This window comes from Arvicanthis niloticus, chromosome 1 (assembly GCF_011762505.2).
Source record: "Arvicanthis niloticus isolate mArvNil1 chromosome 1, mArvNil1.pat.X, whole genome shotgun sequence".
NCBI lineage: Eukaryota > Metazoa > Chordata > Mammalia > Rodentia > Muridae > Arvicanthis > Arvicanthis niloticus.
This window is the reverse complement of record NC_047658.1, coordinates 25,857,238-25,929,326: the sequence shown is the minus strand read 5'-3', so window position 1 is coordinate 25,929,326 and position 72,089 is coordinate 25,857,238. Positions and strand designations below refer to the sequence as shown.

The 72,089-nt window shown below is 35.2% G+C and overlaps 1 long non-coding RNA gene and 1 pseudogene across 1 annotated transcript; both read left to right on the top strand.

Annotated features, from left to right (window-relative positions):
- Nucleotides 1-22,351: 22,351 nt before the first annotated feature.
- LOC117707910 (GTP-binding protein 4-like) lies at nt 22,352-23,918 on the top strand (annotated as a pseudogene).
- A 10,828-nt stretch (nt 23,919-34,746) lies between these two features.
- Nucleotides 34,747-53,158, top strand: LOC143442891 (uncharacterized). Its single transcript, XR_013111499.1, has 2 exons — nt 34,747-34,857; nt 52,784-53,158. It is a non-coding gene; the product is annotated as an uncharacterized LOC143442891 (long non-coding RNA).
- Nucleotides 53,159-72,089: the final 18,931 nt, after the last annotated feature.

The following is a 72,089-nucleotide window of genomic DNA, read 5'->3' as shown; positions in this document are numbered from 1 at the left end:
AGGGATGCCTAGAAAAACTGAGAATAAATATATGGATACATGAACATTGAAAGATATTTCCTTTAATACAGCACTCCCTCTCTGATTCAAAAGGAATTATATAAAATTGAAAACACGGAGCTGTAAGCCCAGCTCTCAGATGTTTTATTTTACTTTGTCTATTAAAACAATGCAGAGATGAGAGGGAGAGAGAGAAAGGAGAGAGAGAGAGAGAGAGAGAGATATAGAGAGAGAGAGAGAGAGAGAGAGAGTGAGTGTGTGAGTGAGAGAGAGAGAGAGAGAGAGAGAGAGAGAGAGAGAGAGAGAGAGAAGCCTTACAAATGGCTACAGCTATCCATTTGCAGTGTGACTGGTGGGCTGGACCCTATGTAAAATGCCACTGAAAATATTTTATTTTATGTCCTCAGCAAAAGTATATCACGGATCACATGCACGGTGTCTCACAGGTCTCCCTGATGTTTATATTTAATTGTGTGTGGACAAATGATTGAGGCAGGGAGAACAGGATGTATCCATAGAGAAAGGAATAAGAAATAGAATAAAGTCCTAGCACTCCCACAGTTATTGTGTGTGTCTGCATTCTAATAAAAACCCACAAGTCCTCATCTTGTCAGCATCACCAGACTGTGGTCGCAGTCCTCCAATTTAAAGAATCAGGTGCCTCTGTACTGATTAAGCACTTCACATACCAGTACAGAGAGTGCCCTGTCTCTGAGGATAAATGAAACATCTCTTCCAAAATTCTCAACTCTTTATTCCATTCCATCATTTCCTTGAGGTAAGATAAAAAAAAATTAGAAATTAACACAGAGAAATAGAGGCTAATAAGGGTTGAGAAGAAATAAAAATGAAAATAAGTATTTTTTAACATATGATATTTAATTCATAGTCAAACCTCCACAAAGAACAGTTTTGGAAGAATCTGAAATTTTTGCAAGAACTCATTACCAGTACCTGCATTATGACAGGCAGTTTATTTCTTTGAGTATGGAAACTTTAGATCACAGAAATGTTGCAGTTTCAGGCTTGTCAGTTTATGGAAAGAATCTAGAATCTGTGTACACTCCAAAGATAGAAGTCTCTGTTGAATGAAGGTGGCATACTTTTTGTTTTACTTTAATTTTAGTTTTTCATATAAATTGACAAATTATATAGACATTTATAATTTAGAGTAGAATCTAATATTCTTCATTGGTAGTTATAAAAATAAGTACGATTCAGTATTACTAACTTCACCTGTGTGAAGGACTGTACTGTATGTTTACACAGACACACAGACACACACACACACACACACACACATTATATCTCACTCCTGTTGTCTGACTGATGATTGCACTTTTTCAGTTGATTGTGTTTCCCACTGGCACTCTGTACTCTGGGAACACCTCCATACTCTGCTTCTATGAGCTTACTTATTCAGATGTCACATGTGAAGAGTAGTCCACAGCTCTTTGCTTTCTATGTGCCAAGTGAACATTCCTAGACTAAATGACATTTACCCAGACCCCAGTTTCACCCATCTGTGAAATGGAGATAAGTATGAGAGGAGAAATCATTTGCATCTTCTGGTATTTATTATTTACAATCAAGTCAAGAGGCAAAATTCTTAGGTTTCTTACTATAGAATTTCTTCTTATTTTTAATTTGTAAAACATTGCAAAAATGATATCTTTTGTGTTTCTGGATTTGAATAAAATGTTTAATGGATTTCTCTGTGATTGTGTTGTTTAATCTAAGGTGATATTTTCTGTCAGTGTGGAGGGGAAGAACATTTCCATATTCAGGCAATATGGATTTAAATGAAGGACAGTATCTTCACTCCCTCCCACGATCTTGATGAGCTTTTTAAATATTTAACAACAGATTAGGGGAGGCCCAGCTACTGTAGCTTCCCTACCCTTGGGCTACCAGTGAAATGAAATAGGATTAATGAGAAAACTCCTGGATAAATCCTAATTCTTTATATAAACAATGTGTTTCTTTCTCCTGGTATGTTGTACTGTTTGGGATTTTGTGAAATATTTCTGATAGATAAAAGCTATTACTGTTGGCTCATCTAATTTTCACACACCTGTAGTCGTAAAAAGAAATTTAAGGTACTGGGGTTTAAGGATGCCACCATATTACATCTTTTCTGTTAGGACTCATCTACACTTCCCTGGCATAAATACTCATAGGCGTGTACACATGGTTCAGTGGGTAAAAGGTCTTGGAGACAAGCAGGAAGAACCAGCATTCTGTCCATGTTAAAATAACCTGGGCATGGTTGCACCTGACTATAATCCCAGTGCTGGCTAAAGGGGCCAGGATGACCCCTGATACTTTTATTCTAGCCAGTTTAACATAATACCATAGCCTCGGGTCCAAGTGACAGATCTTGCCACAGACAGACAGACAGACAGACCATCTACATCACAAAACAAAACCAAGGTGAATGGCTTCCAATAAATGAAAACTGAGGTTTGTGATGCATGCCCCTGCAAACATCTGAAAATAATTTCATGCCTTTATTTTCTCAGTTATATATTTACCTGCATGGGAAAATCATTCCGTGACTGCCTATTTAGCCCCATGTAAGTAAGGCAGAAATGACTATGAAGCTGTCTTCATTATCTTCAGTAGTTAGAAAATCTGCTTTTAAATTTTTTTAAAAGATATTTTAAGGTACTATTTTATTGTTTTCCCTGGAAACTAGTAGTAGTTTAGTCAAAGAAAGGCAAATATATATATATATATATATATATATATATATATATATATATATATTATGTATGTATATATATACATATATATATGTGTATATATATATATATAATTTTAGTCTGCTGTTTACATAATTAACATAACCACAAAATTGCATTCAGGCTTGCTTTTTTCTTATTTAATTACATAGTTTCCATTTGTTTATGGAAATCTTAGTTTATAAGCTTAGTTTATAAATCTGTGGCAAGGTTTAAATCACAGTTTGTATAAATCTTTTCTTAGGTGTTAACTTCAACTGTTCCACCAGAACTATTTTATGTCTAGGATCCTTTATTCTCATTTACTGAATTGTATCAGGTTGTTAAATTGCTGCATAGTTGAAGCCTGCTTATCAGTGTAACTGAAGACTCCTTTCAGTTATAAATCCTTACATTAGTATCAATGAAATAGATGGTGAAATATTTAGTGGGTTATCTGGCTAGACCCCCTTCTATCAATGAAGTTAACTTCATCAATAATGGGAATAATTTTTCTTCAAACTAAATTCTACACGCAGATTTTGAGCATCCCTAGTAAAACAAATGTATAAACTAAGAAATTTCATTCATATTTGAGGAAGAGTTGAGATAGAGGGAGTGAGGATGAAGTATCAGGATGCTAAGATTGGGTTGGGCATAGAGACGCTCAGTGTGGGGCAAGCAAATCACTTTACTGACATCCCACATGAAATGCTGTGATTTTAACTTTTCAGCATATGACCCACCTGCAGGCCTTCATGCATTGTAACAAACTGTAAAACTGACTCTTGCAATTATATTGCAACATTAGGAGCCACCTGTGATAGATTGCTTTAAGAGACTGACACCTCTTGATCTAGAATCACTTTTGCATTAGCAAAGCCTGGGGCTGTATTCTGTTATATCACTAGAACTTCAGAGTGGTCTTACTCTCACACAACATACCCCATGTGTTAAGCAATAAATGCATTATGGATAGCAATGAAGTCACTATCGTGGAGTCTAAGAACATTATTTAATGTAGGGGACCATGCAAGCATCACAGCCTGCAGCAAAATAATCAGTGACGAACACAAAATGAAACTCAGTTCAGTATGACTTAGTTACCTAGCTATGATTCAAACTCATGGAGTCTGACACCAGTGGTTTATTTTAGCATAACAAAATTTTTGTAAAAGCCAAAAACCTTAAAAACTTTTCAGGATGTCAAGTAAGTCAGTCTTTTATGTACAACAAAGCTTAAGACATGTTTATATTAAAACACTTTACAATGTATATGTGGCTGTGGCTTCTTCCATAAAGATAAGTTCGATTGACTTAAAAACAATTTTCAGGATAAGGATCTAGAAAGAATGAATATAATAAACATCATAGCTTGTGGATTTAGGATTGGCCTGGCCCTAAGATAGCATAGAATTTACTTAAGCTATTGTAAAGTACAAGTGACATCATTCATTAAAGATGGGTATATGGACAGAGAAGCAATGTTTAAGATTTGGGGTGGGAGTGCTGGGATATACAAATGTAATATTCTGGGGAATTCAGTTGAAGGCTGGCCCACACATAGCAAAACATCACAAGGCTGTAAACTACCATCTTTGCTAGCATTACAGACAGAAAAGAGGTAAACATCTCCTTTCTTTTAATAGATAAGCTTTTTTGTTTAACATTTTCTGATCTCCACAGTGCTTGTCTGACTGAACAAGGACAACTTACCCTCTACATATCCCATATATACATTTTTAAAGAAATGATAATGGATTTAATAAAGGTCATGGTGGAGTGAATTGCCTCTAGGCTTAGCCTAATTAATATGAGCAGGCATAAGAGAATGATAGAAATAAGTGACAAAGGACCAAGAAAAGAGCAACTCCATCTTAGCCACGACGGTCATTAAAAGGTCACTTGATAAATTTAATCTATTTCTTTGTACAAAGCATTTATTTGACCATCAGCAGCACGAGAAAAGTCTGACACACGAAACATAGGCCAAGAAATTGTTGACAGTGAAGATATATTCTTCAGCAACAAATAAACTATTATGGCTCTTTTTGTAAAACTATATTTCTCAACTCACCTCTGTCGTGATTCATTTCTGCTAATGTTTTTCTTGTAATGCTAGTAGTTTAGTTAATCATACAGGCAATCGTTGAGACTTCTTTTTGTGTATTAGTAACCATTCCAGGGATTGCCAACAAAAGAATATTAAAAAAAAAAAATCTGTAAAGTAGCAGACAACACCATACTATCTCCTATTACACAGTGTGTTTTTTAAGGCCCTGATAAAATTAACTTGGATTCTGCATAGAAAAACTGAAATTTAGCATGTGATGCCATCAGTCAACAGAATCATTTTCACATCAGGAGGACAGCATCATTGATTTTTTTTTTCCCTCAAAGTCTTGGCTTTCTGAGTTAAACTTTTATGTCTTCACTCATTCTCAGCTGACTCTTACTCTTGGAACATCTCTTGATGAGTTTGTTGTCTGCCTTGATGTTTCATTTGTCCATTGGTCTCTGGGACACTGTACTGGATGCATCAATGTTAAGCCATATGGGGTTTTATTCACTTTCTGGAACCACATAATCATACCGTCACCTCAATGTTAGAACATTGTGCTCTTTCCATTGGTTATACTACAGGCTGTGTCTCCTTTAGGGAAAAATGCTTAGGGGCAGCAAGAAAATAAATATCTGTAAAATGGAAAAAAGTTAACAAATGTAAATGTAGCATAGGATATGGGGATATACGTGTGTGTTATCCCCTTCCCTGTTTTTAATGTTTTTCAAATTTGCTTATTAAATATTTACTGGTGTTCTTTTACCATAGTTTGACCCTGAGGATTAAAAAAAATTTCAGTAACATGTTTGATAAAGCATTTGTTAGTATGAGTAGGATCATTACCAGTATTTAGTTGTAATTGAAGTCATAAAAAGAAAACACATATAGTTATTTGACAAAGTCAAGACTGAAATATGACATAATGGTATTTTTCTAAAGTCCGCTGGGAACCATGCCAGCACTTGGGACATCCTTTGTAGTTGAAAAGTTAGGGAGAGGCATTGAATGTGCCTGTAAAGCATTCCAAGCACAAGTGTCTACATATCTAAGACATGTCTACATGTCCCAGACACAGAGAGTAGTAGTGCCAGATATCAAGCTGATGTTCATTCTAATTATGTATTAGAAGCTTGGACTACTGTAAAATAATACCTTCATAGTGTGTACAATAAGACTTTAATTAGAATATAGACTTTCATGAGTGTCTCAACTTTTTTCATTGTCAGATTCTGATTATTTTTCAAACAAAGGCAAACATAAAATTAAAACAAAACAACATAAACCAACAGGGGTCATTAAAATTTAAAGATTTTAACTTAAAGCAATATGATTTCCAGTCTTTAAAATCTAGGGTAATTTAATTTTGATGTTGAGAAGACATCTCTATTAAGTAACAGGATATTTAGAAATAACTGAAAAATAATCATAGAAAAATTTGAGGGAGAAACCAATTGGAGTTTCCCACATGAAAATGTACATAAACTGATAATATTGGAAATAAAACAAAAATGTAAAAAATATCAAAATATAATAGTATTATGGATGAAGACCTTACTGAGTGACTTTAATTTTTATTATATTTGTAGAAAATCTCCTATAACAGATTCTCGAAGTATTCCAAAATGTATTTTAGGCAAAAATTTTAAAATAATATAGATTCTAATAATTGTACTTTTGGATTAATCCCATTTGACTTCCAAAAGAACTTGAGAAAAACGAAAATACATTTGTATTTTTGACCACCATATTATCTAGAAAAATATGTTTTAAAATATTTTTCATTTTAATTTTTCCTTAGTTTTTTTATAAGAAAAATCATCATAAGTCTGTTTATATTGTTATGGTTAATGTTTTAGAACAAACATATAAATTTAAAAAATTAAATTTTAGTAATAAAAGACAAAATAATTATTTATTTGTTTAATATAGCTGTTAAACGGATAAGGGTACACTTAACCATCAGCATCATCAGAGCTCTGAAAAAGATACATTAGAGCAGGAAGTATAAAAAATGACCCTTATATCAATGAAAATGTCAGAGACATACCTACTATCTTCATGGTTATCCTTGGCTCCTAGATGGTTTCAACTGGGGCAAAAGTTGTCTTTGCATATCACATAGGACATAATTAGCCTTCAGATGCCAGACACAGAAGGTATAAATGTTTTCCTATGGAGGAGAAACTTGGGAAAATTCTTTTACTTTGCCAAAGGAGGGTAGAGCAATCAACCCAACAGTATCCATAGTTTGTGCAGGGTCTCTGTGACGGGTGAGGCCGGGGCTGCTCTTAGATTGCTGGCTATTGGAAAGCTTTACCACAATCCAAGGGGAGTAGACTGTGTCCTTTTTGGAGACCTTGAGGGGAAAGCATAATACTCTGTGTGTGTGTGTGTGTGTGTGTGTGTGTGTGTGTGTGTGTATTTGGGAACTAGCTAGGATAATGAGAAACAGCCTTGGTATTCATTTATTGCCTACATTTATAATAATGTACTTTGTTGCCGCAGATGCCCAACTTGAATGGCTTATTATCCATACCATACCCTAAAAATTAATGTTCAGAGTATTAGAGTTTCTAGTAGAAAGCAGAGAAGGCAGAGCTACTATAGAGCTGTGAAGTTATGTGTCACTTTCTACAGCGTGGTGCTGGGAGAGTGCACATCCAGCATCTGCTGAGCTAATCTTGCCCAACATCTGCCCACAGGATACAGAGCTGCAACTGTCTATGAACCACTTCCTGTGGTTAAGCACTCCAGCCACGGCAGAGGCTTAGGCCAGTGGTTGGCACAGAACTAGGCATTTTCCTCCTGCCCAGAAGATAGAGAACAAAGTGGCCAGCATGCTCTGGAAGCATAAATTAAGCAGAATATGGTGGAGATTACTGCTGTGCACACTGTGGAAAAAGTTACAGTTTCTCAAAGACCAATTGTGAGAGACTTATAAAACAGATCTCCAGCTGTACAGCAAGGTGGCTGCTGGAGAGAAACAGAATGGCTACAACTAGACACACACACACACACACACACACACACACACACACACACACACACACACACACACACAAAACCAACCAACCAAAACCAAGAAAAAAGTTGGTTGTTTTTTTTGTTTTTTTTTTTTTTTTTGCTTTGTTTGTTGTTTTTTAACTTGAACTTCAGGGGTAGGAGGAGGGGAAAGCAGAAGACTGAAAAAAGAGTTGCTTTCTCAGACCAAAAGCCTTCTTGAGTAGGACAAAGAGAGTTTAATAGACATGAGCTGAGGGAGCTCATGCTTGTCAAAAAACATGCTTACCTGAGTAGCCAGCGCCTTGGATTAAGCAACTTCCCAGAGCTAGGGAGGGATCAGGACCAGGTAAGTCAATTCCAGCTTACATGTGGAAATGTCTCTTGTCTGTAAGCTGAAATATAGTCTAGTACCTTGCTGTGCAGCTGGAGATCTTTATTCATCAGGAAAATGCAAATGAAAACAACCCTGAGATTCCACCTCACATCAGTCAGAATGGCTAAGATTAAAAACTCAGGTGATAGTAGATGCTGGTGAGGATGTGGAGAAAGAGGAACACTCTTCCATTGTTGGTGGGATTGCAAGCTGGTACAACCACTATGGAAATCAGTCTGGTGGTTCCTCAGAAAATTAGACATAGCATTACCTGAGGACCCAGCTATACCACTCCTGGGCATATACCCAGAAGATGCTCCAATATATAACAAGGACATATGCTCCACTAAGTTCATTACAGCCTTATATATAATAGCCAGAAGCTGGAAGAAAACCCAGATGTCTTTCAACAGAGGAATGGACACAAAAAATGTGACACATTTGGAATACTACTCAGCTATTAAAAAAGATGAATTTTTGAAATTCTTAGGCAAATGAATGTAAGTAGAAAATATCATCCTGAGTAAAGTAACCCAATCACAAAAGAACACACATGGTATGCACTCACTGATAAGTGGATATTAGCCCTCATGCGTGGAATACCCAAGATACAATTTACAGACCACAGGAAGCTCAAGAAGATGGAAGTCAAAGTGTAGGTGCTTTGGTACTCTTTGAAGGTGGAACAAAATACTTTGGGAGACAAAATGTGGAGCAGAGACCGAGGAAAGGCCATCCAAAGACTGCCTCACCTGGGAATCCATCCTATATATAGTCATCAAATCCAGGCACTTTTGTGGATGCCAAAAAATACATGCTGACAGGAGACTGATATGGCTGTCACCTGAGAAGCTCTGCCAAAGCCTGACAAAAACAGATGGGATGCTTGCAGCCAACCATTGGACTGAACATGGGTTCTCTAATGAGGTCCCCAATGGAGGAGTTAGAGAAAGGACTGAAGGAGCTAAAGGGGTTTGTAACCCCATAGGAAGAAAAAAATAATATCAACCAACCAGACCCACCTCAGAGCTCCCAGGGAATAAACCACCAACCAAGGAGTATACATGGAGGGACCCCTGCCTCCAACTGAATATGTAGCAGAGGATGGCCTTGTTGGGCATCAATGGGAGGAGAGGCCCTTGGTCCTGTGAAGGCTTGATGGCCCAGAGTAGTGGAATTCAAGGGTGGGGAGGGAGGAGTGGATGGGTTGTTGTATGAACACCCTCAGAGAAGCAGGGAAGGGGGGATAGGATAGGGCATTTTGAGGGATTGAGGAAGAACCAGGAAATGAGGATAAGATTTGAAATATAAAGAAAACATCCAATAAAAAAAGTAAAAAAAAAAAAAAAACCATTCTTTCACTGAGCCACTATCACTTCAGTGAGAGTCCAAATTCATATTTAAAGAAAAAAAAAATCTTACCTTTTCCTAGGACTCAGCCATGTATGTTTGAGTTTTCTTCTGTGGGGGCTCCTGCAATTATTAGAGGCCAGCAGCATAATGATCTACAAAGTGGTAAGACTGAGCATTGGTTCACCTTGACTTAGTTATACTGAGCTGCTTCAAACTTTTGAAGTTTGATACTAGCTAGTTTATTTTAGCCACATAAGCACAACACAATTTAGTTTTCTGTATGTGGGGCCCAGGAGCCATGGAACATGGCGGAGTAGGTCTGGAGCAGAAATGGGGTCAAGTGTTGTCTAACCCTGCAAAACTTGACTTGAGAATGGTACTGATCTATAAACAAGGGAGAGCTTTCCATCTTTCAATGTCTTATTCCATTTCTTATGTCAGAGAATTGAAGTTCATATCTATCTTTCACTTGCTGGGTTAGAGTTACACCAATACATTTTATATTATTTATGGCTATTGTAAATTGCGCTTTTTCCCGAGTTTCCTTCTTATTCAGTTTATCTCATTTCTATAAAGGGTGATCACTAATTTGAGTTAATTTTGTATCTAGCCACTTTGCTGAAGCTGCTTGTCATCTGTAGGCATTCTCTGGTAGATTTTAGGGGTCACTTAAAAAAACTATCATATCAGTAATACTTTGAGTTATTTCTTTCTAACTTGTATTTCCTTTATCTCCTTTTGTTGTCTTATTGCTCTAGCTAGAACTTCAAGTACTATATTGAATAAGTAGTGAGAGCAATTGTTTTTTCTCTTACCAAAAGTTTGGCTTGTTTGGGGCTTTTCATGAGATTACCTTGATCCACTTGGACTTGAGGTTGGTGCAGGATGATTAAATATGGATCTATATTCATTCTTGTAGCTATAGACATCAAATTTGTCCATTACCACTTGTTGAAGGTGCTGCGTTTCTTTTTTCCAGTATATACTTTTGGCTACTTCATAATCAAAATCAGATATCCATATGTGTATAGATTTATGTCTTGGCCTTCAATTCAATTCCATTGAGCAATATATCTGCTCTAGTGTCAATGCCACGTGGTTTTTATTTCTATAGTTTTGAAGTACAACTCAAAATTGCTAATGGAGGACTATCTAGAAGTTCTTTTCTGTTAAGAATTCTTTTAGCTATCCTATGTTTTTTATATGACTTTAAGAACTGTCCTTTCAAGGTCTCTAAAGAATTATGCTGAAATTTTGAGGAGAATTTCATGGAATATATAGATTTCTTTTGCTAGAATGACCATTTTAGAGATTTGTATTTTAAATAAATTTAAAATGCGATCTGTAGGCAAGTATTTAGACAAATGAACAGAAATATCTCAATTTTAAAGCAACATAAAAGCAATTTATTGAATGTAGAAGACAACTGTTCAATAATGTATCCAACATACACCTCTTCATACTTTATTCATAGTGATGTAATGGGTATGTTTAAAAGACACAAATGACAATTCGATAATGACTACATACAACTGGCCAATGAACGTGTACTAGTTATAGTAATAAAATAACAATCATCTTGTCACATGAAAAGAAAAAATCAGTGGTATTGCTACAGTACCTAAACCATTCTCACTGCTGTATTTTCGATGCTTAGGAATAAAAAGTACTATAGGTAAAACTAAAATAATGACAAGAAATCAATAATTCATTTCTGTTTTAGATTAAAGTTATTATAAAATAAATAATTATATTTAAGAAAAGCCTTCATAAACCTGTTTGTCAAATTATGGGAAAGACCATAATCTTATTTCTTGAGAAACAGCAAATCAAACAAAAATCAATGGTGATAAATCACATTTGATTAGATGTTAGCAGAAAAACACAATAAATGCATAAAGCTGTTCACCTAAAAATCACAAATTCACCTAAAATGATAAATGGTTACATTAAAAAAGTAGTACAAGATATGACATCAGCCAATATGGGGCAGACACCAGGAATAAACTTTGCCTAAAATGTTATACAAATTTTATTGTTTTTATGAAAGTTTCTTTAGCAGCAATGAAATCTTACCCACATGTAGATTAGCTCAGTTAAATCTACCACATAGGTAATATAGGTGTTTTTATAAATAAAACAGGGTAATCAATGCATCTATATAGAAAATAAAATGAGTAGGAGCTAGTATAGTTTAAAAATATTTAATAAATAAATAATGGATCACCTTTAACATCTAGAAATTGCTGCAAGTTTTTCAGAGGATTTTAAAGGGGGCAGTAAATAGGGAAAACTGATGAATATAGTTAAAACAACAAATTATTACTAGCTATTAATGTTAATATTGGAGCATCATTCTCTTGGGCATTCTTTATGCCTTTAAGGTCCTGAAGCCTTGAATTTGGCTCTGTGGTACTTTTAGGATGGTAGTCCCTGATTTGCAGATAATCGGCTAGTGGGAATCATTTCTTCTATCTGATCTTTGCCCATTTGCCTCTTGGTGTGGTTGCGCTGGAAACCATTGACAAATTCATTACAAAATGATCTCAGCTTTGGTTCTGAATGTCATAGTGCTAACAGTCAACATTAAAACCCAAGTTTAATTTACAATTTTGTGCCTTGACTACCTTGGTAGTTGTGGAAATAGAGCTGTGCATTTTGGGATTACTTTGTGTAGCTTTTTTTGAAGATGCTGACTAATGCACTAAAGAAGACATTGGCATGTATCAAGGGTAAATGTGTGATGATTCTGAGGGTTTTATCTTAACCACACAAGTTTTTGTCCATGTGATTTTGTGTGATTTCAAGAAATGGCAGCATGTTTGGGTGCTATAATGTTGGGAATTCCAAGACAGCATAAAATATGGAGTTTTAATAGGTTGTAATGATAAATCACCATGTGGACAAATGGAGAATCAGAGAAAACTGACTGTAGAAACTTTTAGAAGACAGATTCTGTGCAAGCTGGGTATGGATTGGATTAATTAAACAAAAATATCAAGATATCAAGAGAAAAATTGGAAGAGAAAAATCATTGAATCCTGATGAGGAGCTATCTGCCAGCACAAAGCAAACTGAGGACACCTGGTATCCAAAAAAAAAAAAAAAAAAAAAAAATCTCCAGAGGAGACAGAAGACAGGAAGATGGTGATTATAAACTCTTTTCATAGGTTAGCTACTGTAGAAACTTCGTGTACTAAAACAGCAAGGATCATCACAAAGTAGAGACCAGGCATCCCAGAAAGCACAGTTGTATAGAACCTGAGCAGTGAGGGAGTCTCCTCTTCAGACTTTTCAGAGAATAGAAAAGTGGTGGGAAGACAAACACAGAATCTTCCTTTCCCAATTATTCCACAAAATATTATTAAATACTTAATATCATTAAATATTAAATATTAAATAGTTCAAGATAGACAAATCTAAGAGCTAAACGGCAATTCTATAGGCCAAGATAATATATATTTATACTTCAAATACAATATGCTTTAATTTCATATTTGTTCATCCATGTATAGATACATATTTATGAATGTATATCAATATGTATTGGTATCGGCAGACAGACAGATGAAGATAAAATGTGGCAGACTGATGTTTTACCATGTTAGTGAGAGTCTAATCAGAGAAACTCACAGTGTAGCGTGACAACTCTTGCAAGTATCAAAGCAGACAAAGGTCAAGGTATGCTAATGCTGAGAACTGGTGTTTAACTTGTGTATTTCCAAAGTGATGAGATTCTCCTTGATTTAATTTGCACTTGAATTTTTTAATATCTCCATATTAGAGCCAGAGGACTTTTTGATCCAATTAATTAGCTGATATGATAGTAAAATTTAAAACCAGAATTTGGAAGCAGGAAACAAAATGAAAATATAAATTTTGTAATACTTTTTCAATCAAGGCATCATGAGAAAAAAAATCTAAGTACAAACATGTCTTTTTTTGGCCTTTGGTTACTTTACCAAGAGATGTTTAAATGTAATTAATATTATAAGGCAAAGTAGAGATGCTCACAGACCGCCTGCAACAACATATTACATGGACATGCAGGCAAATACTGCTAATTTTCAAAAAGAATATATATTATTAGGTATTTTTAAACCTTTAGAGGTATAATTTATGGAGATTTGATACAGTGCATAGTTAATGTTCAATAAATTGTTTTTCACTATAAGCTAAATTTATATGATGAGCATACTCACGTTATATTAATCAAAAACATCACAGTTTGTGAAAGTTGTTAGACAATCACAAGTGAGTTTTGAGAAAAATAATGATTTTATTTACATATAATTCAGGTAAAGCCTTTTACCTATTGGTTCTTGACTATTGACAAATTTGTAGTAACTGGTTAAGGGAGGCAGGAAGTTGGCCAAAATACTGTCTTTGCAGGAGACAATAAGTGTTTGTCTTCATTATATAGCCTGATCATGTCTCAAAAAACATTAAATACAGATTTTAATTTCTGCATGGCACTCACTTCAGTCCTGATCTCTTTCAGGACACTTGTGATTAACAGTCACAGAACCTCTAAAACTTTTCCTCCCTTGGAATTCAAAACCATGATGATTTCAAGGCTGCATGACTGAACTCAGTAATTGGAACTCAGCGGTAACAATCCAGAGGGGCACAAAGTTAGATTTTTGCATTCATTCTGTGATTCTAATTTTCTGGCTAGGAACAGTGTGCCTGTTACCTTGCCAGTTCACATGAATAAACAGTTAATGATGAAAACAATCTAATGTCTGGAAGAAAAACCCCACAAAATTATACCAACAAACAAACACAAATAAAGATGGGAGTGTATCTCATGGTGTGTGAAACAAATGTGTGGTGACATTTTGTAAAATGGGCAATTTTTTCTAGTAGGAAGGACTGGTCCAAGTCATGTTTGAAGAAGCTGTCAGCGAGAAGAATGGATTTATGTTGATTCTACAATGTTGCATATGGCTTCAGGTTAACTCTGACACACCAGTGTTCTAACAATTAATTCCCTGCTGTAGATATCTGTGTTCTTTATCTTTCTGTTACTGAACAAATAACTAAATAACTTATAGAAGACAGAGATGACTGTGGTTCTGAGATTCAGAATTCTCAGCAGGGAATCAGATGTTCCTGTGGCTTTGAGTGCAGCAGGGACTCAGAAAGCCCAGTGAGAAGGCAGTGCACTCAACTTATGGCTAGGAAAAGAGGAGAGGAAGAAGAGAAAATGGTTAGGTGTCACTGTGCCCTTTCACAGATAATGTTGCCATAAACTGAAAGTTCCACTGCCCTCCGACCACACAATCCTGGGGATGTAGCATTTAACATAGGGCCATCAAAAGACACTTGAGGTCAAAACATAACTGGCCTTAATACTTGATGTAATTAAAGTGGTATAAAAGCAAAAAGGAGGGTTGATTTGATAGGGTGTTTCTAAGGAGGGGAAATGGGGAAAGAGGATGACATCTGAAATGTAAATGAATAAAATATCCAATATTTTAAATTGGATATTTTAATAGAAAATTAAAAAAAGAAAATTAAAAAAAGAAAGTTACCCTCAGTATGGAGACGATGTGCATGTTACTGAGAAGCTATTTTACCTTATGTCCTTATGGTACTCATGAAATACTGACAGTGTTTAAGCTGCTATGAGCAGACTTTGTGAGTTATTGGTCTTTGTCTGGGCATGAACTGTGGATAACAATTTCAATATGCTTTAAGTCATTTTTCCAGGAAGTAGATTGTCTAAGCTGCCTTGTAGCAGTCACTTGGCAGCAAACATCTCTGGTGGAGATAATTCTGTATAATATTCTAATGAGAATTAATGAAGATTGGTTTTATCTTCAAGAAGGTCATTTTCTGTCTCAGTGTAGAGAAATTTCCTCTGGCTATAATCACTATCTAAACCTGAGTATGTCATCAGGGTTTATGCTAGCAGTTTATAAAATATGGTTTAAAGAATCATGGTCTCTATTATATGCTCTTTATTGGATAAATTAACATGAGAATTTCCATGTTTATAAGAAATCATGTATATACAGTATATCTAGTATGAAGATCCCTTCATTGAAGAAATCTGTGTATTTCACAGTGCTTCTTCCATAGGAATGACTTTGCTCTTTTAATGTTGATTCATGTCTTCTGAAGGTAATAGTATCTGATAGAAACAAACAGAAACAACTGGTTTTGACAGTAAATGATTATTATTATTTTGTTGTTGTTTATTTTGTTTTACTAACATTTCAATTAAGCTTGAGGTTTTTATGAAAGGCAGCCTTTCTATTTCTTCAACAAAAACAACATGCCTGCACAATAGGAACCACAGGTTGAGACATATCCTCAATAGCAGTCAGAAAGATCTCAGGAAAGACATGCAGCCAGGAACAGAAGCTCAGCAGAGTCAATCTGTGAAATCCTGCTGCTGATCTCTATAGAAAGACACCTATATCCTCCATGGCTGACCATTTATAAACTGCCCTCTCTTCAGCTCCATTCTGAGATGAGTCTTTTAAGACTCTTCTCCAGGAAACTTTTGGAGCTTTCCAGATGAGATATTGGTGCCAGAAGTGACCCATTTCATAAAGTAGGACTTGTAGGATTAGATTTTTTTTGTTGTTGTTCAAGACTGGGTTAAGTATGAATTGTCTACAGTTGTGTGTGGGAAGGAAGGCAGAACTACAGGGCAGAGGCTGTCAAAAACACAGAGCACTTTCCAGAGATAACAAGTTGGAATATGGAAGAAACCTAAAGTCACGTGGGCAGATCTCCCATCATCAAAGGGAAACAAAGACAAAGATACACAACCATTCTGATTTAGTAGTGGTAGGAATGTAACACACTGTGAGAACTGACCAAATTTACAGTCAGATATTAACAGTATCCTCAAATATAGGGTTGGAGAGATGGCTCAGTGGTTAAAGATTTCTGTTGCATATAATTGGAGTTCAGTTCCCAGCATCCTTGCCCAGATGCCCACTAGTGCCTCTAACTTCTGCTCCAGGCCACCTAACTCTTTCTTCAGGCACACACACACACACACACACACACACACACACACACACACTCCCACACAAAATATACAAACACACACATAGTAATAGTCTTATTTTTAAAATCATGTAATATGTGTCATTATTTGTCCAAAAGTAGTTAAATATTTTTATACTTGAACTTTGAAAACTGGAAGTATTTTAATAAGTAAAAGTAATTTCAACTAATATATAATGAACAATACCATTTACCTTTGATTTGTAAATTCTAACAATGTATATTACTTTGAAAACATTAATGAAGCTTGACTTCTTTCTGTATGTCTCCATAACAGTTTTTCCAACAGACAAGCACATGAAGAAAGAGGAAAGTAATGCTTTCAGCATGTATTTCTCATGTTCCCCTTTATGGCAATTTGACTAGTTTAGTTTAATACTTCTGTTAGAAGAGAAACTTGGACTTTCAGGATCTTAAGTCTTAAATAAGGATTGTATCTCATTTTGTTAAATCTTTACATAAAAGAGGAGCAATTCCACCAATACAATAGAATGTAGCCATTTCAGGTCTCTCGGAATTGATACCTATCTTAGTCAATGTGCTATTACTGTAAAGAGACACCACGGACAGGGCAACTTTTATAAAATAAATCATTTATTTGGGGGCTTGCTTGCAGTTTCAGAGGGTGGGCCCATTATTATCATGGCAGAGAGCATGGCAGCAGGTATGGCAGGAATGGTGGAGAAGAAGTAGTTGAAAGTTGCATCCCAATCCACAAGCAGAAATAGACAGAGAGGAGGGAGGAGCAGGAGCAGGAGGGGGATGGGGAAGGTGAGAGAGAGAGAGAGAGAGAGAGAGAGAGAGAGAGAGAGAGAGAGCGAGAGAGAGAGGGAGAGAGGAAGAGGGACAGGGATATAGGGAGAGGGAGAGAGAGGGGTGAAAGGGATGGAGAGGGGAGGGGGAAGGGACAGGGGAGGGAGGGCAAGGGAGAGGGAAAGTGAGAGGGTGTGGTTGGGTCTGGCATGTACTTTTGAAACCTGAAAGCTGACTCACAGTGACACACTTTCTCCAGGTCCACACCTAATCCTTCTAGTTTTTTTTTTTTTTTTTTTTTAATTTTTTCAAAGAGTTCTATACTCCCTTGTGGCTAAGCACTTCTCTATAAGATCCTAAGAGACCATTTCATTCAAACAACTACAGCTTTCTAAGTCCAGCCAGTTCAAGAAAGTGTGTCTAAGACCACAGAGTGAAAAGGAGAAACCCATGCCTGCAGTCAGCACTGATATCAGTCTCTTCACTTTGATGGAACAGAGGCACTGAATTCTTAGATACACTGGCCCCTTACTCTTGTGTATATAACATGTCTATCTGGATGTCAATGTGTGACAACATCCTGTGGAACTAGAAATGTATAGTTCATTCTAACAAGACATTGAACATTAATAAAGCCCAGGTTTATCATACACATTAATTCTTCATAGTAAGTGTCACAAAATAAAATTATCTTTTTGAGTGATCTTTAAGAATGATAAGCCTCAACAAAACCACATATAAAATAGCTAAATAATAAGAAAAATGAAAATGTTGTAACCAAATAAAACCAAAATCAAACTAAAATATGAAAAGCTATAATTAACCCTTTTATATTGTCTTTTAGAATAATTTTCATAAAAAATTTGACTAGGAAATTGAATTTGGATTAAACCTGAAAATTGTAATTATTTTAAACACTTTATGAAACTGTTCTTTTAAGTCTTTGGGTGACATCTCAAGTAAAAACTGAATGAATTAAGCTGAATGAAGCTCATGCAGATATGCTCTGTCAGTATCAGGCAATATGCACTGTGAGCTAGTTTCTCTCTCAGCATCAACAGTCACAGAAATAATTAATTGATGTTAATTGATATATTCAATTTAGAACCCTCAAGGAAGTAAACTAGTGAGCAATAGCAAAACATTTGCTTTAGGAAACCAAGAAATGCAGATCGACTCAAATACAATGACTGACAGGTTTCTTCAATAAGATCTCTATAAACCCAGAGAGTAGAAGGGGGAAAGGGGAATGAGAAGAACAGAGATGGCTTGGGAAACTGCCTGGGAACACGCCAGTAAAACCAAAAACAATGGCAACTGATTGATATTATACAATGTGTACACCTTTGAAATTGTCATTTTTCCATACTTGAAGACCATTTGCAAGGCAAGCCCTCTACTATTTCTCTACCTATGCTTTCCTTTTTTTCCCTAGAATTTTCTAATGTTAAGAAAATGAATTCCAAAATGCTGAAGCTGATGTATTTCAATCAGACTAATTCCCTGGAGTTGTACCCAAATCACCAAAAGTGTCTGGCCTAGGTTCTTTCTATTCTAGTGCATGGATTTCCTCTTTTCATTTATTCAATAATTGTTGAGGATTATTTTAGCTTCTGGCTACTTAAGATTAAATTTCTATAACAAACATGCACAGGTTTTGGGTAAGTGTAAACCCTAAACTCTGCAATATGCCTAAGGATACAACTGGGAAATGTTAAATGTTAAAGAAGCAAACTATATTCCTGAATAGTAGCCATTTAACATTCATACCAGTGACGTGCCCATGATCTAGTTTGCCTGGACCTTTCCCAGCCAGCACGTGATGCTACTCTATGTAATTTTATTTCTTTGTAGTGGTGTGCAATGTCATCATTTTATGCTTCCTTGATAGATAATGATGCTTTCTTTACTTATTTACATCCATCATTTTACCTTCTAGTGGGTTTCAGTCCCTGTGTCTCACTCATTGTTCTTATTGAATAGTTTGATTTATTGTTATTCTTTTGCTTTGTTATAAAAACAAATTAGTGGTGTATATAGACATATGAAACCTGTAGCTGACTAATGATTCACAACATTGTGAATTTGCAGTATTCACCCAGAAAGCCATCATCACAGACCATACTACACATCCCATTTCTGTGCTTTTCTGCTGTGTCAATATTCATTTGTTTGTCATATCTATTTATCTATCCTATCTGTCTGTCTGTCTGTCATTCTATCTATCTGTCTGTCTGTCCATCCATCCATCCATCTATCTATCTATCTATCTATCTATCTATCTATCTATCTATCTAACTAACAAACTAACTATCTATGCATGTATTTAGGTATCTATATGCATCTATCTATGTCTCTATGTCCCTGTGTCTCTGTCTCTATTTATCTATCGATCTAACTATCTATTATCTGTCTGTCTATGTATATATACCCGTACCTATGTATCTATCTATGCATCTATGTCTCTATATCTATGTCTGTCTCTATCTATCTATCTATCTATCTATCTATCTATCTATGCAGCTATCTATGTCTCTGTCTCTATCTTTATCTATGTATGATCTATCTATGTATTTATGTATCTATTTATCTATCTACATAGCTTTCTATCTCTCTGCATCTGCATTATCATCTTTAAGTCTGCCATATGTCCTATCATGCACCAATCTGCTATCCTGCTATCTATCTATCTATCTATCTATCTATCTATCTATCTATCTTTACCATCATTTTTAAAGCTGACCTCTATATATCATCAATCATTTATCTTTCATCTATCATTATTTATGAAGGAGATGTATTTGCTCCATTCTTACATTCTTTATATAACTCTAGATACTATCCTTGTAGTGGATATGTGATATTCAAATCTTTTGTTCCTGAAGCCTGAGTAACTTCTTAAACCTGATAAATATTGTAGTCTCTTGAGTACAATCACTGTTTATGCATGGGCAAATAATTACATATATGTGTTACATGAATATATGTGTGATGTCTGTGTTTATCTAGTTCATAAAAGAAACAAAACAAAAGTCAGTGTAGCTGCTGGATTACTGAAAGAAGGAAGCATGGCTAGGAAACATAGCATGTGACTGTCAATCCACATTTACATAATCATGAAATGGTATCATCAACAAGTGAACCAATCACATGGAATGTGAGTGGACACTGGTTTTCACAGCTCCTTATCTTGCAACTGTACTATCAGTTGCTGCCACTACAGATACTGACCTAAGGAATCCAAAAGAAGTCATTGTATGAATTTTGATCAGGGCAGCTCATGGTTCAAGAAAATCATGTTTTTCCTGATCACAGCAAAGGTTGATAGAATTATCTGTACTTCTGATTCAGGAAAATTACAATTCTTTGTCACAGGCTTTAGGTAAAGGGTTGATGGTATTTTCTATACTCTTATGGGATTTGAGCTCTTAATTGGAAAGAAAAAAACCAACTTTTTCCATTAAATGGTTCAGAGTCAATAGAATGGATGCTTTCGTAAAAAGACATTTTGTCTATAAAGAAAATCCTAACTAATAGTGTGCTTCTCAGCAGCTCCAGGTCCCATAGGGACACCACATTGTTCTCCATGGATTGTCAATCACAGTGAAATATTGAGTAACTAGTGCTGTAGACCAGGGGTGGTCATTACTCAAAACTGTAATATGCATGCACAAATTACTTTCTTTAAAAGTGTATTAATATAATATTTTGTAAGGAAAAGTAGCTTTAGCATGCTCATCATTTGACAGGAAACGATAGAACTGGCCAGCCTCATTTCTAAAACGTTTCCAAGATATAAGAAAACCAACTTTAACAATAGACTCTTATTTCATCTCAGTCTCTAAAAAGTGTCCAGATTTAAGGTAAATTAAATTCTAATTCATTCATGAGATATTGAAGGAAGCCTCACTCAGCTATTTATTGCTTCTGTGACTCACCTAACTCTAGGACTTTCAATAAGGCTTGACACAAATAGACCATATTAAGATAGATTTATTTTTCATCATTATTAATATATTTTGAATATATATAATTTAAACTTTTCATTTTATCTAATATTTTATATTCTATTGCCCAAGATTGGCTTAAGATTTATCTTACAGCTATGTTTGTTGTTGAAAACAGAGTGAATACATTACAAAGCCATTGTATAGGCTTATCATAAACAAGATTACTAAGACTTGATTTATTCAGGCAGATGAGTAGGGATGTTAATTAAAATTATTTTATGTTTTATATACAAATAAAATAAATCTCAAGAAAAAATTCACGAAATTACCATATGGTTAATAGGAACAAGATATGACATGTTAAGAGTGCACCAGAGGGCAGAAACTGGGGATAGGCTTTTCAATGACCTATTATTATTTAAGTCATAAATATGGATGCATTTTGAAATGCAAATATTTTAATCTATCCTGGTCATTTTCAGTAATATGAAGAATAAAAATTTAATTAACAGTCAAAAAGATTCTCTTTGTCAAATGGAAGGCTGTGAGTATGACTTCTGACCTCTGTTTTGCTGCTTATGTGAAAGCCAATGTAGAACTATCAGGGTTGGTAAGGACATAAATATTATCTCAGATGTAGTCACTCTGGTGATTTGGGTCACGGTTTTGACTCAAGCTCAGCAAGTACTAAGAGGCCTGTGAGTCAAGACACTGTCCACAAAGGATATAGGGATACTTAAATAGTGTTCCTCACTCATGTATCAGAGATGGGCAACCACAGACTCCACAATGATAGACCTGCCTTTGGAACATATAATCATGTAATTATGTGATATGTGAAGTACTACATTGATTCTTTCTGAAGAGAACACCAACAAAACAACAGTTTCTCAACCTAAGACTTAAAAAGAAATAGACTAGAGAGTCAATTCCACAAAACAACACCAGAAAATAAAATGAGGTAAATTCAATTTAAAGTTATTTCACTGGTTTTCTAGCATAGCGCACAGCCATACATTAAGTGCATGAACAAGGCTTCATTGAAATTTGAATTTTCGAACTCTGGCCTGCTTCTCCGGGTTTCCTCATGCGTTCCACCACTGATATGGTGTATTGCAGCTTTACGAAGATTACGGTGCTGCTGTCTGCCAAGGACTTTATTGACCTTACGTTATCCAGGACTCAACAAAAGACTATAACAGTTATTCATAAACCTTATCAAATTCATTGAATTTGACATTTTTATATGAGTAAAGTCTTATTTACTCAACAGAATTAACATGACAGTCTGTCACAGATTCTGTTGGATTTCCCTGAATTGGATTATGTCCATCCATTTTATACTGACTTGATTAATATTCTCTATGTCAAGAATCACTATAAATTGGCTCTAGGTCAAATAAATGTTGCCAAAAATTTGGTGGAAAATGTTGCTAAAGATTATGCACCACTTATGAAATATGGTGATTCTCTGTACCAATACAAAAAGCTGAAGCTTGCTGCCCTTGGAGGAATGTGTACTATTATCAAGAGACAAAAGCAGAGTTTGGAGAATTTGGAACAAGTACCTCAACATTTATCCCACTTGCCAACCATTGATCCAAATACAAAAACTCTGCTTTTGTGTGGGTATCCAAATGTTGGGAAATCCAGCTTTATCAATAAGGTGACAAGAGAAAATGTGGATATTCAGCCCTATGCATTTACCACCAAATCTCTGTTTGTTGGGCACATGGATTATAAGTATCTGCACTGGCAGGTTGTAGATATCCCTGGGATTTTGTACCATCCTTTGGAGGATAGAAACACCATTGAGATGCAGGCCATCACAGTCCTGGCCCAACTCCAAGGTGCAATTCTGTATGTGATGGATTTGTGTGAGCAGTGTGGACATAGGTTAAAGGAGCAATTAGAATGCTCCTAGAATATCAGACCTTTGTTTATCAACAAGCCTCTTATTGTTGTAGCAGACAAATGTGATGTGAAGAGAATTTTCTGAACTTTCTGAAGAAGATTAGAAAATTCTAAACTTGCAGGCTGAAGGGTTTCCTGTCATTGAGACCAGCACCCTGACTGAGGAAGGTGCCATTCAAGTTAAAACAGAGGCTTGTGATAGGCTTCTGACTCATCAAGAAGAAACTAAAATGAAAGGAAAAAAAGTGAATGAGTTTCTGAACAGATTGCACTTAGTTGTGGCAAACAAGAGAGATGATAAAGAGAGACCCCCTTTCATCCCAAAAGGAGTGATAGCTCAAAGAAGAGAGTGGATATCACAGAGCCCAAGAAGAAGAGGGAATGAGATCTTGAGCTGAAAATGGGAGATGATTATATTTTGGATCTTCAGAAATACTAGGACTTAATGAATTCATCTGAGAAATATGATAAGATGCCAGAGATTTGGGAAGGCCACAGTGTTGCTGATTATATCGATCCTGCTATCCTGAAGAAATTAGAAGAGATGGAAAAAGAAGAAGAACTAAGAACAGCTGCTGGGGAGTATGACAGTAACTGAGAGTGAAGACAAGAAAATGATGGAAATACGACAGCTGACAAAACAAATGTATTTATTTTCAGTTTCAATAAACTTACTAATTGCATGTTATTACATTATATTTTACTACATGTTACTTGCCCGAGGTTTTCTGACACACCAGATTTATAACCTCAGCTAACTTGTCTTAGCATTTACTCAAAGACATGGTATAGGTTCATGCAACACTCTGAAATACATTTAAACATCTTTTACTTAATATCAATGTTATGGAGATAAATTTAACCCTTGAGAAATACTTGTATAGATGTCTAGGATCCACATTTGTATGAACTAGTTCCAATAAAAACATTGTAATACCAGAAAAAATATTGTTTCACATTAGAGCATAAGAGCCAACATGAGCCACTTGAGGCATATCTATTTAGTCAATTATGTGCAGCAGTAAGAAAACATTAACAACTCTCCTGATATGAGTTTTTGGCCAACTCTCATTTCTAAAATTAACAGCACAGGAGGAGAAATAGGCTTTTCTCCATGATGTATTTCAGTTTGCTTACACCCAGCTGTGTATCAGGATTGTACATGATTGGAGACAACCAATTAATATTATTTAATATTTCACTGTAAGTATATTTAATATTACTTTATATTTCAATGTAAGTAGAATCCTCTTAATACACTGCAGGAACCAATTGTTCTTATGTTCTCTGATAATAAAATAGATTTGTTGTTGATTAGAGTGACATGATACAAAAAACATCTTAGGAAGTTCTGGGATTTGTCTTTCCATCTTTTGGCTCTAGAGAAATTTCACTTACTCTAAGTCTTGTAAAATGTAGAGCTTTGAACTAGAACAGAGCTTTTATTCACAGCTGGTCTCCCAACAGTATACTCTTTAAAGTACACTTGAAGGCATTAAAGAACTACAAAGCAACAGGAAAGAAGTCAGACATAATGGCAGTGCAAATAACACCCCTCTTCTAAGGATGTCTCCCAGCAATTTTGAAAATATTTGCAGAAGATATTGACTAGATGGTTGACCTTCCATTTGTGTCAGAGTCATTTACTGTCAATAATTCTGTGTCCTCTACTCATGGAACAAAATATAATTTTTATGAATGCCCCCTTTTCTCTGTCATAGACTTAACATGATCTCTACCTTTTATTTCCTCTTGCTCATAAATCACTTCCTCTTCAATGGTCCACTTACTTGACACATGTCACTGGCAATAAACATTCAAACAGTCTAGAGATGTATAGGCTTAAAAATGATATTTTAATTTTATGTCCTTATTTTAAACATAGATACGCAGAGATCAGGAATCTTATACAATGACTAACAAGGACACTTTGGCTCTAAAGTTGCTTAGAATGCTAGTCACTTTATGAACCCAACTGATACTGTTTCTTGGGACATGGAACCACTAGGCTTCTTTTCCATTACTGTTTTTCAAAATATATTGTATAGTATAAACCAGTTCGTGATGTGACACTTGCCTATAATTTTATAAGTTTATAAAATTTAAAGATTACTAATGGATAATGTAAGCAATAAACAGTAAAAAATGAAGTCAGACAAATTTGTAAATCTTTCTACCCATGAGGTAAAAACAACCTATCTTAGTTATTTATTGACATCTCTGCTCATGGCTTTGATCTGATATTATGAGTTATACACTCTATATGAAATTACATCATAAATAGAAACCCAAGTAACTATATATACTCTTTTGAGCTAAATCCCATTCTATGTGATTAAAGTAAATACATCTAATTTTCGTAATGTTCAGCAATGTACACAGAACCAACCAGATGTTGTGACAGCAGAACAATCTTGAGAACAGGGGTACAGACACTAAACCACATTCACTTCCTCTCTGATTCCTTTTCTGTCTCATTTTTTTCTATTAGATAACAGGGGTCTCTTGCTAACTGGAGGGTGATTGACTGATCTGCATGTAAATCTTATTTTATTTTTCTGTCAATAACTAAAAAGCTCATGAAAAATTTTCTAACAGTTTCACAGGATACCCTAAACTCTTCTCATAATTAGCTCATTTTTACAATGACTTTGCTGGGTGTGTTACATGATTGGTGCTATTTGCTATGTGAAAAATCTGCACATGATGATGACCTATAGACTAATGTCTTTAACTACTACTACATGTTCTATGATTTAAGACAGAAGACTATCATCTTGCTGTTACTGGAAAACAGAGATTGCAACAGAAACTTCTGAAATGGTATAATTTATTGTCTCCTAGTTCACACTTGGAGCTTTATATAAATTTTTAGTAAATTACTCAATTTTGTATAATATGTAATAATTCATATGAATGTCTTTTTAGGAGATATATAGTTATAATTAATCAATTTCATTGCCCAAATGAGTCATTTGCTGGGTGACTGATAGCACTCTCATTTTTTGAAAATAAAAACATTACAGAAAAATACTAAAATAATGAACATAATTCTATTATTTTCTGCCATAATTTTGCATCCTACCTGTTTAACTGGGTAACTTAAATAATTGAGCTCTTGGTCTTAAAGTCATTTTTAGAAAATCTTCTAATAGTTACTTAGAAACAGTTACACATATGATATCACAAATCACAAATGAGAAAATGTCACATCACATATCAACAGACTTAGGTATCATCTAATTCCATATTAGAAGTAGATAGATTTAGAATCTTGTCTGACTTCATTTTCTACTGCTTATTACTTTCATCATCCATCAGTCATCTTTAGATTTTATAAAACACTCAGAAAAATTATAGACAAATGTGACTTCACAAAATGGTTTACATTATAGAAAACATTTTGAAAACTAGTAATGGAAAAGAAGCCTGCTGGATTTTGCTATGGGGTCAATTCATAGTCAATACATAAACGTTTGAACTGTTACTGACATCAGTCATAGGGAAAATCTGATATACAAAGATTCTCCAAAAAATTATACTTTAAAAAATGGTACTGTAAATAGGCACTTGGGGCTGGAACTGCAACCTCAGGAGCAAATCGCTTTCACACTTTCCTGGTACAGACACTTCTCTGATTCATTTATACAAAATGATAGTATTATGTACAAAGTTTTAGTGAGACGCAAAATACTTCATCCTGAATAGTCTCTTAGAAGGAAAAAAAACCAAAAACAAAAGCATTATGATAATCTAGAACTTAGATTTCAAAGAGAAGGAGACACATGGAGTCTTGTGTTCTTGTACTGTATAGCCCAGCCAATCCTCAAATGTACAGCGATTTGAGGCTCCTGTCTCAGCCTCTTTGAGTGTTGATTCGCTTATTTTTAGAGGTAATAAACTACGTTGTGTATGAACAAGGGAGCACCTTTTTGTAATAATCACAAAATATGTATAGCAAAATAACACTCATTTGAAGGATGCATTTCTGCTCATACATCAAGTTTGCATTAAATATTTTAATGTCTTTGCTACATGAACTCAGTGTGGTCATCTTTACTGTTTTACTTCTCTACAGTCCTCTGATTCAGAGTGATCAAGTACCTGGCATAAGTCATGAGGTCATTTCTACAAAGGAGCAGCTGCTCATTTTTTTGTTATAACCCCTTGATTTATACTTTCTTGAGGAAAAAGTATCTTGTGATACAATAATGTGAGTATCCAACATAAGTTTTATTACTTTCCTACTAGACATGCAACATGAAACAATAATGGTAAAACTTCAGATTTTCTGTTGAGGAAGAGAAGACTCAGAGTAATGCTTGAACTATGTCTCCAAGCTATTTTGCTCTGTCTATTGGACACCTATAAAAGCCCTTGAAAAGGTAGTAAAGCATCAAGGAACATTGACCAAAGGTGATAGTGAGGGAGATTTGGAAACTTTTTCAAACTTAGAGCTTTAAGACTTTGTATTCAAATACAGACAACTCTTAGCAGATCCCCTCTCCTGCCCCCTACACTGGGGAGTCTTAGGAGTGTGACAATCCTTTACCCATGTCAGTATGTCCACAGTTCAAAAAAAAATCAGCTCTGAAGTTAATTCGGAGAGCCAGTGTGATTTCCAAAGTTGCAATGTGGAGATCAGCTTCACAACGACCAACGTCCTTAAGGAAAAGTGCCACAGGGGCATATGTGCCCCTATGTTCATAGCAGACTTATTTGTGATAGCCAGAAGCTGGAAACAACCCAGATTTTCCACAACAGAAGAATGGATACAGAAAATATGGTTCATTTACACAGTGAAGTACTACTGGGCTATTAATAAGGTCATCTTGAGTTTTTCAGGCAAACAAAATATCATCCTAAGTGAGGTAACTCAGACCCAAAGGGTATGCATAGTATATACTCACTAACACATGGATATTAGCCAAAAAATTTGGAATTTTGGAGACATAGTACAAAGGATGCTCAGGATAAAATCTACAGAACTCAAGGAAAAGTCTTTATAACTTCTATACTCAGGCTCAGTGAAGAATATCAAGAAGTCCCATGTGGCTACAGTGACTTTCTACAAGGCATTGAAATTGGGAGACAATGAAACAAACTACTATTTTAATAACTTTACTAATATATAATTCTGGTATGATATCTTTGTAATAATTTATAATTCTGAAAATTTTCTCGTGATAATCCATTTTCATTTCTCTTTTCCTCGCTCTCTCCATGACTGAGAAGCTGTAATGATCGTGTCTCCTCAAGGCCATAGTTTCTCTCTAGTCTTCCCCTTACCCACTGACTGATGAGATGTCCCTTCTAAGACATGACATGTGGTGTTCTGGCTTGATATTGCATTTACATTACATATTTTGGTTTATCATCACACTGGAACATGTTAAGAAAAAACATGGGAAATTTATTAATTGTTCTAAGTGTTAAGAAAGATGGTAGTATTATATAAATTTACAATACATGTAAGTTTTTGAGGGCCAATTATTAATATTCCATACATGGATATATCAATAAGAGAGTTAAAAGAAGTAAATTATTTACATATTTTCCTGAAAACTTTTTTCTATTTTGGTATCACTGTTTCATCACTTCTTACTAAAAATATTTATAAGAAACTTTGTCTAATGAGACTATGCATTTAGAAAAAAAAAGTCATATTATCCTGAAAGAATTGAGGAAGAAAGGTTTAAACAAATTTCTATTATCAGTATGCAAAACCTTAAATTTGCAAAGAAAACAAACACACACACATGTATGTATGTATGTATGTATGCTAAGCCTTGTGCTTTCAAATTAGTCTGTATGACTTTGTGAATTTTCTCTTCCTCAGTCTTTCTAGTTCACATGAATGATGCAGGAGCTCTTGAGTGACAATTCTGTGAAAGGAGACTCCTTTTGACCTCATCTCTAGGTCCTTGCTTTGTCAATAGCACTGTGGATGAATTATTCTATTATAAAGCTCATGCACTTGAAAACACCAGTAGGCAACCAAAATTAATGTCTTTAACTAATATTTTTGGTGGTGGCAGCTAGAAACATTGTCTCAATATTTAGAACAGGCTAGACTCCAACTCCAGGCAATCCCTTCCTCAGCCTTCCAAGTGTTATAAAATTAGAACTGTGGACCAAACACCTGCTCCTAATTCTTAACAGTACATATACAATATTTCAAAACCAAATGCAAGACTTGGGAAGTACATTTAAATCTGCTTTGGGCAAATAGTGTCACAGAGAGGACTTCAGAACTTATCATTCCCAAATAGGACTTTAGTGGGAAAATTTGTGATGAACATAAAAATGCCTTACTACATGAATACCCTTATACTACATGGTGTTTTGGTCCTTCTGTAGTTATTTTCAAGCCCGGCCATATTTTTAAAACATATGTTGGTTAAGAAATCTGTTTTGTCAATTTTTTTAAAAAAATTAAAGTATGCCTATATTTACAAAACAGTGATATCTTTTATTTATAAGTATATATTTTCTTTTCTGTATTGTTACATGTTTTATCATAAAGATTAAAAATTTACATGTCTATTTACCTCCCTTTGTGTGAGGAATAAAAAACAAAACAAAGAAACTAACAATAACGACAAGAAAATCTTTTAAGTCTTACCCTTCCTTGTTAACTTTATTTGAAACTAGACATTTTACCTGTAGAAGACATCTTTTTATCCACACTCATAATTAATTTGAGTAAAATTAATGATGGGATTTATGCTTTTAGACATGAAGGAATTAATTAATGCCAGATTTTTTTTTTACTTCTGTACAAAATTGGAAAAAAAAAAAAAAAACAAGAAAAAATAAGAAGTGAGAATTAATGACTTCCAGAAACCTGGCATAATGAGATCACAGAAGAACTATGTTCTTCCTGAGTCAACTGTGGCTTTACAAATACCATATCATAGGAAGAAGCAGAAGTACAGGAGTCTCGAACCAAGGAGTTGAAAATCAGAACATGTTCTATGGAATATTCACAGTGGGGGAAAGATGTCTCCAGAAAACAAGCTTTGCAAGTGTACTCAAAGGCCTGCATAGCATTCATTGTAGATTTCTGTCCAAAGGCCATGCTATGTGAGCAGAGGGTTGGGCTCTGAAGAGTTAGGTCTGCTATCCTGCAGCCGCAGTGTGGCTGAGACAGTCAGACTGGCAGAAGTTTCAGAATACCAGATGAGCTAAACTGAAATTTTTTCCCAACCTTAGAGACATACAAGAACAGGTGTGAACAACTCAAGTGTTGAGTTAAAACACCAGAAAGACTGTTTTAAAACAAAAAGCACTCCTTAGTGTAAAGCAATTTCCAGAAAGCTAAGGAAAGAAAACATAGAACTAGCATTATAAAAACAGTGTAAAAGGAAGAAAAAGAGATATGACTGACAGTAATACAAAGAGATGTACCTACAAAAAATAACATTCACTAAATAATGTCATAAGGATGCGTAATCTCTATTGTGGGTCTAGTCTATGGTAAGCATGCATGGGAACTGTAGGTGACATGGAGGAGACAAGATGTACTCATAAAGAGACATTAGCAGTGAATAAAATCCAAAGCGCAAGACTGTGACCAGGGTAAAAGTTCAGAGCAGGTAACCAATACCTATTAAAACTTTAGAATCAGAATCAGTGATAAGTGAAAATTATAACTTAGTAATGGAGCACCTTCTCAGGGGCAAAGGGGAGGGGGAGTGGGGTAAAGAAATCTTGGAGGGTGGACACAGTAGAGGTCAACATTTTGGAATGTAACTAAATTAAAAAAATTAAAAGTAAATAAAAAGTATGAATTCAAAATAAAAAGTAAATTTGTTGTAATTAACAAAAATAATGAAGCATGAATGGTGCAGTGGGTTGAGGAAAAATACATACTAAGAATTACTCAAATGGAAGTAGAAATTTAACATATAAGTTTAACTGATAATTAATATCAACTTGTCTAATAAAACATTATTTGGAGTTTTAGAAGATTAAAATAGTTATTACTGCATACAAATTATATAAGAGATTGAACAAAATATCAGTATGTTTAAAAAAAAACCCCATAACTTTGTTTGCAGCTTGGACAGGTTGGATAATTTTGCCAAACTTGTGCAAAGTTTGTATAGAACTAAAGTTCTGTATAGAACTATTGTTAGAAATTTCATAGTCAAACTTCAAAAAGTTGAAAATTAAATAGTAACAACAGACCTCCAGATGAAGAACCACTTCAAACTCAAAGAAGGCCTACTGAAAATGGCAAATAATACTGTGGGTGAAAGACAGTGTATGGGAAATGTTGAAAGGCTGTTAGTTCAGAAATGTATGATGAACAAAAATATCCCTGAAAAATATGGGGAAAAAAAATCCCAAATAAGTGAGTCTCCAACTCATTAGCAACAGTCCCCCCTAAAGCGTAGGATAGCTAATGTTGTTTAGGCCAAAAGAGAGTAATATAATTCAAAAACTATTTTATAGATTAGAATGAGGAGCTTCAGAAATTGTGTATGTGTATGCATGCATACATTTACATATATTTCATTCCTTAGAGAAGAAACTCAAAGCAGTAATGTTGCATTGAGAGTTGGATTATGCACCAAAGGGTTATAACAGGAGTAGGGCAGAAATGGTGAATGAATTATGCTATTGACTGTAAAACATCATCTCTGGGCACAGGGTGAAACCTATGAATGTGCAAGATAGTCATCAGAGTTAATATTAAATCAAAGTGAAATGCATGCAAAAATATTCCAAAGTAGAAGTGAAAACCAAAACAGAAACAGACATAGAAACATTAATGCAAATTAGACTACGAGAAAGATGAGAGGAAAAATATATTCAGTGAGAGAAATAAAAAATAAATAATGAAATGGTAGAGATGAACAAAGCCGTATCACTAAATAAAGTAGATGAACATCAATACAAACTAGCAGTTAAACTGAGAGGTGTTCATACAACTACAGCTGTTTATAAGACTTATTTTTGATAATATAAAGTCGAAAAGCTTCACATAAAAACTTGGCTGACAAAATTATTAACAACAAGAAGCGTTTTATGACGTAGAAATTTTTCCTGAAGTTAAGGACGATATTATGTGTGTTGTGTATATACCTGAATGTATATAACAATAATCAGTAAAAAAGATTCCATGAATTTGAAAAGGAGCAGGAGGTGCATGTGCGAGGATTTTGATGAAGGGAAAGGAATGAAAACTAATGTCATTATCCAGAAATAAAAGAAAAAGCATGTATACTTGTGAAAGATAAATGCTTCAGCACCTTTTCCATAAGGCAGCGTGGCAAAAATATGCTAACAATACTTTGAAGTTAATGTAAGAAAACGAAAGGCTAGTATTCCATTTATGGGCTGGCTAGTCAAATGTTAAGTTGACACAAACAATAGTCATATGAGGTTGAAAATTGGCCTCCAGAAGATTGAATTTAAGACAAGCTTATAAAGTATTTTCTTAAATAGTGTTCTATGAAGAAAGGTGTCGTGCATAGTGAGTGGGATCATCCCTCGGCTGGCCGTCCTGGTTCTAAGATGGTAGAAGACTGAAGAAATCATAAGGAGCAAGCCTGTAAGCAACACCCATCCACAGCCTCTGCATCAGTACATGCCTCCAGGTTTTCGTTCCATTTTAATTACTGCCCTGATTTTCTTCAATAATCGACCTATAATGTGAAAGTGTAAGCCATACAAACCCCCTTTTCACCACTTTGCCTTTGGCCATGGTGTTTCTTCATAGCAAATGTAACCTGAAGGAGGATACTTCACAACTGGGCACAGAAGGGGAAATTAATTGCTACAAATGGCTATTTACACAGAGACTCTTTTTTGATTCACAGAGAAAGGAATACTATAAAGAGTGGACCGGACCATGACACTAGAAAAAAACTGGTGAGGTGGAGGTTTAAACTCCAGAAATATCAAAACATTAGATTTAAAATCTCATCTTGAGACTGGAAAGAGTGAAACTATCTCCTTTAGTGTTTGCATGCCTGGCTTGGAGGACAGTGACCCCCAACCAGGTGATGATAGTCATATCACCTAGCACCTGAAACAAGTCGCCATACTAGCGAGGCATCTGAGTACCTTAGTTTTCGGCCAAGTTCAATGACCTTTTCCCTCCCTGGATATTCTCCCACCCTTTCCCCAAACTATACAATCCCAATTAAAGTGTACACATTCAAACCCACCCCGAATAAAGACTAAGATTGGCTCAGAGGGCTGCCTCATTAAAGATCTTTGATGAAGGCATTTTTACTCCCTCCCTACAATCCCATCCCTGGCACTCACTCCGTTCAGACCAGGATCCTGCCTGTTCAGTACCCTGCTTGATCCATCCAGCCTGATGTGCAGAAGCATCTGGACACCCAGAGATGTGGAAAGCAGATGAGGAACCACAGCATTTGTCTGAAACTCTGTCTCACCCCTCCTGGCCTGATGTGCAGTGGCATCTGATGCTCCAGAGGAAAGAGTCTGACTGTGGAACCTGCTGCTGGTTCAGGACTCTGCCCAGTCCTTTCCAAGCTGGTACTGAAAGGAGCCATGGAACCACAGAAGACTATGGAGGGCTCAACTCAAAGTGGGACTACCCTGTCCTGCCATGAGAATCAGAATACTTCCAGGAAAAAGGAGTAAACAGCCTGAAGCAGATACTGAGTTAAAGAAACAGTGCTTTCTGGACATAGCATAGTGGATGCACAAATGAATTCATGGTGATCCCAGCATAAAACTGGGGAGATAAGCACAGAATCCATGCACTACAGTTTTGACATTTTCTAGAGGTTATGGGGACACTTTAAACATTTGACTCATGCTGGGAGAAAGAAAGCTTAAAAATAATGCATTCCAACTTCACGGAAGGCCCCCTTTCAAAAAGTAGTTGAACAACACAAATTTGAGTCAATGTGGGTGATGGGTCCGAAAACTTAAAGTTGGGTGTGGAAGGCTGTAGAGCAAGTGGACTATGCCACCAGACCGAAGAATTAGTAGGGTTGAGCAGGCTCAGGCCCCAGAGAATCTCAGAATTGAGAATACCAGAACTGGAGCCACCCTCTGCTAATCTACCTGATCTGGAGCACATAACCATGACACCCCACTGAGAGGACCATAGCCATTAGCCACCCATAGCATAGTTCTCCATGCTAATGAGGTATCTATATAGGCCCTGAGTGTTCAGCCAATGAACTCCCCTGCCTGGGCATTTCTTCCACAAAAGGTATTTAATCTTTGGTTCACCTGGAGGGTGTATGCATTCACATCCACAGTCAAATAAAACAATTTACATTAGAAAAGACTGTCTCTTTATCAAAGGTGAGGGGAGAGCCTTCCTTGTAAAGAGCTGTGCCTAAATCTCACAGAGAAGGAGGCCTATCTCTCAGCCCCTAGGTACTCTCAGCAATCACTCAAAACCAAACCCGGACCTCTACCCCTGCCTGCACCTCCTGGGCTCAGCCTTCTCCTTCTTGCTTGGCACAAGAACACTGTGTAGAAAGCACAGACTGCAGACTCCTGTTCCCAACTCCCAGGAGCACCCCAGCAGCAGCTGGGAACAGAGGAGGCTGGGAACCACAGCAACCCACTTCTCCTCTGGGAGATCTATGCAGGGCTCTTTAGGATACACAGCTATCCGTAGCCAATGCCTGCACCTGCATTTGTGCTCATGTCAACTGCAGCATGAATCAACAGCTGACTAAAAAGGAGCCTTTGGTAAGTCTTTGTCATGTTCCATCTGGGCTGCTCTCAGTTTGAGAAACACAGACTGCAGACCATCATTATGGACAGTGTTCTGCCTCCCCTAAGCAGCTTGTCAGTGGTGCTCAGGCACCTCAGCTATAAGGCCAAGAAGCAGCCCAGCTTACTAGAGGGTGGTCTGTTTGTTACCATTATTCTACCAACAGATACTCTTCGGCAAGAAGAAAAAATCCTACATAATGTTTTAATTCAATATTTACTTAGTGGATTCTTAAAGAGAATTCGTTTGATATCCTCTATGATAATTTGGAGTAGGAATTTTTTTCTCCAAAGGATAAATATGAAATCTTAGCTCAGGAATCTACTGGTTTGCCCTGAATTACACAGCTAACAGGAGCCAGTGTCTGTACCTGCCTTTGTGCCCATTTCAATTGCAGCATGAGTCAACAGCTCACTAAAAGGGAGCTGATGTGAAATGGTCTGTTTCTGAGTGTGGAAAATCTCATTTTCTCTTATTTTTTCTCAATATTACTTTTTAAAAAAAAAAAAAAAAGAAGCAAATTAGTTTGTTTCGTTTAACCTGTCCACTTGGTTAAAAAATTAGCATGATCTAAAAACAACAAACAATTCATAATCTGTGATCATTTCTTTATGTTTATAATTAGTTTTATGCAACACAAGCACATCATTTCTCAAATACTGGAATTATAATGGCAAGTTACAAACCACCTTTTATACTTTCCCAAATCTATATTTCATTTTCAGTGAAAGATATCCATATAGTATTTACAGCACTCTGGCCATGTCTGTGTTATCACAGTGTAGACTCCTGGAACTGCTGAAAATCAGACATGGAAATGAAGAGGCAACAATGTAGGAATATTGCTGAGTATCACTCGATGTCCATTATTCATTTCTACAGATATTTCCTTTTCTTACTTGCCAGTCCTTCCTTACCCACGCCCCCAAAAGTCCAAAAGTTAAACTTTTCACATGGACGTTGCTTCTGGAGAGTCAAAGAACAACATACAACGATCCTCCTGCACACTGACACACTGGCATCTCATCACACAGCCAGATGTTCTCATCACATCCTGCAGAAACCAAAGCCATCATTTGATATTCAAATGCATGTAAGGGCAACAATGCTGAGGAAAGATGACCCAGTACTTGTTGCTCAAATGCACCTCATGCATCAGAAATTACTGAACTATTATTTAATGCTTAACAGTTCACACCTCAGGTGGGTGGTGGTGGCACACGCCTTTAATCCCAGCACTTGGGAAGCAGAGGCAGGCAAATTTCTGAGTTCAAGGCCAGCCTGGTCTACCGAGTGAGTTCAGGACAGCCAAGGCTATACAGAGAAACCCTGTCTCGAAAAACCAAAAAAAAAAATAAATAAATAAATAAATAAACAAACAAACAAACAAAAACCATTTCACACCTCACATAGACTGAACAATGTGGATGAGAGTGTAGTGTATCTAATCTAGGTTTCTATGTAACACGTGGGATCATGGTCATGCTTGGTCTACATCTGGTCTTTGTTTCTTGACTTTCTCTATTGGCTGGGAGTATAAGAAAATACTCAATTTCCTCTTTGTAGAAATACTACTACTCTACTAATATGTGGCAAAAAGACAGATGAATCAATGTGATTGCTCAAAAGCAAATGTGTCCCTCAAGGCTGTCTGACAACCCTGTGTACTATGTTGCTCACAATATAAGATTAAGCATGGTCTACTGTGAATTCTAAAAAACTATGAATAAAAATCAACACCCAAGCCAATCCCAGATATCCCACTAGGCTATTTGCCTGCCCTTACTGACCATATTTAAACTTTCATTTGACCTGCTTTTTTATGGGTTTTGTGCCATTCGAAAGTGATGGACATCAACACTGTCATATTTTCTTTCCCTAAAATTATAGGATGTGGTGTATCTGAGATCGAGAATAGTGTGGATAGTCACTTTCAGCCATTCTTATAACATATTTCTCATACAGTTTCATTATGCTTCCATCCACATTTTCTTGCTCTCTGTTTTGAAGCTATGGATATAAAGATTTATCTTGTCTTTAAAGCTCTGCCTCGAAATTATTCAAGGTATATATTCCTTTATTCTACTTTAGTATTTCAGCTCCCAATTATGAAAGACACTGTAAAATCCAAGTAACATTTAAGTCTCTATTTAGTTTAAATCTCCCACTTCTATTATACTCTGCTTACATAATTTCTAGTAAATAAGACTGTTTACTAAACAACTGTCCAGATTTATGCTGGGATCTCAGCCATTCACTGGAAATATTAATCAGATTCAAATGGAGAATGTACCTCTTTGAAAGAAATGGATTATACAAAGTTTCGATTACAATTGCATAAGAATATAATTGGGTAATAAAACCTGCTCTCACAGCATGCTGAAGCACTGGAAGTATGTAGCAAATAAAACCAAGCACCACTATTACAGTAGATATAAAGCCTAACCACAAGGGTGTAGGTGACATCCAAGGTTATCCTGAATTCTAGCAAGCTGGTACAGAATGGTGAGTACAAGTCTCCACTATTCTAATTGTCCTGTCAGACTCCTATCTGTTCTAATTGAGAACTAAGTGTACAAACATCATTTAGGCAATGTAAAGAATTCAGGGATTGGTAAGATAGCATCTTAACTCAGTGTTAGAAGCAAGAAGCTGTTGCTATTTTCTACCTTTTCTAGCTATTATCTTCAAATGCCTAGGCCCTATCTTGATGAATTTAAACCAATCAGATAAAGTCATGTATAAAATAAACTACATGAATAGTTGACTGACTACACCAAGAAAGAAATAGAAAAAGATGTTAAGAGTCTATTCGTATGGCATGTCTGTATGACTTAAGCTCAATAATGATTCTTCTTTTTCTGAAGTCTATAGAAGAAGATATCAGAATAAAATATATAGACATTTGTTAGGTTCACTGGGTTATTAGAAGATTTATATAAACCTATATGTTTCTACACACTAACAATGGCATGTTATGATGACCCCAAGGTCACTTTTAATTCATAAAGATGGTTTATCAATGATCTCTTCACCACAGTTAGACTATGGTAGAGCCCCATTACTCTCTAGTTCTGATGCTTATAAACCTTGGTGTCATGACTTAAAACCTGTGAAAAATGCTTTAATAAAATTATTGTGAACATACACTCAAAAAGTGAAGATTCTTCAGTCATAGATATATGAAAAGGTGTTTTAAGAAATAACATTTAGAGAAATATTTTTAAAAAAGAAACTAGAGAAAATAGGGCTACTTTTGGGAGAAGCAGACATACAGCATAGTTTAGAAGAACTCAGTGGGAAATCTCAATAGTCCATCAATCACTCATTTTTTTCCAATATTGAATTAAGAAGGGCCAATGATTTTCTTTCCTCATCCATCACCAATTGGATCGAAGGCCTGTGATGAGGAACATAATTGTGGACAAAGCAATTATATCAAAATCAAAATCAACTTGTGTGGGACTTTACAACTTATGACTACCAGCCAGAGGCCCTCAGAAGCTGTAGCAAAACATTTTTATTCTGAGATGCAAATCTTGACATCGATCATACTCTCTTCAGTGTTTCATAGTTTCCTTTCAGACAGTATCTATGTTTCCTAGCCTGGCCTGAAAACCTGGACACAATCCATTTTTGTGCTTCAGCATTATCAGTAGGTATGACTTTAGGCATACATTACCTATCCAAATGAAATGTGAAGTGTGATTTCAAGTGTTTCAGACCTATGACTTCAATACTTGGGTCATATGCCTGTGATGCAGAATCAGTAACTTTCCTTCCTCTGTGTTATATCTCCCATACCAAAGAGTATATCTCTAGTCTACCTGTTCTCAGACCCTGAAATTTGAAACTGAAAGCCAGCTGAACATTCACGCTAGAGGCTGGCCAATATCTATCTATCCTCCTATATTTCTCAGTAGCTATCTATGGTGTTCCACTACAGCTAGAAAAGTCCTTGACAATCATTCAGAAGACCATGTTTACTAATTTCCTGTCTTACATATTTTGTTGTTCTAACAAGATTCATCTCTGCTTATTTATATTTCAGTCTCACTTTACATTTCAGTCTCACTTGTACATTAAAATTAAGCTCACGTTGAGCAATACACTGGGCCATAGCTGTCACCAAATCCTCTCTTCATACCTCTGTGACTCTGAGCCACCATCATTCTTGACATTAGATTGAGTAATAATGAGTAATTTCTTTGCAGGGCCACTTTCCAGGATTTATCTTATGTAAATGGAAAGAGTACTTTGGTAATAATCCAAGCATACAGAAAATCTGACCCAAGTCAAGCTTGAACATACAAAGATGCATGTAGGAAAGAACATTTCCATAATCACCGCAGAAGTATGGACTTTGAAAACAAAGTAGAAGAGAGAGCTCTTCTTTGAATTGCTCATTTTTATTACACATGAGTGTTTGTTATCTATGATAGATAGACAAAAGTACTGATAAAAAGTGACAATAACTTGAAAATTTTTCTGGTCATTGTGATTTCTAAAATTCAACATCATGATAAATCAGTATTTTAGTTGCTTTACAGGAAAATATCTATAGTTTGATTTCTATTCAACAAGTCTATAGTTATATTGCTACCATATATGGGACACTCAAAACAAGAGTAGACAGTGCCATATTGATTACTTTTATTTATTTATTTGCATGCATAGACCCAACAAAAATTCGAATTTAAGGATATTTTGTAATAATCTGGACAATAATCACAACCAGGAGATAATCATAAACCACTTTTTTCTGACTTTTTGTCTTTCTTTCTTTTTTTTCTTTCTGTTTTTATTAACAAATGTAGACTATAGTTCATCTTGTAGCCTGCCCCCACTGCTGGATATACATCAATGAACAAGATCTCTCTGTGTTCCTTGAAACTTCACAGAGAATTAAGCAATGCATGAAGTAACAATTATGATCTTGTCATTGGATATATTTTTTTAATGGAACAGAAAAGTGAACCAAGTCTTGAGCTCTGAGAATGACCAAGTGGAGAGCAATCACATTAGACAAAAAGACTTTCTACAAGTTTGTCTGTTTTTTATATCACTCAAAGAAGCAGTTAACTTAAAGATTATTTTCAAAAAGGAGCTTTGATACACAAATGCTCTGAAAATGCTTAACATAGTGATTTGCCAGTTCAAATATAACACATACACAAAAACACACACACCATATAAACAAACAATAGTAAAACCACATTCTTAGACAAAAACAATCAAACATATCAATAGGCAATTTAACATCTACAATTCAGGATTTACCTGATGTTTTGAGCCTATTTGTTTTATTGTTCTGGAAAAAGATGATCTTATGGTACTCTTTAGTGGTTATTGATAACAATAACAAATTGATGCAGAGAGATGCAAGTAAAAAAAGAGATCTGTGAGATTTAATACAAAGTCAGGCTGTGGACAATGGGTTAATTTGAACCTTGGATGAGAAATTCCCAGGCTTCAGTGAAGAAGCAATACAAAGAGAGAAAATGTATAACAAATGAATATTTTAAATTAGCAGTGGGATTTAGTTTCTATTTTTCTCAGTATTTTTGCCAGGAAAGATTAAAAGTGCTTCCCAGCTGTTCTAGGAGACACATATTTAGAGACTTTGTTCTTTTGTTTAATAACACATATATGTACACTAGGCAATATAACAAATGATCAGATCTTTTAATAGCTTTATTAATGTTAACAGAAATTATTATCTAAACCAGCCTGTTACTACTTTATATTTATATAGCTATCAATGTCTTTGAAAAGCATATTTTCACCACCACTGAAGGAAGCCACCAGATCAATCCTTTTCATTTTGTAAAATTAAGAAAAAAAAAAACCCACCAAAGAAAAATCCCAACTTCACACAAGGAGCTAGGACCATTTAATTCTAGGTACAAGGATTTGAGAGTTTTGTCCAACTCATATTCTTACTTTATGGATGAGACAAGTGTGTTCCTGACTGGACACAGCACTGCTTAACCTAAAAGCAGTGCCTGTGTTTTCTAGCTCCAACATTTTCTAGCTCTAAGTAGCATGCAATAGGGACATTACACATCTACTGAATTACAGATCTTCAAACGCTTGGTAAGCAGAATGCACTCCTTAAGAAGAATGAACAGTTTTCCGTGTTTTCTCTCTTTCATCCATATCTTCTTCCTAAGTCTGTCCATAGCTTCAGAAGTGCAGAGCTCATGTAAGAGAGGACCCTGATCCTTGCCTGTACATCCCTTTTACTTTTGACTGGAGTAGAAAGGCTACCCATAAAATTCATTCTTCAAAACAGTTTGTCTAAATTTCAAATCGTAGAGGAAAGATGAGCCTGTGCTAGGTAGGAGTGAGGAAAAGAGAGTTCTCAGGCCGGGTTAACCACATTTGACCCATGGAAAGCAAAATCGATAATCATGGGAAAGTTTTAAAATAAGTCAGAGCCATTTGATGATTGTTATCAGGGAGTGTCTGCACTGAAAACCACCAAGGAGATTGCAGAACACTGCAACCTTGAAGGCCTTTGCAAGCACATAACTTCATTGAATGCAACAAACACTCAGTATTCTCACAAGTTCTTCTCAATATTTATGGAACACTGGAGCACAAAATGTCAGTGAATTCAAGATTATGCTCCACTAATGTGTTTTTTTCTGGCCAAAATAGTATGATATTTGATACTTAATTAATGAATCATTGAAGGAATAAAAATATGAAAATTAAACAGAACACTCTTAATCAACAAGGCTTCAAAGAAGAAATAAAGAGATGTGCTTAGAAAAAAAAAAACTGGAACAAAAATGTACCCTTGACACAGCAAACTTGTAATATGTAGGAAAAACTGATTCTAAGAATAAAATTCAGGCCAGGCGGTAGTGGTGCACGCCTTTAATCCCAGCACTTGGGAGGCAGAGGCAGGAGGATTTCTGAGTTCGAGGCTAGCCTGGTCTACAGAGTGAGTTCCAGGACAGCCAGGACTACACAGAGAAACCCTGTCTCAAAAAAAAAAAAAAAAAAAAAAAAAAAAAAAAAAAAAACAACAGAATAAAATTCAGGCCAATAAATATGGACACTAAAGCAAAAGCAAAAAATCACAAACAACGTAACCTTATTTCGGAACACAAAGAACTAGAACATGAAGAGAATACTCCTTTTAAAGTTAGCAGAGAAATGAATACAAGCAAACGCAGAAATCAACCACAGCAGCAACAACAACAACAACAACAACAAAAAAAAAAAAAAACAGAAAAAATGCAAAAGGATGATGAGAAAAATATTTGACTCCTGAAAAGATAATTAAACAAACCACAGCTTATTAAACGACTCTCCCACCCAAAAAAGAACTCAGTAAATAAAATGGTTATTGCAAACAAGGCATTGCAATTAATATAACAGCTCTGAATAACACTAAGCAACTTCCATGAAAAATCCCATGCTAACAAATTGAATAATTTGTTAGAAATAGAGAAATGGGTGATTTTCTAGAATTTACATCCTACTAAATAAAAAAGAAATAGACTATCAAAGCAGAGGAAATCCGTCTCAGGAGGCTGGCATTCTCTGCATCCTAAGGTTCAGCAACAACCCGACAAGAAAAGACTATGGCAATATTCTTGAAGAGCAAAGATGCACAAGCCTTCAATGAGGTGCTAACATGCAAAGTACCACAATGTGTTGTGAGACCACACAGACATCTTTTAGGTCTTGTCTGTCGATGACAGTGGTTAGGCATATATACCAATGAACCAGGTGTGGCACAGTCAAAATGTAAGAAAAACCTGACATTTTCAGTGAATACAGTAAGTGACAAGATTCTAGATTATTTCATTATAAATTGTATCTGAAATATTTTTGTAATAAAGCTTAAAATAGAAAACAAAAATAATAATTGATATTGTTCTCCCAATAGTTCAATACCTGCTTTCTGTGTGTAAATGTTTGTTCTTCCCTACCTCCCTAAAAGATGATTCTCTGAGATTATCATGTTAAAAAGCAAGCTGCCATGGAAGGGGTCCCATAGCCTTCTCCTAGCCAAAGGGCAACCTGAAGAGATGGATCAGGTATTGTGCTTGCTGCAGATTGGTCGAAAATGCTGTGGTATTTTAAGAAATAAAAAGCTGGCAACTGATTTGGGTCAGACAGAAGAGATCAACAAGAGGAGAAGGAAGAAAAAAAAAGGCTGGACAGAGCTGGAAGCCGGCAGTGAGAGACTGGAGTTCCTTGGGAGGGCAGTGGAAGAGTTTGACTGTGTTAAATTGATTGTTCCATGGTGGTGGCCTGTTGATAAGCCTCTGCCTTTCTAAAGCTGCTTTATTAAAACTGTTGACTGAGAAGCAAACAGCAAAAATAAATGTTTTTTTTTGTGCTGCTATGATTAATATTTATTTTCTACCTTTAGCTCAGGAAATGACTTCATCTATTTACCCCATAAACAGATTTGTAACAGGGTCACTTAGCTAGTCGGGCTTCATAGACAAATGTGTGGGGAGAAATAGATGGACCTTTTGGCAAACTCATTTTTATAGTTTCTGAAGCCCTACCCTGGCTCTGGGTTTGTGATCAGCCAGCATTGCACAGAGAGCCACAACCCAGAACCTAGGAGTTAGAACCGAGAGAGCGAGTGCCTGGGCCTATACCAAATTGTGCTGGAATTCAGAACTGCACTGTCTGCAGCTTTGTGTTCAAAAAAAGGCATAAAGTAGGGCTAAGTCCTTGAGGCTGCCTTGTGTAGCACTGAAGCACTGTGTTTGCTTGCACACATGTTTTGAAGTTAAAAGACATGCAGGAAAAACCTAGTTAAGCTCTGGTGAGGCAAGCTCCAGAAGTACAGTCCTGTGCTGTAGAGTTTACAGGGAAACTACTCCTGGGTATTGGCTCTAAGTATACTTTTTATTCATAGTGCAGACAGATCTGAATAAGACATTTTTACTTTTATCAGAAACTCAGTAAACTGAAAAAACATACAAGGTTTGGGCTGGGGACTAGGAATAGCAGATATAGGAAGTGAGACGGAAAGGTGACCAGCACACATTTCTGGTGATTGTCATTTACCTGTGATTATGATGAGGGCAGATGCAAGTTTTGCACAAGGCTAGTTGCTATGTATTTATGCACATGTTTGCTTGGGCAGCTGTCCCAAATTTTGTATATTAGAACAAAAGTTTCTATGAATTACCATAACTGAAAGTACACATTCTAAGTTGAGCCCTCTTCTGAGTCATACAGGTTTTGTCATTGGAATTTTACCTTTAGAAGGTCACTCAAGACAGGAGCTTGTGACTTAGGAAGGGATAGGGAAATGGGCTATAGCAGCTATATGGCCTCAGTCATCAGTGGTGGGTTTTCTTTCTGTGATGGCCATAGGAAGACCTCACTTTCACAACATGCTCCTCCTGATACTTTATGTAAAGATGCTTTTCATTAGAGGTTTTCTTATGAGGGATATAGCTGAGAACTGGGAGGCAAGATGCTGGAGTCCTTGTTTTCCAATGAATTTAGCTGTGTGACTTTGGGCAAGTCACCTAACCTCTCTGTGCTTCAGTCTCCCTCTTGTAAATGGGAGTAATACCTACCCTCACAGGGTTGTTATGGTGATTAATTAGAGGGGAAGTCTTTAAAGCATTTAAAAGGTTCTGAAGAAGGCACTATATAAGTACAAAATAATATCTATTAAAGTTGGCTTATTTGTGAAAAAAACAACAAAACCCAAAATATAAAATATAAAATATCTAATATATTATGTATAATATATTATATAATGTGATATACAATATATGTAATAATGCAATGTATGATATATAAGTATATATATGGGGTGTCAATTATTATATAATATGAATATATAATACATACAATAGATACTGAAAAAAGAAATAAAAAGAAAGGAAATGGCATGACTGTTCCTATGTATGGTGGAGGATAGTGTTTACTATAGATAGGTAGGAGAACATAGACAGAGGCAGACACATCTGAGAGTCCAGAGTGGTCATGACTCTGAACCATAGAGAGGGAGAATAAGGGAGAGAGAGGAAAAAAATACAGCATCCAGGAGGCCAAAGGTACAAAAAAGGCCTCCAAACTAACAATCCAAATATCCCTTTTGCTGCGCAGGTTTAGATTGACTTAGGTACATCTTCATTGTAATAAGAATATTAATATAATACTAAACCAATATGAGTACTGTATCTTAATGCAAGGGAATTAAGCTTAGCCCACATGTTCCCAAAGTTTGCATTTAAACATACTTTTTGAAAAGCAGACAAGCCTTTTATCAGGAATTATCACATGTGTCTGTATGCTCTATATACTTGGGATTTCAGATGTCTATTGAGGTCCAACATGGGATTCCTGGAGATGGAGTTACAGAAGACTTAGAAAAGCTTATTTTGGGTGCCAGAAACGCAGCTTGGGTCCTGTACAAACACAGTAGGTGCTAATGCACTTCCAACATCTGTGTAAACTCTCAAGGCCCTAAGCCATCCTAAATCCAAATATTGCTGTCATTAAAATTTATGCTTTGTGTTGTAGTTGCATCAGCTGGCCCAGCAGGGAGATAAAGTGCAGATTCCCATGTGTAGCACAATTGAACATGAGAATGCAAACTCTAGGGTGTTTTATAGGGAATTACACTTAACAAGAGCTCTAAGAGATTTCTGCAGACATTATGGCTTAGCAAACTCTGAGGTCTTTTATTGGATTGTTAAGAGCCATGTGGTTGCTTCTCATGGAGAAATAAATATTTGAAAGCATTATTATATCCCTGCTTCTAGGCTACCTTACATTACATAAGGTAGATGAAGGTCAAATTCTATGGCTGAAGAGTGTTTTCTGCTTTTCCTTTATGGTTCAAGGTTTTTATAGTTAATTTTGCCTTTGGCATTTGAACTGTTTAAACTTTTCTGAGTAGGCTCAGTTAGTAAATATTTTTGGCTTTAATGGGCAATGTAAAATATTATATACACTTATATATTATATATACCTGCATATATAGTATAATTATTTATTTACAATATTTTAAAATTGCATTATCAAATAATATCACACAGGCATATAAAAGGAGAAAAAAGAAAAAAAAGAAAAACAGGCAAAGAGTGGAGGCCAGTTCTTAGACCATGCTCCATGTGGAAAGTTCTTTGATCTGTCATTGTACTTAGGGTCTTCTTTAATTTTTACAGCAATGTACACACAGCAGAACACCTAAAAGTCTCCTGTTTCTTAGCTAGATATCCAGCTGAGTATCCTGAGACAGGGTTGATGGTGTTCAAATGGTATAATGCAACATCAGTTGCTACCAAAGTAATAGAAGTCATTTTGTGGGTTTTTTTTTTCCACTACTATCCTCATTTTCTAGTCTCTACCGCACCATAAGCTCCAGGCTTTAACATTCCTTTGTTGATCCCTCAGTCACTAATTTATTGTTCCACTTATCACTAGATATAGAGTCAAACAACATGGCCTCAAAATCAGAGAAAAGGGAAAGATTAAGTTTGTATGTGTGAGAGAAAATGAACAAAGGTACGAGCCTGAGGAGATAAAGCCCATTCTCTTTGTAGGATAGATTGAGTTGCCAACTTCCATATATGCTACAGTGGGTTCTACAATGGTTCTTCTACTTCCTGTTAAACCCATCCTCATATGTCTGCCCATGTCCAATGTTTATCTCTATCTCTTATTCTCTACTAGAGATTCTTGAATGGCTTCACCTTGTAGGTGAAAAGCTGCTGGGGAACCCAGGGTTCCTCCCACCAAGCTGTGGGTAGTTGGCTGGGAACCCTCTGGGTTCCTCCAGCTGGAAGTTAGGCCCGGCTGCTCACTAACTAAAGACCTCTCCATGGCTCCTCACAGCACCGCCTCAACACAGGAGGAAGTCCTTGGGTTTCCAAAACCGGTTTATTGGCATGGTGGATGGTCGATGGGTCTGGATGCACACCTCATAAAACCCAGGGCGGACCTGAGTTAAATAGGGAGGGGAAGAGGGGGGAGGGGCTGGGGAGGAATGCTTAATTGGCTCCACCCTCTGGCCTTCAGGTACCTTATTAGTATGTAAATCTCTCTAGGGCCTGGGGCCTGTATCACGCCCTCCACCTGTGTATGTGACTGAAAGGTGAAGTGGAATGGAGATTAGACCTCATGTTAGGCCCAACATCACCTCATTATTTTCTTTGCTTGCAAAATTTGTATAAGACCTAGGTACAGTAGTATATAAAGTAGATGAACAAATGAAACATTTACTGATAATAAAACATTTACTGATAATAAAACATAAACCTATTGTAAAATAACTCTGTAACATATGCACAATATCATTTATTAAATATTGAAGCTAATTTGTATATTGATGAAAAGAATATACTTGTTTATTTTTACATAGTAAAAATTACAAGTATTAAATCTTGAACAGAGGTTTGAAACTGCAAGTTGTAGAACATCTGCAATGTTTTTTTCTGAGTTCATCTATATTTTATTTTTAATAATTGTGCTGAGACTAGTGCTTCATATAAGTCTATAAACAGCATGGCATCAGTGAGTTTAGTGACATTTCTTAAATTGCTGAAAACTCCAACCCAAAATACATTTACGATTATCCTCTGTGTCTCTGTCTCTGTCTGTCTGTCTATTTGCTTGTCAGTCTTTCTCTCCCCAACACCCCATATCTCTCTCTGTGCATATATGTGTGTGTGTGTGTGTGTGTTTGAAGTTCAAGTCAAGAAATCGAATAGTATTTCTTAAAAACCAAACATTATGTGATAATATAGTCTATGATAACTACTTTGATACGTATACACTGATAGGATAATATTAGTAAATAATATTATGTAATTAAGCAATTTGGTATTTCTAGAAGAGCAGAAAACTTCCTGTACATTAAAATCCTGGAAGTTCATAACACATGCTCACTTTTCATTTGAGCCAATGTGTTTCAGGCAGTATTTATTGGCCACTGGAAAAGAGAAAAGTCTTGAGCATCTACTTCCAGTATTATAGTCATGTTTTTTCATCAATTGACCTTTTAAGCAATCTGAACCTTTTTTAATGTGATTTCCCTGCAACAGTCAAATTAGGAAAATTTTCTGTAGGTTCCAAGCATTACTGCAGACTGAAAAGATTTAAATAAAGAAAGTGAAAGAAAATATTCTCTGCACAACTATTTGTTTTTCTCCAAAGATACTGAGAACCTTTAAATTATGTAATCTTTAAAAAATTTATTTGTATTGATTTTTGCTTTCATGTATGTCTGCTCATCATATGCCTGCCAGAGTAGTATTCCTTTGCCTGAGTCTAAGGAAAATATTACAGTCTGGTAATACATTAATATTTCTTTCACATTCATCATTAATTATTATTATTTACATCTTAGTCAACCTAATCTCTGCTTTTGCTAATCCAAACTCTTAGCCTAATCTCAAGCTCTTGCTATTACTTATTCATTAATACCAAATATATACAGAAAGGGCATTTCAGAAGCAAAAAGAAAATGAATGACAGTGAATACTTGAGAACCCACAAAGAAACAAAATCAGTAACTTCCTTAACTTTGGCTAAAGTTTTGAAAGAACGATGTAACTTATAGGAAAACTAGAATTGATTCTGTTTAGGTAGGCATAGAGATATTAAATTCACTGTAATTAGGATATTTAAAGTCTATCTTCTTTTTATGTCATCATGATCTTGCATGCCCAGCTTCAGGCATGAGTGACAATTGCATGAAATTAATTGAGAAAACACCAGTTCAGTGAACTATAGATGTTATGGAGTTAAGGCAAGAAAGGGAAGAAATTCATTCTTCATCTTCTCTAAGGCAATAATTGTATGCCCTTCTCTTTCACAACATATATTTTATAATAGATTTAAATAAAGTAGTATATTATATTAAGAGTAATATGTTTGTTTTAATAACCTCTATTATTCATATAACACAAGGCAACCATAGAAAAGTCAATAAAATAATTTTCTCTTCTTCTAGTTTAACAACTATACCTTCTTAATTATTTTGTTGTTGAGGTTTCAGTATAGAATTTATGAAAAACTGGCTTTTAATTTTGGAAAATACTAAGATACAGGGTAAGTTGGGTGAAGGCCTCTAGACCATAGCAAATGATTTCCTTAGTACACTGCTCTTTCTATTCCTGGGATTTTCTTCATTAGTACATTTTGCATCCTTCACATGCATTTCCATGATCAACTCAAATTGGCTTCCTAAGGCTACCACTGGCCATCCCCTGGGCCTGATGTAGTTGACGTTGTGAATGTGGACAACATTAGGGAGTGTGATGCTGGACAGGAAGCACCAGAAGGTTATAGAAGCTGAGTGAGCATGAATCCAGGAATATATAAACCCATACATAGCAGCAGTGTCCCAGAGGATTAAGAATGGCTCCAAGGACTTTACAGCTGATGGATAGCTAAATGGTTTTTCTAAAATATGAAAGGCAGTACAGGATTCCTTAGCTTGAGTCTAAGGGCAGTGTTACATATAGGTATTCTGTTAATATTTCTTACACGTCTATAAATAATTGCTTATTGTTATTCACATTTCAGCCATTCTAGTCTGGTTTAAAACAATAATTTCTGCTTCAATATTTAATTCCTGTAAAAATTTTAGAAAATTACTTACTCTCTTTTCACTTCAGATTCCATCTACATGACACATTTCAGCCATTCTAATCTGGTTTAAAACAAGAATTTCTGCTTCAGTATTTAATTCCTGTATAAATTTTAGAAAATTACTTACTCTCTTTTCACTTCAGATTCCATCTACATGACACATTTCAGCCATTCTAATCTGGTTTAAGACAAGAATTTCTGCTTCAATAGTTAATTCCTGTAAAATTTTAGAAAATTACTTACTCTCTTTTCACTTCAGATTCCTTCTACATGTCATCAATGATAATGAAATTATGTAGAGGTTGTATTAAATATGACATGAGTTGACTTTTATGAAGTGAATATTGAGTCGTGCATGCTGAACAACATAGATAATTATTTATAGAATGATTGTGTATGCCTCCTGGTATGGTTGCAATATTGATGCAAGAATATGTCATGATTACAAAAGTAATTAACTTATAGGAAGTGCACAAGCTCTAACAAGAGATCTAATTTTAAAAGTAGAAAAATTTTGTTCCCAAGATATATAGTGTATAATTTAAATCCACAGGCTTTTTGCATTTTTGTTGTATGTCTTAAGCTTACATTGAGATTTTATTTGGAAAATCAATGATACTTTGTTTTAGCCATCTTTGTATGTCTCATAAGACATGTATTGCCTTTCATATTTATTTGCCTCATTTTAAAAGAAATATTTATTTTTACTTATATTCTGTGTTTTTGAGTATGTGTGAATAGATGTCATGTGTGTGCCATGGTTACAAAGTCCTAAAAAAAGCATAAGATTCCTCGGAGTCAGAGTGACTGGCCAATGTAAGCTGCATGACATTGACAGTGGGGATGGAATTCCTATCCTCTGAAAGACCAGCAAGTGTTCTTAACTGTTGCGCTACATGTCTAGCTTTTCCCGTTGCATTATTTGTGAGCCAACGTCTGTTCACGTCATGTGCATTTTCTTCATGTAAGCATCTTTGACATGTTTAGATTATTGCAAAGGCATGGAGATACAAAAGATGGTCCTACAAGTCCTATGAATCTAAATCGCTTCTGCAAAAGCCATATTGTCCTTAAGGTTACAAATGTTCAACAAACTAATGTCCTCTCACAAAGTATAAGTGAAAAAGGATACATAGCATAAAAATCACTTTGTTCTCCCTTCTCTGTAGGATTGAAGCATCCACACTTTGTTCTTTCTTCTTCTTAAGCTTCATATGGTTTCTGAGATTTATTGTGGGTTTTCTGAGTTTTTGGGATAATATCCACTTCTCAGTGAGTACATACCATATGTGTCATTTTGTTTCTGGGTTATCTTACTCAGGATGCTATTTTCTAGTTGTATCCATTTGTCTGTGAATTTCATAAAGTCATTGTTTTTAATAGCTGAGTCGTACTCCATTGTTTAAATGTACCACAATTTCTATAGCCATTCTTTCGTTGAGGGACATATGGGTTGTTTTATGCTTTTGGATATTATAAATAAGGGTGTTATAAACATAGGTGAGCCTGTGTCCTTGTTTTATGTTGGAGCATCTTTTGGGTTTATGCCCAGTAGTGGCATAGCTGGGTCTTCACATAAAACTATTCTCAGTTTTCTGAGGAAGCTCTAAATTGTTTTCCAAAGTGGATTTACCAGCTTGCAATCCTATTAGCAATGAAGGAGTATTCCCCTTTCTCCACATCCTAACCACCATTTGCTGTCACAAGAGTTTTTCATTTTTGCCATTCTGCTTGGTGTGAGGTGGAATCTCAGGGTTGTTTACATTTGCAACATTCCCCTGATGTCTAAAAATGTTGAACTTTTTTTTTTTTTTTTTTTTTTTTTTTTTTTTTTTTTTTTTGGAGCTTCTTGGCCATTCAAGATTCCCCAGTTGGGAATTCTTTGTTTAGCTTTGTATTCCATTATTTTAATAGGGCTATTTTAGTACCCACATTGAGCAGCTCACAACTGCCTGCAGCTCCAGCTCCAAGGGATCTAATGCCCTCTTCTGCCTTCTGTAGTAAGAAGAAAAAAAAAAAAAAACATGACCAAAGCTGGAATTCTTATTTTATCTTCCTACCCAATACACAGTAGTATTTATTCATAATTGTGAAGCGGTGTAGAAGAATCATCTCTGAAAATGGAAAATGTTCCTCTAACCTTCCAAGGACTCCCTCCTTAACCAATGCAACCAAAGCATCCATAGACAATAATATCAGATCTTTTCTTTTCCTGTGTGCATGAATTCAGTGTTTATGTTTTTTCATTTTTGTTACATTCATGTTTGTACATGTGGGCACATGAGTGTGTATCTCAGTCTTCCAGCATGTGTGCATCTCACCAAAATTGTGTTGAGTAAGAGGACGACATGTGGAATTCATTCTCTCCTTCCACCATACAAGTTCGGTGGATAGAAATTGGGTCTACAGGCTCAGTCATGTTGTAAGAGTCTTAAATCATATTTTATATTTCTTTTTTTCAAGTGTGTGAGCTATATTTAACTATGATGTAAAACTCTCAGGATACTCCTGCTGAGTTACCTTTCTGTTTGTACATTCATCTGGGATTGAACTCACATCACCATGCTTCTTTAGCAGTGGCTTTACCACTGAGCGAGCCTGACTAACCTAAGCTTGAGTATGATGACAAAATCATGATTTATAGATTGATGGTGCTCACAGTGTTAGGAAATATAATATATACAAATATTTAGTTAGAATGTAATTAGCAAATCTTTTCAAATAATTTATGTGAAAACCCTTCTCTTATAGATTTATAAAATATCAACAACTGTAACATAATATAATTTTTATATTTTATAGTTTTAGACTTAATTTTATCTTTCTTCAATATGTATTTCTACTGGAACTATTTTCACATTTCACGAAGAAAGATGAGCAGGAAATGCCCTGGATTCTTCTTGTTCTGATTAATTTTGTGGCAGTGATAATAGCAAGTCCAGGACTCACCCATGTGCAGTTAGCTTCTGTAACCTCTCCATCACATCAATACTGAGTTCAGGTTATTTTTCATCTTGACAGAAAACAATGTCATTTCAGATGCCAATTGAAACTTCCTACAGCAAGACTTGGTAGAATGTTTTGAGAAGCAAAACAAGAGAAAACAAAACAAAACAATTACCTGTTTGATTTGAATTCAGATAATTGCAAAGGGTTGCTTTTATTTCTCAAAGTGTAAATTTTGATAAAATATATTGAAATACAAAAGTAGGGTATCTGTCTTTAAATATTTCACTTATAAAATACACAGTTTTGGGGTAATAAAAATTTTATTCACATCACTTATTTTCTTTCCTTTAGCAATTGGGACCTGCAAACTGATGAGTCGCTGCACCAACTACATCAATGTCTTCATGCTATCAAGTGATCTTATCACTTATCAAGTGATGAAGATGACCAATTACAGAAAAAAAACATGCATTTTTATAATGACACAATAAGAGAGTAATACTAATGAAGACCAATGGAGAAAAAGGAGAAATGTTTATTCAGGAAGCATCTTGAAATTTGCATGTTTTAAGTTATTTTAATTCAGAAATTTAAAAAAAAAATGTGTATTTATTCATGAGTCCCTAATCCTGGGTGACTGTCTATTCATCTACAGTTTCCTCACTCAGTGTAAAACTATTTCATCATCATACATAAGTAATAAAATGACATGTATAACGCTTTCAATTTGATGAAATGTTGTATATTAATGGAATTAAAAAATAGGAGATAAAGATACATACACACACACACACACACACACACACACACACACACACACACATGAACAGACACACATACAATACCAAGAATACTGTCCTGATCTTATCCTGTCAAGCTGTGGCTAAAGTCATAAATAATGCTTGAACAAAAAGTCTATATTTGCCTATGTATGCAAAATTCTCACTTGTCAACCTACTTCTCAAGGTCATTTTAAGCACTCAATTTCTTACATTAATCTTTGAAACTCATACGTTTCTAACTTCACAGTTTTAGTAATTGTGTTTATTTCAAAGACCAATCACAAGCATAGGCATTTTGACCCCAAGCAAAATGAACATATCCTGTAAAGGTAATATTTTCCTGTAGGTTGTGAGTTTGAAGAACATAAATGCTATTTTCTGAAGAATTGTTTCATTGTCATGAGATACAATATTGTGCACCATCTTAAAGATACTGACTGGTTTTATGTGAAGGTCCTTTATCCACTTAAACTTGAGCTTTGTACAAGTAGATAAGAATAGATCGATTTCCATTAATCTACATGCTGACCTCCAGTTGAACCAGCACCATTTGTTGAAAATGCTGTCCTTTTTCCACTGGACAGTTGTAGTTCCTTCGTCAATGATCAAGTGACCATAGGTGTATGGGTTCATTTCTGGGTCTTCAATTCTATTCCACTGAGCTTCCTGCCTGTCTCTGTACCAATACCATACAATATTTTTAATCACTATTGCTCTATGGTACAGCTTTAAGTCAAGTATGGTAATTCCCCCAAAAAATTCTTTTAGAAGAGAAGGTGGGGAAGACCCTAGAATATTTGGCACAGGGTAAAAGTTCCCGAACAGAACATGGCTATGCTCTAAGATCCAGAATTGACAAATGGGACCTCATAAAATTGCAAAGCTTCTATAAAGCAAAGGAAACTGTCAATAGGACAAAATGACAACCAACAGATTGGGAAAGGATCTTTACCAATCCTACATCCAATAGAGAGCTAATATCCAGTATACACAAAGTACTCAAGAAATTAGACTCCAGACAACCAAATAATCTTATTAAAAAGTCAGGTACAGCGCTAAAAAAAAAAAAATTCACAGCTGAGGAAACTTGAATGGCCTAGAAGAATGTAATGAAATGTTAAACATCCTTAGTCATCTGTGAAATGCAAATCAAAACAACCCTGAGATTCCAGCTCACATTAGTCAGAATGGCTAAGATCAAAAAACTCAGGTGATAGCATATGCTGGTAAGGATGTGGAGAAAGAGGAACACTTCTAGATTGTTGGTGGGATTGCAAACTAGTACAACCATTCTGCAAATCAGTCTGGTGGTTCCTCAGAAAATTGAACATAGCATTACCTGAAGACCCAGCTACACCATTCCTAGGCATATACACAGAAGATATTCCACCATATAACAAGGACACATGCTCCACTATGTTCATAGCACCCTTATTTATGATAGCCAGAAGCTGGAAAGAACCCAGATGTACTTCAACAGAGGAATGGATACAGAAAATGTGGTACACTTACTCAGCTATTAAAAACAGTGAATTTATGAAATTATTAGACAAATGGATAGGACTAGAAAATATCATCCTGAGTGAGGTAATCCAGACACAAAAGAACACACATGGTATATACTCACTGATAAGTGGATATTAGTCCAAAAGCTCACAATACCCAAGATACAACTTACAGACCAGATGAAGCTCATGAAGAAGGAAGACCAAATTGTCGGTGCTTCAGTCCTTCTTAGAAGGAGTAACAAAATACTCATGGGAGCAATGTGGAGAGCAACAATACCAACCAACCATATCTCCCAAGTTCTAAATCACCAGCCTGGGAGCACGTAAGGATGGACCCATGGCTTCAGCTGTATATAGAGAGGAGAATATCCTTGTAGGGCATAGGTGGGAGAGGAGGTCCTTGTCCCCATGAGGGTTGGATGCCTCAATGTGGGAGAATTTGAGGGTAGGGATGTGGGAGTGGGTGGTTAGGGGCACATCCTTATAGAAGCAGGAGGAAGGCAGATGGGATGGGGGTTTATGGGAGGGAGAAAAATGAGAAAATGGAATAACATCTAAAATGTAAATAAAATAGCCAATAAAAAATAATTTCAAAAAAGAAGATACTGACTGTATCTGCAAAGATCAAGAGGATGAAAGAGATCTGCAGTGCTGTGTGTTAATGCTTGCTTTATTATTTTCTACATGATTGACATATGTCAAACTTAGGAATTACAAGTCAATCTAGTGAGACAAGAGTAATGAAAACTGAATAATGAGTTACTATTTTGGAGACAGCATTACTGTTTGGTTTCAACCATGTCTGAAATCATATCACTTTGGAAAAGAACTTGGACACATGCAGAGTCATTGGTGAGGAAAAGCTGGCTAGCTGCTAAAGGGAATTAGCTAGGATTACAGTATGATAATGATAAAGACACACTAGGTCAAGAAGACCATGGCTGACATTAAAATTCAGGTGTTTTCTGGTACATTGCATCAGCATGAAATGGATTTCTGGAAGCAGAGACCCACTGATAAAATATCAACAAAAAATGATTTTTTGCAGGGATATCTTTTTTATGATTAAAAAATATATTCATATCATTTATTGCATAGCACTTTAAAAATAAAAACTGGTATTTTCAATGGTAAATAAACTATAAAAATGTGTATTTATTTTTTATGAGTAAATATAAAAATAACACTGAAATTATTATTCTGAATGAAAATACAAATAAATTATATATTGACATATATATATGTGTGTGTGTGTATACACACATAAATTAAACTTAAGTCAAAATAGTTCCAAAATAATGAAATTAATTCACAAATATTTTATTTACAATACATCTTACAAATATTTCAACAGTGTCTTGTTCAAACAAAAGTGCCAAGATGGATCACTGGAGTACCATATTTTTACTATGTAAAATAATTTTGTAGCTTAATGTCTAAAGTTATACAAATAGTAAAACTCAATAATATAAAGTACATCTATTTATTTGTGTGTACACATAACAAATAGAATTTATACAACAGTCCGTAACTGGATCCTAGAGTTCACTAAACATTTTTCTGTACTACTGAAACATTTCTCCTGTTACCTTTTCTTTAGGATACCTGTTTTAAACAAAAGCTATTATTAAACACAGTTGACAAGAGGGTACCAGGATGTAGAAAATAGATCAAGAGCTGGTAGACTTGTGGCAGAGACAGTAGTGGGCTCTGAACTGGGCTAGGCCTTAACCATCATTCTTCACCACCTCCTTCCTCTAAAACATTAAAAGCAAAACAACTTCGTTTGTACTCTAATAGGACAGAGACTATGAGATAAGCCTGTCTTTTTCTGTCTACTGATCTTTTTACTTTGGAATAAAAAATGTAATGAATTTATCTTCTTTTCAGGGTGTACGTGCCTAGCTAGCTTAATAGCATAATGGAAACATATGGAGTGTGAACTCAAATTACATGGCTTCATAAACTGACTTCATTAAATGATAATTTTCTTTTGTTTCTTTTAAAAAATTTAACAGTTTGCTTTGTTGCAAGCTTCTGAGAAATGAAGAACTTGCATATAGAGCTCTGAAAAAAAATTCCCTAGTCTAGTAAACATCTATAATAGTATCAACTATGTCTTTGGAGGGTATTTTACTTAGAGTTTGGAAATGAGTCATCCATGTAGACTATCAAGGTGAGCAAACATCTTAGTGGGTTTGCCATTGTGCACTTTGTGTTTTAATGAGAATGCGCTGCATTTGTTACTTCAGTTTATGTTTTAATGTGCTAACTGGGCTTCCCTTCTCCAGAGTGATTAACAAATTCTGTAGTTATATGATTATTTTTCTGTGTTTTTTCCCATTTAAATAAAAGTCCAGATTTTTAAGGATATGTTTCTATTTTCTGTCATTTGTTTTCTAATGATTTTTTTAGATGTGGGGTGTGTGTGTGTGTGTAAGTACAGATATATGAGTTCAGGTGCCCTCAGGATCCAGAAGAAGGAATGAAATATTCTAGTGCCAGAGTAAGCAATGCTTTCAACCTGCCAGATTTTTTGGCTGTGAGCTAAAATAAACCAGGTCCTTTCCAGGAGTAGTACATAGTTTAAATGTACTACTGAGACATCTCTCAATTTCTATTTTCCCTTTTATAGTCAGCTTCTGTAATTATAAAAATATAATGTTCATTAAATATAAGTTGAAGGATAGTAAATCCAGGTTTGTACGTGAAGTAGCTTTTTCCAAGGTGTGAAAATGATAGAGGTAGAAAAGAGGCCATAATGTACAAAGCTCCTGTGCTTTGGAATTTGTATTAGTCAGGCTGTCTAGCAGAAAGAACTGACAGAAATGACATGAGTATATGTATATGTGCATATATGTATGTATACATATATGGATGTATAGATACATTTATTAGAGTGGCTTATAGAGTCTAGTCCAAATACTTTAACAATGGCCATCTTCTGATGAGAAGTTCTGGAATACAATAGTTGTCTAGCCAACAAGACCGGATATGTCATTTGTTTTTTGGTGTATGTCAGAAGCTTGGATAATTTCTCTTAAAAACCAGTAAATGTGTTGGAAGTAGGATGTATGGACTTGCAAATGATAATAAGTCAGCAAAATTACCAAAAATTTATTTTTTGACATCCTTTATATAAGCTTCTGCAAAAAGACATTTTAGGATGGGACTACATGCCTCAAGAAATTTGGATTTAAAGTGTGTATTCACACCTCAAAAGATTCAATTAAATAAATTTCTTCATAAATATACTCTGTTGGTTGAGATTTTACTTAATTCCATATATATATATATATATATATATATATATATATATATATGTTGATAAACAAAAATAATCAAATAAGTTTATTATCATTTGACAGAAAAACCTTGATTTGTGTTTTATTTGATTCATTCTTTTTTACAAACACTTTATTTATTCCATGACAAATCCAAATTTACACAGTATCTCAACACAAACCCAGCACTACTATACCCAGCAAAACTGTCAATCATTATTGATGGAGAAGCCAAAATATTCCATGACAAATCCAAATTTACACAGTATCTCAACACAAATCCAGCACTTCAAAAGATAAATGGTGGAAAACTCCATCACAAGGAGGGAAACTACAACCTAGAAAAAGCAGGAAAGTAATCTTCCAAAAACCGTAAAAGAAGATAGCTACACAAACGTATCTCCAATGCCAACAACAAAAATAACAGGAAACAACACTCATTTCTTTCTTCAGAGACTTGAAGTTCTTGTCATACAGATTTTTCACTTGCTTAATTAGGTTCACTGCAAGATATTTTATATTATTTGTGACTATTGTGAAAGGTGTCATTTCCCTAATTTCTTTTTATATCCAGCCACTTTGCTGAAGTTGTTTATCAGGTTTAGGAGTTTTCTGGTGGAAGTTTTAGGGTCACTTAAGTATACCATCATATCATCCACAAATAATGAAATTTTGAATTCTTCTTTTCCTATTTGTATCCCTTTGACTTTCTTTTGTTGTCTAATAGCTCTAGCTAGGACTTCCAGTACTATATTGAATAGATAGGGTGAGAGTGGGCAGCCTTGTCTAGTCCCTGATCTTAGTGTGATTGCTTCAAGGTTCTCTCCATTTAGTTTGATGTTGGCTACTGGCTTGCTGTATATTGCTTACACTATGTTTAGGTGTGGGCCTTGAATTCTTTATCTTTCCAAGACTTTTAACATGAAGAGATGCTGAATTTTGTCAAATGCTTTCTTGGCATCTAGTGAGGTGATCATGTGGTTTTTTTCCTTTAGTTTATTTATGTAGTGGATTACATTGATGGATTTTTGAATATTGAACCATCCCTGCATTCCTGGCATAAAGCATACTTGATCATGATGGATGATTGCTTTGATGTGTTCTTGGATTCTGGTTGCAAGAATTTTAATGAGTATTTTTGCATCAATATTCATAAGGGAGATTGGTCTGTAGTTCTATTTCTTTGTTAAGTCTTTGTGAGGTTTAGGTTTGAGCATAATTGTAGCTTCATAGAATGAATTAGGTAGTGTTCCTTCTGTTTCTATTCTGTGGAATACTTTGAAGAGGATTGGTATTAGGTCTTCCTTGAAGGTCTGATAGAATTCTGCACTAAAACTGACCAGTCCTGGACTTTTTTTCATGGGGAGACTTTTAATGACTGCTTTTGTTTCTTTAGGGGCTATGGAACTGTTTAGATGGTTTATCTGCTCCTCGTTTAACTTTGGTACCTGGTATCTGTCTAGTAAATTGATCATTTCATCTAGATTTTCCAATTTTGTTGAGTATAAGCCTTTGTAGTAGGATCTGGTGATTTTTAAAATTTCCTTAGTTTCTGTTGTTATGTCTCCCTTTTCAGTTCTGATTTTATTAATTTGGATACTGTCTCTGTGCCCTTTGATTAATCTGGTTAAGGGTTTATCTATCTTGTTGATTTTCTCAAAGAACCAGCTCTTGATTTTGTTGATATTTTGTATAGTTCTTTCTGTTTCTACTTGGTTGATTTTAGCTCTGAGTTTATTTCCTGCCATCTACTCCTCTTGGGAATATTAGCTTCTTTTTATTCTAAAGCTTTCAGGTGTACTATCCAGTTGTTACTGTATGCTCTCTCCAGTTATTTTTTGGGGGGGGGGGTTGGTTTTTTTTGTTTTGTTTTGATTTTGTAAGCACTTAGAGCTATGAGTTTTCCCCTTAGTACTGCTTTTCATGGAGTCCCACAAGGTTTAGTATGATGTGTCCTTCTTTTTATTCAGTTCTAAAAAGTCTTTAATTTCTTTCTTTACTTTGTCTTTGATCAAGTCTTCATTGAGTAGAGCATTGTTCAGTTTCCTTCCATGTGTACTTGGGCTTTCCATTGTTTTTGATCATGTCAAAGACGAGTCTTAGTCCATGGTGGTCAGATAGGGTACAAGGGATTATTTCAATCTTTTTGTATCTGTTGAGGCCGGTTTTGTGACCAATTATATGGTCTATTTTGGAGAAGGTACCATGAGGTGCTGAGAAAAAATATATTCTTTTGTTTTAGGATGAAATGTTCTATACATATCAGTTAAATCCATTTGGTTCATAATGTCTGTTAGTTTCATTGTGTCTCAGTTTAGTTTCTGTTCCTCCATATGTCCATAGCTGAGAGTGAGGTGTTGAAATCCCCCACTATTATTGTGTGAGATGCAATGTATGCTTTGAGCTTTAGTAAAGTTTCTCTTACGTATGTGGGTGCCCTTGCATTTGGGGCATAGATGTTCAGAATTGAGAGTTATTCTTGGTACATTTTTTCTTTGATGAGTATGTAGTGTCCTTCCTTCTCTTTTTTTATTACATCTGGTTGAAAATCAATTTTATTTGATATTAGAATGGCTATTCCAGCTTGTTTCTTGGGACCATTTGCTTGGAAGATTTTTTCCCATCCTTTTACTCTGAGGTAGTGTCTGTCTTTGTCACAGAGGTGCCTTTCCTGTATGCAGCAAAATTCTGTGTCCTGTTTATGTATCCAATCTGATATTCTATGTCTTTTTTATTGGAGGATTGAGTCCATTGATATTAAAAGATATTAAGGAAAATGATTGTTGCTTCCTGTCATTTTTATTATCAGAGGTGGAATTATGTTTGTGTAACTATCTTCTTTTGGGGTTGTTGGAAGACTACTTTCTTGCTTTTTCTACGTTGTAATTTCCCTCTTTGTGTTGGAGTTTTCCATCCAGTATCCTTTGAAGTGCTGGATTTGTGAGAAGATATTGTGTAAATTTGGTTTTGTCATGGAATATCTTGGTTTCTCTATCAATAGTGATTGAGAGTTTTGCTGGGTATAGTAGTCTGGGCTGGCATTTGTGTTCTCTTAGGGTCTATATAATATCAGTCCAGGATCTTCTGGCTTTTGTAGTCTCTGGTGAGAAGTCTGATGTAATTCTTATAGGTCTGCCTTTATATGTTACTTTGCCTTTTTCCCTTACTGCTTTTAGTATCTTCTCTTTGTTTTGTATATTTGATGCTTTGATTATTTTGTGACAGGAGGTATTTCTTTTTTTGTCTAGTCTATTTGGGGTTCTGTAGGCTTCTTGTATATTTAAGGACATCTCTTTCTTTAGGTTAGGGAAGTTTTTCTCTATAATTTTGTTGAAGATATTTACTGGCCCTTTAAGTTAGGAGTCTTCCCCCTCATCTATACCTATTATCCTTAGGTTTGGCATAGGGCAATGTGAAGGTGCTTCTACCTGCACCTCTGCAGGCCGTGGCCCCTCTAGGATGCCTCCGGATGCAGTTTCCACAGGGGAGCAGATCAGCTGGGTGTCTCAACCCATTTCTTTATAGCATTTTCATATACACATGGTTGTGGTTGATTTATCCCACACTATCCCCTCTCTCCTTGTCTGCCTACACCCACCTGTAACCTTCGACCTCTAGCATTCATCTATGAATTTTTACATTGCATATGTTCTATTACATTGCCCATTTGCTTATCATAAAACTTCTGTTTCTCTACTATGAATAATGTTCTAGTTTCTGATAAATCTAAATAAAGACAATCTGCCAATTTTTACTTTATGTATAGCTTTAAAGTTAAGTTATGTATTTTCTTATATCATTCAAGAGAAATCCTTAATATGAAGACTCACCCTGTCCAATTGTTCCAAATAACCTTTGTGTACATCCAGCTGCCCAAAATGAGTATATAAGCTGCTCAATGCTTATAAACACTAGGAAATGAAGAATATAGATGCCTCACTCTTTATTTGGGAGTATCACTATCTATTTCTCTCCATGTTGAGTCATTTTTCTGTCTTCTGGGTTCCAAAACTGTGTGTGCTTTTCTTCAACAATTTGTTACTGGATTTCTCCTTTGATTTTATCTACTCTTCTTCTCATTAAACTTTTATGTCCTTAAGGATACAGGTTAAGAATTCATGGTAGACTCATTTTGTATAAAATTTACTCATAATTATGTTTTGTAAATAGCATTTAATGCATCTACAAAGATTTTTATGACACCCTCATAAAGAGAGGTCTATGCAGATTTATCATTTCTGTTAGTGATTAATTAAATATCAGGTAATATAATATTAGTTGACAATGAGATGCAGGCCTTTCCTCAAACTTGAAAAAAGAAAACTGTTTTCCACTTAATTAGTCCAGATCAACAAGAGATTTTCATTTTTTCTTTTCTTTTTCATTTAGATACAGGTTTTTTTTATTGGATATTATATTTACATTTCAGATTTTATTTCCTTACCCTCTTTCCCCCACCATCCAGGAACCTCCTATCCCATCTCCCCTCCTCATGCTTCTATGAAGATGTGCCCCCACCTACCCCCCCCACTCTCACCTCCACACCCTCAAATCCCCCCTCAGTGTTCAGCCTTCATGGGACAAGAGATTTTCAAGATAAGATATAAGCAGATAATATAGGCATGTGTCACAAACATGTCCAACATCACCAGTTCTACTCATTGGCACAAGGGAGACTGTAGAATCTTCCAAGGCTGTAGCTTTACCATCTCCCTGTGTAATTTGCGTGAAGCAGCTAATACCAATCACTTGACATTGTTTTGTGAGCTGAAGCCCTCTTCTCATTAATGAAATATTTTTTTTCAGATGTGAAAAGAATGTGGGGTGAGAAAACTACTACTTTTCAGTATTATTAACTAACCTAGTTTCAGATAAAGCATTTTGATATTTCATTCTTCTTTCTTTGGTTATCAATATGTGAAAAATAATAAAGATACTCACATATCCATGTTAGGATATGTGAAATCCCTTTAAAAAGCAAATATATTTTAAAGGAAAGAATGTATAGCCAGTATTTTAAAACAAAGTTGACTGGATGTGGTGAGGCATTCATTATTAGACAGAATTGTCAAATCCTGATACTCACATCTCCGCTGTGTTTTCTTTTTACCAGCTGATGCAGTCTGGATGTGTTCTTTAAATTGTAAAGCATCTTTGTGTCTTTGGCATCATTTAATTGGCAAATGAGAATCTTTATATATTACATGAAGGAAAATGTTCTTATTATCATGAATGTAGAAATTATAGGCAGAGTTCTGTCAGTGAGGTGAATACTGCAAAGATGCAGGCTGAGAGCAGCCACTGTTTGTGCTACACTACTCTGTGTAGTGAGTTTCAGACCATGTGCTATGTCTATTTCATTTCCTTCTTACATGTGCTATTGAAAGCAAACATTCACTTTCATCAATTAGTGCAATAGAATTTTTGGTAAGTTTAATATCAAGATAATATGTACATGGAAGTATTTCCTGAAAGTGGGAAGCAGCATTTAAATAATTCTAGTACAACTTGTTCAGGGTAGTGCCTGGCCACTTGAAGGTTTTCAAAAAACTAAAGAGGAGTAAATAAAGACTTTATTGCACATGGAGTGTTTAGAGCTTAGTTCTTGGTGCATCATCTCAAACATATGATTCTTTCATTTAAAAAATTATTATTGCTATATTTTCCCACCATTAGGAAAGCTATATGCAAATCACAGACATGGATAAAAATTAAGAACACAAATAAACCTTATTTATTGTCTTTTTGCTGAGGGCATAGCTATTGTAGCCAAGGAGTCTCCCAGTATCCTCACTGCTAAGATTTGTTGATGTGCAGGAGGATTTGAAAAATATACATTCTTGCTGTCTACTTATTGTACTATGATGGAAACACAGTAGGAAAAAATGCAGCAATAATGTGGTATCTAGCCTACCTGGCACTCTTTGTTTGCAAATATGAAGTGTGACATACCATGCTTCTGAATATTCCCAAAATTCAAAATACTGAACTATGAAGAGGAAGAGGAAGAGGAAGAGGAAGAGGAAGAAGAAGAAGAAGAAGAAGAAGAAGAAGAAGAAGAAGAAGAAGAAGAAGAAGAAGAAGAAGAAGAAGAAGAACAACAACAACAACAACAACAACAACAAGGAGAAGCAGAAGCAGAAGCAGAAGCAGAAGCAGAAGCAGTAATCATAGTATCAGATAGTTGGTTTCTTGACAAGTCTGCACCCCATGTCTTCTATTCTAAGATTCTTTGCATAGAGGCTTTGGAGGTATGAGAGTTCATTGTCCAATCTGAGGTAATATCGTCAATCTCAGTTGATTGTGATTGACCACATTACTATATATGTAGTTGTTCACATACACTAAAACAAACACTGTTCCCTGAAACTGTTTCTACAGTGTTCATCTCCACAAACCTTACAACCCACAGACACTGCAATCTTTTTGGAAGATACCCTTTACTAACAGTAGAACAGTTTTTCATGAGTATTGTTAAAGCTGAAATGAGTTATGTATTTAAATTACAATTTCTAAAATGAAGATAGAGTAATTATAGATGTTCACCTCCATAACATCAATATTTCAAAGTTCTTCTCTAAATGAAGTGTTTCATTTCCCTTCACTGTTTACATGTAAATTAGTTCCACCAACACTCAAGGCTTATTTAACTCTAGTGTAGAACATCCATCACCTTAACACCAAAGTGATTTATCAGTTTGAAGTACATAGAAATAATTAAATATCTACATTCTGTTTCAACTTTCAGCCCTGCCCTCCCACCGAGGTGAATAAACAAAAGGATAAAACTTTACAGTATTGAATCAGGTAAAAGAGAAAACAGTCAGCTGAATGACATTTTTATATATGAACCATATTACTATATGAAAGATCTACAAAGCTCATACTTGAGTCATAGCATCCTATTAGTGCTATATTTCTTATACAAATCCATGGGGTTAATGACTACAAGAGTGACAAACAATAAATAATGACAATAGATAATCAGTCCTTAGCTAATTTAGAAAATCTGGAATTTTCAATTACAGCTAAGTTTGTGTGATGTAATTCAACTATACTTATTTAATTTTAGATAACATTTTAGGCTTAGCAATAGAAATGTGAACACCACCAAACATCTTTCAAGATTTATATCTCAACCAGTTCCAGCCCCTCACCTCTCTTGGTCTCAATAACTGTACATGTGCATGTGTGTGCGTGCATGTGTTGTGTGTGTGTGTGTGTGTGTGTGTGTGTGTGATTTCAAGTATTGGAGAGTGTATGGATTTATAATTATGTTTAATTTGAAACATACTCTTTAGTATTGTAGAACCATGATATATTTTTCTGACTCATAATATGTCTCATGGTAAAATGCTTACATGGATGATAAACCTATAACATGTTGTTGTACATGCTCATTTTTCCCAGCAATGATTTGACCAATGCCAGTGATCAGAGAGGATGTCTCTTACTCATGTTTGTGTTTGCTGAAATCATAATCTCTGTGCTATAATGTCAAAAGGGTTTTTTTCTTTAGAGGAAGCTTACTCACAAGAAATTTTCTTATGAATAAACTCTGAGTACTGTCCTCTGACAATAATGACATTCAGATCTTCAGTATTTCTAAGAAAAATGTTAGTGACAATACTAAATTTTCACAGAAAATAAATATTAATATTTATTTTTACCTGTCTCTATAAACCATTAATTACTGGTGGTTTATTGTTTCATGAGCAAGACAGATTGCATCAACATTTCAAAGACCTTTGGAATTTTCAGTTCAGTGTTTTTGATATGCAGATTATTTTTAATGTCCATACTTACTGTTTATCTGAAAGTGATATTTTTCTTTGTTTATTATATTTAAAAAATCAGGAACATTTTATAATATTGTAATGAATGTTATTTTGAACTTCTTACACACTCTATAATGCTGAGTGTTTGGAGTTCTATTTAGGAAATTTTCCCTGGTGCCAATGTGTTCAAGCTTCTTTCCCACTTTCTCTTCTGTTTGATTCAGTATCTGGTTTTATGTTGAGGTCCTTGATCCAATTGGACTTGAGCTTTGTGCAAGGTGATAAATACCTGTCTATTTTCATTTTTCTATGTACAGACTGCCAGTTTGACCAGTACCATTGATTGAAGATACTTTCTTTTTGCCATTGTGTGTTTTTGGCTTCTTTGCCAAAGATCAAGTGATGATAGGTGTGTGGTTTTATTTCTGGGTCTTGAATTATATTTCATTGATTGACCTGTCTGTCTTATACCAATCAATACCTCGCAGTTTTTATGACTATTGCTTTGTAGTACAGCTTGAGGTCAGGGGTGGTGAATCTCCCAGAAGTTCATTTAGTGTTAAGAATTGTTTTCCCTTTCCTGGGTTTTTTTGTTTATCCATATGAAATTGAGAATTGCTCTTTCCATGTCGGTGAAGAACTGTGTTAGAATATTGATGAGGATTGCATTGAATCTATAGTTCATTTTTGGTAGTAGGAAGCCATTTTTACTATGTTAATTCATGAGCAGGGGAGACCTTTCCTTCTTCTGATGTCTTCTTTGATTTCTTTTTTTTAGGGATTTGGAGTTCTTGTTGTATAGATCTTTTACTTGTAAGATAAGAGTTGTACCAAAATATTTTATATTATTTGTGGATATTGTGAAAGGTGTTGTTTCCTGAATTTCTTTCTCAGCCCATTTATCATTTGTATAAAGAAATGGTACTGACTTGTTTGAGTTAATTTTATATCCATCTGACTTTTAAAAGTTGATTATCAGCTATAGAAGTTTTCTGGTACAATTTTGGTGGTTACTTATGTATACTATCTTATCACCTGCCAATAGTTATACTTTGGCTTCTTCTTTTCTGATTTGTGTCCATTTGATCTCCTTTTGTTGTCTCATTGCTCTAGCTAGAACTTGGAGTACTATATTGAATAGATATGAAGCAGAGTGAGTGGGCTGTCTTGACTTGTTCCTGATTTTAGTGGGATTACTTCAAGTATCTCTCCATTTAATTTGGTGTTTGCTGATGGTTTTCTGTATATTGCTTTTATTATGTTTAGGTAAGGGCTATGAATTCTGATTTCCCAATGCTTTTAATATGAAGGGGTGTTGTATTTTATCAAATGCTTTTTCAGCATCTAATAAGATGATCATGTGATTTTTTCTTTGAGTTTGTTTATATAGTAGATTACATTAATGAATTTTCATATATTGGATCATTCCTATAGCCCTAAGATGAACCCTACTTGATCATGGTGAATGATGGTTTTGATGGGTTCTCGTGCATTTAGTTTGCTAGAATTTTATTGAGTATTTTTTCATTGATATTCATAAGGGAAATTTGTCTGAAATTCTTTTACTTTGTGAGACCTTGTGGTTTAGGTATCAGAGCAACTGTGGCTTTATATAATGAATTAGAAAGTGTTCCTTCTGTTTCTATTGTATGGGATAGTTTAAGGAGTGTTTGCATTAAATCTTCTTTGAAGGTCTAGTAGAATTCTGCACTAAAGCCATCTGGCCATCATCTTTTTTTGATTAGGAGATTTTTAATGACTTCTTCCATTTCCTTACAAGATATGGGACCGTTTAGGTAGTTTACTTGCTCTTGATTTAACTTAGGTATGTGGTGTATGTTTAAAATGTCAATAATTTCATCTAGATATTTCATCCCTCAGAATTTAAAAACTTTAATAAGCAGAAAGACCACGTGAGGATGATGCAACTCAAGTTAATAGGCCAAAGAAAATAAGCATGGGAGGCAGAGGGAGGAAGGGACTTGGATGGAAGGGAAGAGGGAGTGGGAAAGGAAAAGGGAAGCAAGATCAGGTAAGGGGGTGGGACAGGAAAGAAGCACAGAGGGCCAGCAGAATGAATAAAAATATGCAGCCTCAAAATGTGAGAGGTAGGGAAAGCATCCAGAAAGTATCAGATACCTGGGAGGTGACAAACTTTTAGGACTCAATTGGAGTGATCTTAGATGAAATGTGCAAGAGTGGGGAGAGGGAACTCGAAGAGTCTGCCTCCGATAGATAGACAGGGCTTCAAGAGGAGGGATAGTGTTACCAACCCACAGTCCAAATTTCTGACCCCCAAACAGATTTCCATTTAAAAGAACTGCAGTGACAACAATTGAGAAGAGAGAGAGGGAAAGGTGGACTAGCCCAACCGGGCTCTCTGTGTGTGTGTGTGTGTGTGTGTGTGTGTGTGTGTGTGTGTGTGAGAGAGAGAGAGAGAGAGAGAGAGAGAGAGAGAGAGAGAGAGAGAAGGTTTGAAATGAAGTTAAATTAAAGCTCTTTCTTAAAGGCATTTATTGTAGGATATCTGATCACATTGTGAATCAATCACATGAATGCCAAAACAGCACACTGGAAAAAACTTTGTTGTATTATGGCTCAGCCCTAGCACACACCTTTAATTGAAGTGCTAAATAAAGTCAACCCTAGATAAAGAGATAGAGCAAGCAATTAGTTGACAGGTATTTAAGAAGGAGAAAGAGCATTTTCTTTCTGGGACATTGTTGGAGTGAGGTCAACTGGGAACTTTCTCTGTCTTTCTGTACCAGTGTGCTTTCACCAACTTGTCTGTCTCCTGATCTTTCATTTGGGAAATCAAACATCTGGAATTTTATTTTATAAAACAACAGGGATTAACTTACATAGAGGACATTTATATGCAGAACAATGGTTCAGAATGTGGCCTGGTGGATAGGCTGTGCCAGGACAGAGGTTATGGGGACTCTCATAGAATCTTTGCAACTTCATGTAGCCTGGCAATATGAAGCATGAGTTATATATAAACATAAAATCCTAAGAAAATATAAATAATGTGATTTTTCATTTGTAGAAAACTTTCATTCCTAGGTGAAAAAAAATTGTACTTTCTATCAAGTCTTTGTGAAGTGTTCCCAACTCACTTGTATTTATTTTGAATATGTATATAAATGCAATGGAAATTACTAGAAATAATTAATTCTAGGGATGCACTATGAGTCATCATATTTTCATCCTTACTATTTATTATGTCATTTGATAAAGAAATGTTAATAGAATACCTAATCCCGAAAAGGCAACAAGAACTCCATGACCTTTATTCAGGCTTTGGCCTAAACTATGAACACCCGAGTACCTGCAAAGTCACTGAGGATATCTATGGTCCCTCCTCTGTATAATGACAATAGTATCCAGTTTAAGACTGTTTTGAGACTAAAATATTCAACATAACATGAGGAATTTATAAATCCATAAGGTTCAAAATACAGACATAGTTTTCCCTTTGCACAATGGGTGAAAAATCCAGTGGAGTTCCTGTACTCTGGGCCTGCAGGAACACAGAAGATCATGTGTCTGTTATCCTTTCTCACTGAGGTATATAATATAATATACAATATTATGCAAATAAGTTGTTATGGTGATTCATACTGTGCTTTCATTGCTCAGAGTACAGAATTTATGAGTTCCTCATTAAACTCTCAGTACAATATTTCATTTGTAGAAACCATCTTTTTTTTGACCCTTTAAAGTTAAGCTAGCTTTTATGTTTAGGACTTGAAGACTATTTCTTGTATTTTTAAATCTCAGGGTTTTAAAATGTAAACTCTACTAAGCCTGTGTAACAAACATCGACTTTACGACCTCCCTGTGTGGCACCACCACAGGTTTTGTTGGTGGTGATGGCTCCTCAACTTCCAGATGGCATGAGACTTCATGGAAGTGTCTTGGCATAACTTTGTCAGAGCTAATAGCTTGTATCCAATGTGAAGTTTTACTTCTAACCAACTGTGGAAAATAGTTCTCTGTCTCAGTATCCCCACTGTTTCCACATCATCACTCCTGTAGCTCTTGATATTTGCATGAGAGATTTAGCTAAAAGAGAAAGAGTGTGGTACCTGTCTAAGAAGTCTGCTCACAAAACAAATCATATTAAGATTATACTACTGTAATGTCCATCTCTGTCAGTTATTGATGATCGGCAACATTTGGGTTCTCATGCAGAAATAAAGTATTGCTCATAAGCATATGTAACTATCTCCATATAGCAATGCATGTAGTTTCACTTTATAGCGAAATACCTAATAAGAAAAATGTTGAGAATATTATTAGTAAGTGTATGAATATTTTCAGCAATATTTAAAGGACTATTGTGAAAATTCACAATATCTTAAATTTAATGGAGCCATGAGAACTTTTATACTAAACATAAGAAAAATCAGGAGCAATGCATCTAATTTATAATTGGGCCATAGTCACTTTCTGATTATTTCAAAAAATATGTTGAGCTGAGATGTTACAAGACCCAAAAAACTAAGTGTTCAGGTTCTTGATATGTGTTAAAGTTTAGCCAAATATGAAGGTTTTCATTAAGGTATTTCACAGAAGGAATATATATGTAACTTAAATACCATCACAAATGATACAGTCCCTAATGTTAAGGGTACTTAAGTACGTTACAATTTTACTATCAGAGTTTAAAAACATGATATAGCATGTTGCACCGTCCAAACACTGGCTACCCTGAGGGTCATACTATACCAAGTTTGAAAGCATTTTGTCTTTATAACTGTATTTAGTATTTTTAAAAAATGGAAATGTGATCTATTACAATGGATACTTTAAATATTTTATAGACATTTGAGTATACAAAGGTGTGCATTTTGTTTTTCTTTCCTTTTTAAAATTTTTAAACTTAAATTTTATTTTTGCATCACTGGGGACCAAAGTCAGAGCTTTAAACATGCTGACAGAGCATCCTACCCCTGAGCCATGTCATGAGCCCTCATTGTTATTTTAACTAGAGATTAAGGAAGATATGTTTATTCCAAATGGTTGCTTTCACATTGAATAGGATGACAACAAAACCATTAAATACCTTTGAAGTCTGTAAATATAGCATTTCAAAATTATATGATACTCTTGCTTTAATATAAAAAATTTTTATAAAATGAGACATGTTAGCCTTAGAAAGCTCTTCTGAGATTAATTGTGTTATAATAGAAATGGAATAGTAAAAGAGTAACTAAAAGACTGTTTCAGAGTTGGTGCTAGCTCAGTGACAAGATGTGAACCATGTATGTTGTCTTGTTTAATCCCCAGCACCCACATTACAAAATGAATTCTGCTCTACTCCTTTTAGCTTGTCTTCAATTTATTTCTCATGCCTCATTTTTTGTTATATACATAGATTAATTTTATATTTGTTGCTAACTTAATTCATCCTTCAATATAAAGCACATTCTCTTGTTTTAGTTTAAGCACCACCATGTACCCATTAAATTATTTTAACATTATATTGTGTTACAGTTTAACCACTTTTCTTTCTGAAGCCTTCTTCCCAGTCAACACACAATATAACTGGTAACTGCTGAATAACTCTTCTTACCAGAAGTTAACCAAGCACACACTCTGCTTCTTCTTGTTTATTTCACAATTTCATGTCTACAAGGGAAGTCATTTACTAATGCATACAAAATTTTAAATGCTTACTTAGGAGAAGGTACTTTGTAGATGAGATATAAACAGAACTCATTTTGATGTTTTAATAAGAGTGAAAGATGATTCTAAGACAAAATGATACGTATTTTCTTTCTTTGTTTCAAAGTGACTACAGCTATACTTGCCACTAGAATAGACCCAGAATCATTCCCTTCTGAAATCATAAATAATTCTTCATCATGTTATATATCCTCCTTTCCTTGTTTATATCTCTGTCATTTTAATTTGCAGATACAGGTTAAATAGCCTTCTCCAACAGTAACTCAGGGAATTTACAAACATTTAAGGTCTCTAAAAAGAAAAGGGTCTGGGATGCAGATCTTTAGTAGAACACATGACCAAAATGTACAATATCCTGGGTTTTATCTTTAGCATTGATGAAAGTGAAAAAGTAGAAGCATATTATATTGGTCATGAAACATTTTACCAGTTTTGGTCTAGATGGTATTATATTAATATTTTGTTAGTAAAAATAATTTGAAGGGATAAAAAATTTAGTACTTATGTAAGAAAATTCTATAAAATGAAAGGATAATAAAACAAATTGAATATACAAAGGGTACAAAATAAAAAAACACATTAACACAAAGTAAATAAATATATGGTAAAAC